The 72,089-nt window shown below is 36.0% G+C and overlaps 3 protein-coding genes across 3 annotated transcripts; all 3 read right to left on the bottom strand.

Moving 5' to 3' along the window:
* Positions 1–28,632: 28,632 nt before the first annotated feature.
* LOC127080209 (uncharacterized mitochondrial protein AtMg00810-like) lies at positions 28,633–29,265 on the bottom strand. The gene has a single exon (XM_051020537.1). It carries the CDS (start codon positions 29,263–29,265, stop codon positions 28,633–28,635), a length of 633 nt encoding a protein of 210 aa, XP_050876494.1.
* Positions 29,266–36,456: 7,191 nt separating this feature from the next.
* On the bottom strand, positions 36,457–39,597 carry LOC127083898 (protein NRT1/ PTR FAMILY 5.6). The gene is made up of 4 exons (XM_051024261.1): positions 39,330–39,597; positions 39,035–39,252; positions 37,518–38,062; positions 36,457–37,395 (listed from the first exon to the last, which is right to left on the bottom strand). Exons 1-4 carry the CDS (start codon positions 39,478–39,480, stop codon positions 36,543–36,545), a joined length of 1,767 nt encoding a protein of 588 aa, XP_050880218.1. The 5' UTR covers positions 39,481–39,597; the 3' UTR covers positions 36,457–36,542.
* Positions 39,598–47,589: 7,992 nt separating this feature from the next.
* LOC127080208 (uncharacterized) lies at positions 47,590–48,165 on the bottom strand. The gene has a single exon (XM_051020536.1). The coding sequence runs from the start codon at positions 48,163–48,165 to the stop codon at positions 47,590–47,592; it is 576 nt and encodes a 191-aa protein (XP_050876493.1).
* Positions 48,166–72,089: the final 23,924 nt, after the last annotated feature.

Genomic DNA, 72,089 nt, shown 5'->3' with positions numbered 1-72,089 from the left:
AATGATTGGATTAATTACCAACTGTACATCTTTGAAGAACATAATTTTAAATAATTGGTGTAAATAGATTAATCGCACAAACGAAATATAAATAAATCCTATGCGCGAACCACCACTAGGATAATAATTAAAATAAATGAAAAGGGTTAATTATACAAACAATAAAATAGATTTTGGTTATTTGATCAAACATTAATTAATTATATATCCTAAAATGCCTATTTAATTTGAATAAAAAAAGTCATATATGTAGAAAAACAACAGTCTTGAAAAGAAGATGGGCCTTCCTTAGGCCCAATCAAAATATACAACAAATAATAATAAAATAATAAAAAAATAAAATGAAAAGGGGTCACCCATGCGAAAATGGGGTGCTAAAATAAACAAAAGACCAATTGGGCCTGGACTAGAAGCCCACCGCTGGAAAACAGGTTTCTCCCAATGAGGGAGGTTGACCTAAAGCTCTTTTGCCTAAAACCATGGGAAAAGCGCTTAAGCGCTTCATTTGTTAAAAATAATTCTCTCTCTTCAAGAATAACCAGGTTTGCTTTGCAACTCCTTTCATCTTCTCCGTTCCCAACCTACCGGAGAAGGGGTTGGTCGCCGGCCAACGGCGGCGGCGCCACCTTCTTCTCCGGCGAATCACTTCCCCAAAAACCAAAACCTAAACACTAACCTTCCTATTTCAACCTGGCGGTTACGGATCCGGCCATATTTTTCCCAAGAAAAACCTTAAACCAACAGATCCAAACTCACCCACACCAAACAAACAAAAGTTAGGCAGAACAAACAAAGCTTTTAGGCTAACGAAATGAGATCAAGATGGATAAATAGGAAGCTTGAGAAAGGAACCAACCAATCGTACTCGAAGCTTCGACGAGGGTCCTTCAGCGTGGTTTGTGTTGATCTTGTTCGGAAGCACGCCGTCGATGATGCCTTCTCCCTCCCGTCTCCAGATAAGCTTTCTCCTTCTGTTTTCGTTCTTAGGGTTTTTGAAAAATGTTATGGCTGTTGTGTTCTGGGTTTGCAAAAAATCGCTCCGTTGTTCTTTCTATATTAACTTTTTTTTAAAGAATTTTTTGAAAGTATTTTGCTGTGTGTTTGGGTTCTAAGAAAAACGAACTGTTCTGGATGTTTTTTTGTTGTTGGTTCTTTAAGGTTCTCTTTGAAATATTGTTGTGCGTTCTTGTTTCGGGTTTTAGAAAAAATTCGTGTTGTGTATCTTGTTGTGTGGTTCTTGTTTTTTTTGGATCCTGAGAAAAATATCTTACTGTCTCTATTTGCTCACCTCCTTTTGGATCCGTTTATGAAGGATTTGTTAAGTCTAAAAAAACTCCTCTTTCCATTTGTCCCATCCCAGATTATGTGGGATTTAATTTCTATTGATTTGTTCTGTTTTAAGCTAATGTCAAAAGTGATTTTTTGAGTATTCATGTTAACCTGCTGGATAAAGCCTCAAACTGAATGATTCATTTAGTTGTTTTTCAGCTCTCTAAGTGCTTTCGAAAAGTGCTTTTAAAATAAGCTATTTTTGTTCTCTGCAGATTACAACTCTAAGATGACCTGCTGGAATGGAAGGTGGTTGCTCCAAGCTTCAAGACAACCTGTTTTCGTGACTAAGTCCAAAGAGATTTCATCCTAATTGCTTGGTTTTGGTCATTAGGAACCTATTTTCATTTGTAGCAATTTTTTTTACTGTAATTACTTAGTTTAGTTTTTTTTAGACAAAATGTGTGTTTGGATTATTTGGGACTTATTGAATAAAATTTTAATTATGTAATTACCTTTTAATCTTTCAAAATTTAACTCAATATTTATTTATGTTAATCATTCAACTTTTAAAAACAATACACTTCTAACTTAAGCATAATGACTTAATCTAAAGAACAACATAATTCTAATCTTAAACACAAAAACTAAGTATAGTAATTTAATTTTAAAAAAAACACAATTCTAATTTAAACACAAAAATCTAAATGTGAGACTTTTAATTTAAAAAAAAAAACAACCCAAATCTATTTTAAATACAAAAATCTAAATATGGAACTTTTTAATTTAAAAACAACACAATTCTATTTTAAATACAAAAATCTAAACATGGGACTTTTAATTAAAAAAAACACAATTCTATTTTAAATACAAAAATCTAAACATGGGACTTTTAATTTAAAAAAAACACACAATTCTTTTTTAAATACAAAAATCTAAACATGGGACTTTTAATATTTAAAAAAAACATAATTCTATTTTAAATACAAAAATCTAAATATGGGACTTTTAATTTAAAAAAAACACATACATGTTTCTAAAAAATGCAAATTTAATTTGGGAACCCATGAAGAACTTAGAACTTGGTATAAATATTTGGGACGTGTAAATGGACTAGTAAATAGTGATCATAGAAATAATAACATGGCTCTTAATACTTACTAATAAAAAAATAAGTTTTGGATTAGTAATGTAAAAAGATTCAAACCATTTTTTAGATTATGGATACACTTATGCAAATAGGCCTTTGAAACAAAGAGATCTCATGGGTAAACCACAAATGGCCGGACAAAATTGGGGTATGACAGATGCCCCAATTTAATTACCTCAAACCGGTAAGTGATAATGACAGTAGTTTTTACGCATTCACGGTGGGAGATAATTAAATACAAGAAGACCCAAATTTTGTCCTAGGCAATGAAAGGAAGAAAATACAGGAAGAAAATACGGTGAGAAATGGCAAAAAGACATCATCCCACAGTAAAATGTAACAGTCAAGACTTTCTAGGAGTCGTCAGAACAGTATCTTGGACGTCACAGTCGAGATATGTTAGCAATGGAATGACATCCCTAGCTAAAACTCAAGATTTTTCAAGATGCTAGAGCAGTATAAAGAAAATCTGGCATGAGACTCCTCATATCGATGAAGCAGCATCTCAACAGTAAAAGGTGAGATTCTCTGTATCGAGTCGAAACATCATCTTATATGATAGAATTAAGGTGTTCCAGTAAGGGAATGATACCTTAATTGAATCTAAGACTCTTAGAGGATACTTAGAGTAGTATCTCTAAAAAATCTGAAATGAGACTCTTCATATTGATGAAGCAGTATCTCAAACAGTAAAAATGAGATTCTCTGTATCGAGTCCAAACAGCATCTTATATGATAGAATTAAAATATTCCAGCAAGGGAAAGATACCTTAATTAAATCTAAGACTCTTCGAGGATACTTAGAGCAGTATCTCTAAAGAAAACCTGAAATGAGACTCTTCATATTGATGAAGCAGTATCTCAAACAGTAAAAATAAGATTCTCTCTATCGAGTCGAAGCAGCATCTTACATGATAGAATTAAGATATTCCAACAAGGGAAAGATACCTTAATTGAATCTAAGACTCTCCGAGGATATTAGAGCAGTATCTCTAAAAAAATATCTGAAATGAGACTCTTCATATTGATGAAGCAGTATCTCAAACAGTAAAAATGATATTCTCTGTATCGAGTCGAAACAACATCTTATATGATAGAATTAAAATATTCTAGCAAGGGAAAAATACCTTAATTGAATCTAAGACTTTCCGAGGATATTAGAGCAGTATCCCTAAAACAATCTGAAATGAGACTCTTCATATTGATGAAGCAGCATCTGAAACAGTAAAAGTGAGATTCTTCGGATAAATGAAGCAGTATCTCGAACAGACGAATGAGATTCTTCAGATAAATGAAGTAGTATCTCAAATATTCGTCTGTTGGGGAAAATTTTGAAAAGACTCCTTTTGAGGGAGATTTACTAGAAATGCTCTGCAGGGGAAAAAGCTCATCAAAGACTTTTTAGGATAACCTCTGCTTGGGGAGCAATGACTGTTAAAAAAAAGCTGGGAATATCATTATTAAAAAGTTGAAACGATTTTGTGAGATATAATCCCACGAGCATATGCAGGGTAATAACTTCAATTTGGAATGAGGAATGTCCGAGACATATACGAATGACCTTGGATCCTGTTATTTTATATTTGATTTTGTATAATGTTCCACTTTAGGTGGGAAATCCAGGCATGGGATGTATGCAAGTATGCAATTTCGCTGGGGATATTTGGTTGTGCATGTAGGAATGCGAATGATTTTTATTTTGTTGAAATTCCCATTTTGTGGGAGTGTTATGCATGAGTATGTTGATGATTGATATGACTGTGTTTTTTCTTAATTTTCTTGTTTGGCAGGAAATAATGCATGAAATGATGCCTGTGATGCATGTTGGAATGCAACTGGGTAATTGGATATGCCCCGGTTAAGACATTTCGCTTTGAGGTATGATGCCAACAATATGGATTTTTTTATCATTGGGGCGATCAATGGAGATCAAATTTTAATGCCCCCTGCTAAGTGGTTTTGGGAATATATTTGGGTTGTTCCGAGTCATTGAAAGGTTCAGACTTTTCAACACGCGATACTCCGTCCATGACTTATCAATGTTTCTATTGGAAATGTGATGGAGCCTTGCCCCGGTCTGGCTATACCATAAGTACATTTATGAGAGGTATGAATCAGTAGTTGAAAGGAACAAAACCTTCTGCAATCAGTCCTGCACCTTTATGAAAGACAAGAGTGAATCTTGGGGACTAAAGGATTCGTCCGCTTACTGTTTCAAAAGGAATTTTACCACTTTATTAAAACATGTGTTTTATTTTCTCCAATAGTTTTTAAAAATTGATGTTTATCAAAAACAAAAGGTTCTTTGCAAACAAACAGATAAAATAAAAAAATGATTTGGGCACACTTTGTTGAGAAAAATTCTCTTATATTGATTTGACCCTTAAATGGGTGGTTGTACATAAAGACGCAATTCCTTAATGAGGTAATTGCTGTGCATAGAAACGAAATGGAAATGAGAATTGAGTTCTTATTGAGTTTCCACACTGCTATGATCCTTATGTCTTTGATAGCCCGAGCACTTTGCTTTTGAAAAGTGAGGCAAATCGATTCTTTTTCTTCGAGGGTGCGTCAGATGTCCGTAAGTACAACTTTTTGCCTTGGAATTAATCCCTAACTTTTGCCTGGATTGCCCTTTCGGGTTTTCGATCCACCGGGATACCCATTCTTGCCTGAGTCGCCCTTTCGGGTTTTCAACTCAGCGGGTCAAATTCTTTTATTTTTATCCCTAATTTTTGCCTGGATCGCCCTTTCGGGTTTTCGATCCACCGGGATAGCCATTTTTTTGCCTAAATCGCCCTTTCAAGTTTTCGATTTAGCGGCTTTTATTATTCCACTTTTTTAGGCGAAGTACTTTTTAACAGCATCAACGTTGGTGGGAAGCGGCAACTCATCACCATCCATAGTTGCTAGAATTAAAGCGCCTCCAGAGAAGGCTCTAACCACCACAAATGGGCCTTCATAATTTGGTGTCCATTTCCCTCTAGAGTCTTTATCAATGGGCAAGATTTTCTTCAGTACTAAATCTCCCTCTTGAAATACCCTAGGATGAACTTTCTTGTCGAGTGCCTTTTTAAGACGCCTCTGATAGAGTTGACCGTGACCTAACGCTTTCAAGCGTTTCTCCTCGATAAGGTTGAGCTCGTCATACCTTGATTGAACCCATTCCGCCTCATCTAGCTTAGCCTCCATCAGGACTCTCATCGAGGGGATCTCTACTTCTATAAGGAGAACTGCTTCCATACCGTATACCAAGGAATAAGGAGTTACCCCTGTTGAAGTTCGTATCGACGTGCGATAGCCATGTAACGCAAAAGGTAACATCTCGTGCCACTCCTTGTACGTAACAACCATCTTTTGGATGATCTTCTTGATATTTTTATTTGCAGCTTCAACAACCCCATTCATCTTAGGTCGATAGGGTGATGAGTTGTGGTGCTCGATCTTGAATATTGCGCATAACTCATACATGGTCTTGTTGTTGAGATTAGACCCATTATCAGTGATAATTTTGTTGGGAATACCATATCGACATATGATGTTATTTTTCAAGAAACGGGCGACTACATGCTTTGTGACGTTCACATAAGACGCGACTTCCACCCATTTGGTAAAATAATCTATGGCCACCAAGATAAATCTATGTCCATTTGACGCTTTGGGTTCTATCATTCCAATCATGTCGATGCCCCACATAGAGAAAGGCCAAGGTGATGCTATGACATTCAGCGGGTTAGGCGGTACATGTACTTTGTCAGCATAGATTTGGCACTTGTGGCATGTTCTGGTGTAATGATAACAGTCGGTTTCCATTGTCAACTAGTAGTAACCTGCCCTTAGAATTTTCTTGGCCATGGCATGCCCATTGGCGTGCGTACCGAAAGAACCTTCGTGTATGTCCCTCATAAGCTGATCTGCTTCATGTTTGTCCACACACCTTAACAAAACCATGTTGTAGTTTTGTTTGTACAATACCTCCCCATTCAAGAGGAATTTTGATGCCAATCTCCGGAGGGTCCTTTTGTCAAGGCTGGAAGCCCCTGCCGGATACTCCCTCTTCTCCAGATATTGTTTGATATCAAAGAACCAGGGTTTACCATCTGGATCTTCTGCTGTCGTCAGGCAATGAGCAGGTTCGTCAAAACGCCTAATCTCAATATGAGGCTGATGGTTGGGCCATATTAATTTGTACATGGAAGCCAAAGTTGCTAAGGCATCTGCCATCTGATTCTCTTCTCGAGGAATATGAGAGAAAGTGATTTTGTCGAACTTTGGGAGTATCTTCAGCACATAATCCCGGTATGGAATTAGGTTAGCATGTCTTGTTTCCCAATCGCCTCTGATCTTATGTATGACTAAAGCGGAGTCCCCAAATACTTCTAATATCTTGATCTTCAACTCAATGGGTTCTTCCAACTCTAGTATGCAAGCTTCATACTCGGCCATGTTATTTGTGCAGGTAAAACAGAGTTTCGTGGTGAATGGTAGATGGATATTCTTGGGAGACATCAGCACTGCCCCAATTCCATGGCCTATTGCATTTGAGGCACCATCAAACATGAGTGTCCAACCTGCTCTTGGCTCGAGGCTTTCCTCTAGTTCGGAGTCTTTAACATCCTTAACAGCCATGATGTCCTCATCTGGAAAGTCAAATTTCAAAGATTGGTAATCTTCCAGTGGTTGGTGAGCAAGATGGTCTGCTAGTATGCTTCCCTTGATCGCTTTTTGTGTAACATATTGGATATCATATTCTGACAACAACATCTGCCATCGAGCAATTCTACCAGTGAGAGCTAGTTTCTCGAATATGTACTTGATGGGATCCATTTTAGACACCAGCCAAGTTGTGTGAGTTAGTATGTACTGCCTGAGACGCTTGGCAGCCCATGTGAGTGCACAACAAGTCTTCTCGAGTAACGAATATCTGGTCTCACAATCATTAAATTTCTTGCTCAGATAATATATGGCATGCTCTTTTCTACCAGTCTCATCTTGTTGTCCTAATACACAACCCATGGATTCGTCGAGCACGGTTAGATACATGATGAGAGGTCTCCCTTCGGTAGGGGGCATTAGAATCGGTGGCTCTTGCAAGTATTCCTTGATTTTATCAAAGGCTATCTGACAGTCCTCATTCCACTCCACGCCTTGATTCTTCCTCAGAAGCTTGAATATTGGTTTGCATGTTGCAGTGAGGTGAGAAATAAACCTGGCGATGTAATTTAGTCTCCCGAAGAAACCACGAACCTCTTTCTCAGCCTTTGGTGCGGGCATGTTCTGAATGGCTCGAACCTTGTCAGGATCTACTTCAATTCCTTTTTGGCTTACAATAAAGCCTAAAAGTTTCCCAGATCGAACCTCAAATGTGCATTTATTAGGATTAAGTCTCAACCTAAACTTCCTCAAACGAGTGAATAGTTTCTCCAGGTTGGTGATGTGCTCTTCTTCTGTTTGGGATTTGGCAATCATGTCATCGACATACACCTCAATCTCTTCATGAATCATGTCGTGAAAGAGAGTCACCATGGCACGTTGATATGTTGCCCTAGCGTTTTTTAAACCAAATGGCATTACTTTGTAACAGAAGGTGCCCCAAGGAGTAATGAACGTGGTCTTCTCCATGTCTTCGGGATCCATTTTAATTTGGTTGTACCCTAAGAAACCATCCATGAAGGAAAACACGGAGAACTGAGCTGTGTTATCCACCAGTACATCAATGTGAGGTAACGGGAAATTGTCTTTGGGACTAGCTCTGTTTAAGTCTCGGTAGTCTATGCACATGCAGACTTTTCCATCTTTCTTCGGCACCGGTACAATGTTGGCAACCTATTGTGGGTATTTAGCGACTTCCAGGAAACTAACGTCAAACTGCTTCTCATATCTTCTCTGATCTTGAGAGCCATATCTGGTCGAGTTCTTCTTAGCTTTTGTTTGACAGTAGGGCATTCTTCTTTAAGGGGAAGCTTGTGGGTCACGATGTCAGTGTCTAATTCGGGCATGTCTTGATATGACCAAGCAAACACGTCGTCATATTCGTGGAGGAACTCTATCAGTCTTGTCTTCGCTGTATCTTGAAGTGTTACGCCTACCCTTACTTCTCTCTTATCTTCTTTTGTTCCCAGATTGATAACTTCAACATCTTTCTGGTGTGGTTGAATAACCTTTTCTTCTTGTCTGAGTAATTTGGCCAACTCTTCAGGGAGTTCGCAATCTTCCCCCACTTCGTCTTCAGCTTGGTAGATTGGACAATCAAAGTCATATTGGACCATAGCAGTGTCGTTATCAATGGTCTCGATGGTGTTTTTGCATGTTATGATTTATGCAGTTTATTTAGAAAGTGCGTGCATAAAAATTGATTGCCATTTTTGTAAATAGATCAAAATGAAAGAAAAGGAACAAAAATTTGAATGCAAAACATCATTTCATTAATGATAAAAACTCTTGAAAAAGATAAAGGGGGCCCTACAACATGCCACTGTGCCTTGGGCAGAGCACAGGGTTTTGTCTAAAAATGATAAAATTACTTTTGAAATATTCTGGGAACTTCCACAACCTTCCAGTTTGTTAGTTCTTCATTAGGTGCGGCTTGACGCATCCAGCTGGGCATCCCCTCCTTGCGGTCTTCTTCACTGATCATTGCCACCTGCTTGCCAAAGATGTGGCCAGCGCTGGTGAATGTTTTCTCCACAGAAGGGATCTTCTCTTTGTCAGATTGGTTACCAACTTTGTGTGATGATGGGTCATACCCCAAGCCAAACTTGTCTCGTTTCTCTTTCAATTCCACCACTTTGCCCCAGTCTTGTGCGTCTTCACTTTCCATAACAGCTTTAGCTCCTTGCCACGAGGCTATGGATGGTCCGGATTTTGGGACCTCCAAGGTCTGTTGGATGGCCATCATGTTTACCACTTCCAGGGATTGGAATGGTGTCTCGGTGATTTCACCATCCACCTCGATATATCGAAAAGATGTTAAGTGACTAACCAAGATATCTTCTTCTCCTCCAACCACAATCATCTTGTCATTTGTGATGAATTTTAGTTTTTGATGCAGAGTGGAAGTGACAGCACCTGCGGAGTGAATCCAGGGTCTCCCAAGTAGGCAACTGTAACCAGGATGTATATCCATGACCTGGAACGTGATATCGAAAATAGTTGGACCTATCTTGGTTGGTAAGTCAACCTCTCCTATCACTGCTCACCTTGAACCATCAAATGCTTTTACGATTAGGGTGCTGGGCTTCATACTTATCCCTTCCACTGGAAGCTTTATCAAAGTCGTCTTTGGCATGACGTTCAATGAGGAACCTGTGTCTACTAACACCCTTGATAGTATAGTATCCATGCATTTCAAAGAGATGTGGAGAGCCTTATTATGGTTCTTTCCTTCAATCGGTAGTTCGTCATCATTAAAACCTAAGAAATTTCCAGTAGTCACACAAGCTATTACGTCATCAAACTGTTCTATTGTGATGTCCTTGGTGATATGAGCGGCGCTCAATACCTTCAATAGCGAATTCCTGTGTGCTTCGAAGTTAAGTAGGAGAGATAACATGGAAATTTTGGAAGGTGTTTGGTTTAGCTGGTCCACCACCTTGTAATCGCTTTTCTTGATTATTCTGAAAAACTCCTCAGCCTCCTCACGAGTAACACCAGCTTTAGGAGATAGGTGCATGTCTTGCATCCCCTGATTAGGAATGGGGATCTGGACAGCAGCCTCCTTCCCTTTAGCTCTCTCAGAAGTATCAGCAGTTCTTGGTGCGAATACACGACCACTACGCGTCATTCCTACTGGCCCCACAATTGAAGTGACATTTGGTTCGTTAATCATTAAAGGTTTATCTTCCTGCCCCTGCTTAAAAGCTCTGGGCTGATATATCCATGGGACTGCCTTCTCATCTTTATATTTGAATGGTGCTGGGAACTCTATCACCAACGGGCTTATAGGTATTTCTACTTTGACCTCATCATAGGGGATATCTACCACGGCTATCTCTTCCTGACGCTTGCTCTTGACACGGTAAGTTATCTGTAACTCGCCTCGATCCAGCATTTGTTGTATAAAACTCCTCAACCCTTCATTATTCTCTTCCTCAACCAGCTCTTTCAGGATTAGACCACTCTTCAGCAATTGTGCTCCTATCATGGTGATAGGGGTTTGAATCTCTTCAACCTTACGGATCAATCTTCCTTCATCACTCTCCTCAATGGCACTGACGGAAGCATCCTTATGCGTCGACATAGGGTTGGTATTCACGTTCGGGCGTCTTGGAGTGAAAGAAACGGCCTTGGCTTCGATCAAGTCTTGTACTTGATTCTGAAATGCGAAGCAGTTTTCCAAAGTATGACCAGGTGCTCCCATGTGAAATTCACAATGGGCATTAGCGTTGTATCCAGGTGGATACGGAAAAACAGATGGTTTTAACTCCCTCAATGTTAGAAGGCCCTCCTTCTGCAGATATGGGAATATCTGACTATAAGGTACTGGTAGAGGATCGAGTTGTCTTCTTGGAGGTCTTGGCTTGAACTGTCTTAGTGGTGCGGTATTTTGTTGATGATGATGTTGTTGATGTTGTGGTTGATACATTTGTTGTTGCTGCATCGGCTGTTGATAAGTTATAGGTACCACGGCGGCAACTTGACCATATGAAGCTTGTTGCTTCCCTTTATAGTTTCTGGATATGGCGTTTATTTCACCTTCTCTTTTCTTTGGGAAACCTCTAGAATATTTCTTTGGTGCGCTAGATGCTGTCACTACTCCAGGAATCTTTCCATCCCTCAACCCTTTCTCTATGCGGTCTCCAATTGTGACGAGATGTGCGAAGTCAGATGCTGCACTACTTACCAATCTATCAAAGAATGGGTCCTTCAAGGTGTCCACAAATATTCCTGAGTACATCACCAGGTGACTTCTTGGACAAGTCTGTCCTTTGTATTTCTCGAAATCAGGGGTTTTAAATTTAGCCGGGATGACTAAATTCGATACCAAACGCATGTTCATGGCAGAAGCACCGAAGACGTTGTTTCCTTCTATGGCTTTGATTTTCTTTTCCAGGGCACGGAGCCTATCTGCAGCAGGATCTGAAAGTATCTTAGGCTTTGTTTGATCAGGCATATAGAATGCATCATACTGGTCATCTCCAATTTCGGATCCATGATGAGTAGACGTATCAGAAGGTTCTGCACGGTCTCTATCTCCTTTGCCTCCTACTGGTATCTGAACCAATCTCTTCTTGGTGGGGACGTAACTTTCGTCTTGGGGATTCGGACCTGGTGCGCCATCATTCCTTCTTGCCCTAGCTTCTTCCTCCTCGCTCCTCTCTCTCTGAGCGATTGCAAGCATTGTCTCCAACAGCTGATCCATCTTCTCCTGGATCGTATTGATGTCTGTCCTTATGGTAACCTGGTTGGCCTCCACTCGTTCTAATGTCATCTTGTATTTGCTTCGTGTCTCGTACCGGTGTTAATTAGTCAGTGTGGCTGGATAAAGGGTAAAAAGGTTGGGTAAGTTTTTTCGATTTTCATGAAGTGTGATGCATAATGAAGATGCGAATGTTATGCATATTTTATTTCCAGGGAGTCATTCGAGTTTCATTAGTTGTTAGTAATTCGAAGAAACAACAAAAAAACTTAGAATAGCGATAATGGACTAATTTTTAAACGTCATTCATTCCAATACATAACATAAAGGTCCAAAAAAGGGTCATAGTTCAAAAGTACATTTGTTAAAGAAACAAAATACAAGACATAAGCAAATTAAACAGCTGGCTTTCTGGCCTGAAGCTCTTCTAGTTCCTCATTAAATCTCTTCAACAACCCTTTGCAGAGCAGAACGAAATTGATTATGGCTGGAGGAGTGCTATCTTCTTTCAACTCTTCGACTGCGTCTCTCAACCTCCATGGCATTTCTTTAGCTGCCCAATTACAGAATCCTACTAGCCCATCGAGTTTTGCAAGAAACTTATCCCTGTCCCCTTGTAAGAAGTCTATGGTCTTCTTAAAGGATTCATAATCTTCAATCACATAGTCTCGCTCCTTCAACCATATGGAGTTGTCCTGGCGTAATGACTCTAGCTGGTTCTTCCAATAGCTTACAGACTCCCTGGCATCTCTTACTTCTCGGCACTTCTCTTCCCATATCATGGGTGACACCCTAGAAGCTTCAGTGGTTATCTTCTTGAGTCGGCGCTCCTGATCTACTTCATCTTTTGCATGACGAATAGAATTGGTGAGTTCTTTTATCTGAGCCCCAAGTGTATCCCTTATTGTCTTGTTCTCCTTTGTGGCTAGATGCCACCAACGTTCATTGTCTTGACATTCTTTCTGAGCTTGTCGTAGTTGACCCTTAAGAGTATCCAAACAATGATCAGCCTGTTCTAATCCCACTTTGATCTTTTTTCTCTTATGTTCCTCCTTGTTGAACTTTTCCACGTGAGCTTGAAGTTGTGCCTCTTTTCTCTCAAGCTCCCACTTCATATTATTTTTCTCATTGATGGTTTGTTGGAGTTTTGTCTGCAGCTCTTCATTCTCTTTTTCTAGCTTTGCCATGGTGGTCTTGAGTTCCTCCATTTCTTCAATAGGGACATGGGTGAGCTTAGGTTCAGGAAGAGGTATAGGTGTCCGAATGACGAATGGCATTTTAATTATCTGCACCCTTTCCTTTACCCACTGAAAATATGGTTCTTTTGTAATCCCATTTGCTCTCCCTAACTCATCTTTTCCTTTTCGATTGATATTTTTCCAAGCTTCTTTGATTCGCTGGAATAAGCTAGGATTCTCAGCCCCAAAGTCAAGTAACAAGAAAGCTTCCAAAGAATTTGCCTCTGGAGGGCCTTCCATTGGGTAACCAAGTTGTCTGAGTGATAGAACTGGATTAACATTCACACATCCTTGAGTTCCAATGAGCGGTAGATTTGGGAAATCTCCACAACTGAATATGATGTCTGCGTTGATATATTCTTTGGAGTACCAAGAGAGATCTTCAGATCGGAGTGATCCCAATCTCTTAGGCCAACTAATATATGTCTGTTCAACCCAAGCACCCGTCTTCAGAAGATGTTCTAGAAACCACTGATACAATAAAGGAGCACAACAAGCAATCAATCCCTTCTTCTTAGTATACCTATGACTTATGTAATAATAGACATCGGCTAACAAAGTGGGTACTGGGTTTCCAGTAAGGAAAACACAAATGGCAATCATGTCTACGAAACCATCCATATTCGGGAACAGGACGACGCCATAGATGGCCAATGCAATAGCAGAGTAACAAGCATCCCAACTTTCTGCCTTCAACAGGGTATGATCTCTTTCCAAAAGAAAACTTAGTGAAAACCCTTTGGTATTTCCTTTGGTCTCTAAATCATCTCTTGCTTCCTTTTCATCCATGTGAAGTGCACTAGCAATGACCTCAAGGGGCAAAGATTCATCTGTCCCTTCAAATAGTGACTTGTCCTTCATAGGAACCCTAACAAGACGCTCAAATTCTTCCAACGTTGGTGCTAGCTGGAAGTCTTAGAATGTGAAGCATCTTAAAGGTAAGTCATAAAATTGGGCTAAACTGATCAAGGCTGTATGGTCCACTTGTTGATTGAGGATGCTGAGCAAATTGCCATAATTCTTTCCAAAGTTGATTCTGTATACAGGGTGCATCTGAGAGACCAAGTTACATAAATTCTTCAGATCGGGATCCTTGAACTTGAAGGAGTAAATGTTTCTTTTGCTTGATTCCATGTTTCTTGAATTCCTGCAACTCATGATACTCAGATTCCTTGGAAATAAAATAGTATGAATGTTATGCTATGAATGATATTATGCGTGCCACATGTAGGTTAATATACAGGTCGTGCGAGTGGGTATTCTTGGTTACTAAGCAAAACCCTTTTGGTAGAATGTTAAAGGTAAGAAGTTCCCAAAGTCATCAATCAATATCTAGGAAAGTTATTGTCATGATGAAAACTCATCTGCAAATAACATCCCTAAACAAAGTTTCATCTGGGTGAGGCCTTCGTATGGTCCCAAAGAGGAAAAATCCTAGTGGGCCCATACTACAAACCTCTCGCGTCCAAGGTTCTAATAAGGTTCTCAGAGTCATAGATCGAGGTTGGGAATACCACTGTAAGGTAGTAATACGCCCAAGGGATCTCATCTGATTAGGGCTTTCGTATTAACCTAATAAGTCTGAGACTTTTCAGATAAATACTACATAACCACTGGATATAATGGGTTAAAAGGTCCCTAGAGTCATTGATCCAACTTGAGAATACTATCATCGTGACGAAAACTCGTCGGGCAATAATATTTCAAGAGAATCTCCTCTAAGCGGGGTCTTCGTTTCTTTCCAACAAGGAAGACTCCTCGTGGGCGCCCACTACGCAACCACCAACTTAAATCTTATGGTTTTCCTCAGACTCGGGTGAAGAGCCTATCTCACAAAGTATCACCAACCAGAGGGCCCCAAATAAGACATAGTCAATAAATCACAATATAATAATTATGACAGAATAATAATAGCAGAATAGAAAAATAACAGACAAACAATCAAGATTAACACACAATACAGAAACTGAACTAAATTAGGCTTCACTCTCTTTTGCTTGGAGCTATTCCCCAGCAGAGTTGCCATCTGTCGCATCTCGAAAAATAAGATTCCTCGTGATGGTCGTGGAAAAAATTAGTGTTCGAACAGAGTCGCCACCAAACTTTATTTATCCCAATGAAGGGATAGGAAAATATCGAGAAAACCTTTAGGAAATGAAATAATGGTCGTCGCAACCATATTCGGGTTTGGGAGTGGATTACGTAAGGGGAAGGTATTAGCACCCCTTACGTCCGTTGTACTCAACGGGAACCTTTTAGTTCTAATTTGCATTTCGGGGGTTAATTTATGTTTGTTTGTTATCTTTAAGTTATAAAATTATTAAAATAGAAATGGATGAGAACCTCAGAAAGGAGAAAGGGGAGGTTTTTTATTAGTGTGCTCGCGAAGATACAACAATCTCCTGCCTACGCATCCTTATGGTGCAATAAGGAAGTTAGAGCATTCGTAGTTCGAGGAACTACGGTTGGTTGGTGTCTTTTAATGAACAACTGTTTAGATCGCATCTTAAAGGCTAAACGTTGACTTGTCTACTCTCGGCGGAGGCTTAAGCACTAGTTTATTATGCGCATTAGAAAGGATTAACAGTTTCCTTTCTGAAAAGAGTTTAGGTCACATGGAGGTGCCAAATTGGATTAATATGTTGGATGTTTTGATTTTGATGTTTTTGGTTGGATGACGATTACTCAGATATTCGAGTGAGACAACTCGTATCCTAACAGTCGGGAAAGGGAGTAGAAGACTCTAGACCACTTTATTTTTCATCCTTAATTATGGAAAGGATTTGAATGATGGTTAAGGTATTTTATGAAGGAGAATTGCCATCCAAGGCGCAGTGGAATTTAAAATTTTTTCCATTTAGTGATCCTTACGAATGGGCATGATCAGTGATAGAATCGTTATCTCTTGTGGCGATCACGAACGTTGAACGATGACAACGTCTCTACTCAGTCCACACGAACGAATTCCTTCAATCTCAGTGCTAGCTGCTATGAATGAAGGCTTTGAGTGAGAGAGAGAGAGGGAAACGAAATTCCAATTAGAGTTCCAATGCTTTTACCCAAGGGTTCTATTTATAGAACCACTTGTGTGGGCTTCAAGCTAAAAATCCCACTTAAGTGTATTTTGGCCCATATCTCATAATATGCCAAAATCACTTAAGTATTTGGTACCTTACCATATTTCGTATTCTACTTAAGTACACCGTACCTTACGATGTTCCTTAGTTACTCTATCTCTCATCAATCTGTCATTTGTGTGTGACCTTATAGGTTTTCGCGGCGTTGGCAATTATATTAATTCACGTATTTAACATAATAAACAGTGAGCGGTATTTAGCAACACATCATTGCTACGCAAGACACGAAAATGTCATGTGATCTGACAAGTCCTTCTGTGATAATAATTATGTGTATAATTACCCCTTTGCCCTTATGTCTATATTGAACACAAGGCATAAACCGTGTCATCCTTGTCCAGTTCAATATTGGGCCCATAGACATTTATCCTGTTACCCAGGATGGGCAAATTCCATCTAGGACACTCATGTCCCTCAGCATGCTTTGTGGAGTACCCATCAACTGTCTTTATGGTTATCCAGTTACGGACAACGTTGGATCAGCAATAAAGCACTCGACTCTACATCTAGGATCCATAGTGGTTTCAGGTCGAAGAGTGGTATACACCATTATCACCATGAGAATAACTTATGACACTTTGCATAACATTCTATATAGTATTCTCATAGCGGGTCAATCCGGTATAAATATTACTCTTAATATTCATACCTATGTTTAAGACTTGATAACTCTTTATCCATGATCCATGAGATGTGATCATCAGTCTACAAACATAATAGTCTTCATGCTTTAATGTTATCCCATTTCACAATAAAGCTTGACTATGGATACTTTAAGAATAATGTCCTTATGTTTAATGTGATCTCATGATTAAGTCATACTTGATACATTAAATGGACTATCTATTCCAGGGACTTTATTAAACAAACATAATAAAGAAAAAGCCTTTTATTATTAATAAATAATTCGATACAAGTACCAAAAGTATTGGCCTCTAGAGCTTACACCAACAATCTCCCACTAGCACTAGAGCCAATCAGGCATACCCATAATGCCCATTGATCTAGTATGGCCATCATGCTTCTGCTGCGCAAGAGGCTTTGTCAGTGGGTCAGCAATATTGTCAAGTGAAGGTACTCTACATATTTTCGAATCTCCTCTATCTATTATCTCTCGAATAAGATGATAACGCCTAAGTATGTGTTTGGATCGTTGGTGAGATCTAGGCTCCTTAGCTTGTGCGATAGCACCATTGTTATCACAATAGAGACCAATGGGATCCACAATGCTAGGGACTATGCCAAGTTCACTAATGAACTTTTTGATCCAAACAACTTCCTTTGCTGCACTTGAGGAAGCAATATACTCGGCCTCGGTTGTAGAATCAACAACTGTATCTTGCTTTGAACTTTTCCAGCTCACAGCGCCACCGTTTAAGCAAAACACATAACCATTGGAACCATTCATATTAAAGCGTCTCAGCACTTTGTCTATGTACTCTGACTTAGGCCAAGCATTTTGTGATCTATCTCTATAGATTCTGATTCCTAATTTATAGGCTGCTTCACCTAGGTCCTTCATAGAAAAGCATTTCCCCAACCAAGACTTTACTTGTTGCAGGGTAGGGATATCGTTTACAATGAGTAATATGTCATCTACATATAATACCAGGAACACGATCATGCTCCCACTAACCTTCTCGTAGACACAAGGCTCATCTTCGTTCTTGATGAAACCATATTGTTTTACTGTTTCATCAAAACGAAGATTCCATGAGTAGGTCACAGGCTCATCTTGATCCATGAGTAATGCATCACCTTGATCTGTTATGAGATATCCATATCTCTCAGGTACGTGACGTATCCTGCTTGACCTATGTTGGTCTTGTTCTACTTGAGCAGGCTGCTCTTTACACAACTATTTGTGTTTCCTGCTCTAATTCCTCCATAGGTGTATCAATGCCTTGTGATTCTTGAATTTCTTCAAGATCTACTTTCCTCCCACTGATTCCTTTGGAAATAAAATCCTTTTCTAGGAAAACTCCAGTTCGAGCGACAAACACTTTGCCCTCAGAAGGATTGTAGAAGTAATACCCTCTTGTTTCTTTAGGATACCCCACAAATAAGCATTTGTCAGATTTGGGCTCAAGCTTAGTTGAAATTTGTCGTTTCACATAAACTTCGCAACCCTAAATCTTCATGTAAGACATATGTGGTTTCTTACCACTCCATATCTCATATGGTGTCTTCTCAACCTTTTTGGATGGAACACGGTTAAGTGTGTAAGCTGCTGTCAATAGTGCATGTCCCCAAAAGGAGTTTGGAAGATCAGCGTGACTCATCATGGATCGGACCATGTCTAACAGGGTTCGATTTCTTCTCTCAGATACACCATTCCATTGGGGTGTTCCAGGATGAGTGAGTTGGGATAGGATCCCACACTCTTTCAGATGGTCATCAAACTCTAGGCTTAAATACTCACCACCTCGATCTGATCGAAGAGTTTTAATATTCTTACCTAGTTGGTTTTGTACTTCATTCTTGAATTCCTTGAACTTTTCAAAGGACTCTGATTTGTGTTTCATTAAATACACATAACCATATCTACTGAAATCATCAGAAAATGTGGTGAAGTACTGAAAACCTCCTTTGGCTGGCATGTTCAGTGGTCCACATACATCAGTATGTATGAGGGCTAAAAGATCATTATCTCTTTCACCTTTTCCTGTGAATGGAGACTTTGTCATCTTTCCAATTAAACAAGATCTTCATGTCTCATATGATTCATAATCAAAAGAGTCCAAGAGTCCATCTTTATGGAGTTTGGAATTGTGTTTCTCATTTATGTGGTCTAATCGACAGTGCCAAAGGTAAGTTGGATTTAACTCATAAGGTTTCATCCTTTTAGTATTAATGTTATAAATAGGCATTTTAAGATCAAGGACATATAGTCCATTGTTCATTTCTACAACAACGTAGAATATATCATTCAAATAAATTGAGCAACAATTGTTCTTTATAAATGAAAAACCAAACTTGTCCAAACAAGAAATGGAATTAATATTCCTGCTAATTATAGGTACATAATAACAGTTCTCTAACTGAATTATTAAACAACTAGGTAAAGTCAATACATAAGTTCCTATGGCTAAAGCAGCAACCTTTGCTCCATAGCCAACTCGTAGGTCGACTTCACCTTTTGCCAAATCTTTACTCCTTTTTAGTCCCTGCACATTTGTACAAATGTGAGAACCGCATCCAGTATCTAATACCCATGATGCAGAAGTAGATAAATTAATTTCAATAACAAAAATACCTGAAGTTGAAGTCTCTACTCCATTCTTCTTATCTTCCAGGTACTTTGGGCAGTTTCTCTTCCAGTGTCCGGTCTTACCGCAATGGAAGCAAGTGCCTTCTTTTGCTATGTCTCCACTAGGCTTTAAAGCAGCAACGGTGGGTTTGGGTTTGGCAACTTCCTTGCCTTTCCCTTTATCACCCTGCTTGGTGGGCCTTTTGTTCTGTCTCTTTCCATTTCCGATCATCAGAATGGACTTCCCTTTTGACTTCAGGTTCTGCTCAACAGTTCTTAACATGGCGAGCAATTCAGGAAGCGATTTGTCCATATCATTCATATTGAAATTTAGGACAAATTGACTGAACCCATATGGCAACGATTGCAAGATCAAATCAGTCGCAAGTTCCTTTCCGAGGGGAAAACCCAATCTCTCAAGGTTTTCCACATACCCAATCATCTTGAGTACATGGGGACCTACAGGGGCTCCCTCAGCTAACTTGCCTTGAAAAAGGGCTTTTGAAACTTCAAACCTCTCATGCCTTGCTTGCTCTTGATAGAGCATTTTCAGGTGTTCGATCATATCGAACGCTGCCATGTTCTCATGTTGCTTTTGCAATTCTGAGTTCATGGTAGCTAGCATGAGACAAGCAGTTTCATTGGCATCATCGACATGCTTCTTATAAGCATCTCTTTCTGCCTTAGGTGCAGAACTAGAAGGTTCCTCTTCAGGAACAGGTTTCTCCAAGACATACAGCTTTTTATCATGTTTGAGGACAATCCTCAAGTTTCGGTGCCAATCTAGAAAATTTGTCCCAGACAATTTTTCTTTGTCAAGGATTGATCGCAAGATGTTGTTAGAGGTATTTGCTGTCATGATAATCTACATAAGGATTAATGAAAATATAAGTATCATTGACATATTTAATTAGGCCTTTAATTAAATATGCTCCCACTATTTTACTCAAAACAAATGACCCTCATCATTTGATTCGGAAAATCCCGTTGGAAGATTTTCTAGTGGGTCGAGATCCATATTTCACTTCGTTCTAAGTCCGTGTAGGCGGATTACACAAAACTAGGTTATTTAGGTAGGAACTCCTTCCAATTGTATCTCATACAACTCTCGAAAATTTCAGTTGGGTGAATAACTCCTTATTCCAATCCATCACATGGATCATTCCCAACTCTTGATTTTAAACATATATAATATTATTATAATTAAGTTTGACCCATCGTTTTAGCAGTTGGATATTACAATTATCCCATCGCACCTTACCAATATAGAAAATGCACCTCGCGTAGGCGAAACCTACATTGTCCGATACTAGTCTTGATGAGTGCTAAAACTTGGAAAGCAAACATATATAATATTATTATAATTTGTTTAGTTAAGTTTGACCCATTGTTTTAAAAGTTGGATATTACAATTATCCCATCGCACCTTACTAATATAGAACATGCACCTCGCGTAGACGAAACCTACATTATCCGATACTAGTCTTGATGAGTGTTAAAACTTGGAAAGTATAAACTTAATATTTAATTTGAGGGGATTTGCAATTATTCTGATCTCACCGGCTTATTTATCATATAAATCGTCTCTCACATGCATCAACATACATTCACATGCATCAACATACATACATACATAATGAAACAGTTATGGCCCCTAGCGCAGTTGTTCTCCCAAGCCAATGAGAGAACCTAAGCTAACCTAATAACGATCTAAGCTTCCCCAAGCAAGATCTTCAAGGTTGTCCTCCTTTGGCATTGACTTCTTTGCTTTCTTCATGTCATTACATTACATAAAAGAAACTCGTTTTACATACGAGGGAGTGAGATGAGAAAAGAAGTTACATTGAGAAATTAAAAGAGAGGCACGACACGCAGGTCGTATTTTAAAACCCAAAACAAAATGAAGGAAAACTAAGGCCATAACCGATCACCACAAGACAATAATAAACACATTATTATTATCAATTTTAATTCTTTTAATCAATTAAAACTAAATTAAATCTCGACGAACGATCACATTACGCAAAGTTAGCCGAACGGGTGAGTTTTGCCTTGCGTTAACCGGTTAACCAAATGCGTTAACTGGTTAACACTGTTGAAAATCTGTTCAAAAAATGTTTTCTGCCTTGCGTTAACCGGTTAACCAAATGCGTTAACTGGTTAACACTGTTTGAAAATCTCTTGGAAAACTGTATTCTGTCTTGCGTTAACCGGTTAACCAAATGCGTTAACCGGTTAACACTGTTTGAAAAACTTAAAAAAAAATTATTTCGTATTCCGTTAACCGGTTAACCATATGCGTTAACCGGTTAACACTGTTCCAAAAAGTGTTTAGAAAACACAACTCTTGTGCAGTCATAACCCCAAACGCATAACTCTCTGACAACACAACCCTTGTGCCGTCACTAACCCTGATGCACCAATTTCAGACCGTCAAACACATCTCGATTGTTGATTCAGTATGATTGATCAACACGTCATTGCTTCACCATACTAATGTCGGATCAAGAAGCAAACGACCATTGATCGCTCAAAGGAAAACAACCATTGAGTGTTTGAATGAACGAAACAAGAACACTATATCATATATAATGTATTTTGCATCAGGATTACATATATCATATATATAACTTGATCGATCTTAATTTAATCTTTGATTCATTCTGTTTTAATCGTATTAATACAGAAAATAAACATTTATCAGATTCATGGTTTCGTAAGTGGCTCTGATACCACTGAAGGAGAATTGCCATCCAAGGCGCAGCGGAATTTAAAAATTTCTCCATTTAGTGATCCTTACGAATGGGCATGATCAGTGATAGAATCGTTACCTCTTGTGGCGATCACGAACATTGAACGATGACAACGTCTCTACTCAGTCCACACGAACAGATTCCTTCAATCTCAGTGCTAGCTGCTATGAATGAAGGCTTTGAGTGAGAGAGAGAGAGAGAGAGAAACGAAATTCCAATTAGAGTTCCAAGGCTTCTACCCAAGGGTTCTATTTATAGAACCACTTGTGTGGGATTCAAGCTAAAAAGCCCACTTAAGTGTATTTTGGCCCATATCTCATAATATGCCAAAATCACTTAAGTATTTGGTACCTTACCATATTTCGTATTCTACTTAAGTACACCGTACCTTACGATGATCCTTAGTTACTCTATCTCTCATCAATTCGTCCTTTGTGTGTGACCCTATAGGTTTTCGCGGCGTTGGAAATTATATTAAATCACGTATTTAACATAATAAACATTGAGCGGTATCTAGCAACACATCACTGCTACCCAAGACACGAAAATGTCATGTGATCTGACAAGTCCTTTTGTGATAATAATTATGTGTATAATTACCCATTTGCCCTTATGTCTATATTGAACACAAGGCATAGACCGTGTCATCCTTGTCCAGTTCAATATTGGGCCCATAGACATTTATCCTGTTACGCGGGATGGGCAAATTCCATCTAGGACACTCATGTTCCTCAGCATGCTTTGTGGAGTACCCATCAACTGTCTTTATGGTTATCCAGTTACGGACAACGTTGGATCAACAATAAAGCACTCGACTCTACATCTAGGGTCCATAGTGGTTTCAGGTCGAAGAGTGGTATACACCATTATCACCATGAGAATAACTTATGACACTTTGCATAACATTCTATATAGGATTCTCATAGCGGGTCAATCCGGTATAAATATTACTCTTAATATCCATACCTCTGTTTAAGACTTGATAACTCTTTATCCATGATCCATGAGATGTGATCATCAGTCTACAAACATAATAGTCTTCATGCTTTAATGTTATCCCACTTCACAATAAAGCTCGACTACGGATACTTTAAGAATAGTGTCCTTATGTTTAATGTGATCTCATGATTAAGTCATACTTGATACATTAAACGGACTATCTATTCCAGGGACTTTATTAAACAAACATAATAAAGAAAAAGCCTTTTATTATTAATAAATAATTCGATACAAGTACCAAAAGTATTGGCCTCTAGGGATTACACCAACATTTTAAACGGGTGACGAAAACTCGGATGGTCGAGTAAGACAACTCGTATTGTAATAATCGGGAAAGGGAATAGAAGACTCTAGACTGCTTTCTTTTTCATCTGAGTGATCACGAAAATAAGTTTGCGTATGGTTGATGTATTTTAGCATGAATGACAAATACTTGAATGACTGAGTAAGACAACTCATATCCAAGCATTTGAGAAGAGGAATTGAAGACTCAAAACCATCTCCCTTTTCGTATAGTTCGTTATGAAAATGATTTGATTAAGTATGAGTTGGTAAAAAATGACAATTGTTCGACTGACCGAGTAAGAGAACTCGTGTTCAAACAACTGAGGAGTGAAATTGAAAACTCAAAGTCAACTCCATTTTCATTTAGCTCATTGTGAAAATATTTCGATTTAATCGGGAAGTTTGTAGAGGAACGACACTTATTTGACCGGCTAAGTAAGAGAACTTGTATTCAAATAATCGAGGAGAAAAATTGAAGACTCAAAGTCATCTCCCTTTTTGTTTTGTTATTATAAAAGGATTTGATTTGTTTGTACTTAAATGAATTAGAAATGACGATCATTTGACTAACCGAGTAAGAAAACTCGTATTCAAATGATCGAGGAGAAAAACTGAAGACTCAAAGTCATCTCCCTTTTCGTTTTGTTATTATAAAAGGATTTGATTTGTTTGTACTTAAATTAATTAGAAATGACGACCATTTGACTAACCGAGTAAGAAAACTCGTATTCAAATAATCGAGGAGAGGAGTTGAAAACTCAAAACCATCCCCCTTTTTATTTCTAAGTGAAATGTTGTTTAGATGTGATTAAGTATTTTAATTTAACTTTCGATGTCGGATCGAGGTTTTAAAATTTGCATTCTTGTGAATGAATTGAATTTATTTGGTGAATAATCCATTTAATCGATTAATTAAAAACGAATAGGTCTCATTGTAAGAAAGCCCAAGAGTAGCCATGTGAGGTTGATGGCGATGCTTTTTCAAGCGATCGACTTACAAAGGCATTTAAAATGGGCTCGACTTTGAATCGAGAAGTTCTATTTGTTAAAAAAATTGGTTTGAATTGATGGCATGAGAATTATAATTTTTTTGTATCTTTTAAGTCTTTATCATTTTTAGGTTCATTTTAAGATGAGATGATGAATGTACAATGATATAGCATAAAGCAAAGTAAAGTAAATATAAAAATAAATAAATGTTAGAAGCGGATTTTAAAAGAGTTAGATGTTAATTGCGGAAATTAAAAATTAGAGTTAATTGTTAAATGTTAGGTGTTAATTGAAATCAACATGAAATAACAAGAGAATTGCAATAAAATATTAAATCTGAAACAAATAACTAAAGTTTAAACAATTAACAAAAGTATCATTAAATTAAAACTCAAAACAATATTAAACAATCGAAAATCTCAATTCTAAACTATTATCCAAAATATTAATTTTAAAATATTAATAAAGATTAAATTCTTAAATCATTCTAAATTACATTAAAAATCTAAAACAATTCTAAATCACCTTATAATTCTAATTAATCTACAATTATTTCTAAAAAAAAGAAATCTAATTAAATTCTAAAATATTTTCAAAGATTAAATTCTAAAATCATTCTAAATTAAATTAAAATTCTAAAATAATTCTAAATCACCTTATAATTCTAATTAATCTAGAATTATTTCTAAAAAAAGAGATCTAATTAAATTCTAAAATATTTTCAAAGATTAAATTCTAAAATCATTCTAAATTAAATTAAAAATTCTAAAATAATTCTAAATCACCTTATAATTCTAATTAATCTACAATTATTTCTAAAAAAAGAAATCTAATTAAATTCTAAAATATTTTCAAAGATTAAATTCTAAAATCATTCTAAATTAAATTATAAATTCTAAAATAATTCTAAATCACCTTATAATTCTAATTAATCTACAATTATTTCTAAAAAAGGAAACCTAATTAAATTCTAAAATATTTTCAAAGATTAAATTCTAAAATTATTCTAAATTAAATTAAAAATTCTAAAATAATTCTAAATCACCTTATAATTCTAATTAATCTACAATTATTTCTAAAAAAGAAATCTAATTAAATTCTAAAATATTTTCAAAGATTAAATTCTAAAATCATTCTAAATTAAATTAAAAATTCTAAAATAATTCTAAATCACCTTATAATTCTAATTAATCTACAATTATTTCTAAAAAAAAAGAAATCTAATTAAATTCTAAAATATTTTCTAATTAACATTCTAAAACAATCAGTATGGGCCTAAAAAGGACAACCCAATCGTATGGGGGTATGGATAGTGAAGATAAAAACACAACAAACAAATGAGGAAAATGGGCTCGAGTCTTGTATCGAGAAATATGTGGTTTAGTGCGATTATAATGCTTGGATTAATTACCAACTGTACATCTTTGAAGAACATAATTTTAAATAATTGGTGTAAATAGATTAATCGCACAAACGAAATATAAATAAATCCTATGCGCGAACCACCACTAGGATAATAATTAAAAGAAATGAAAAGGGTTAATTATACAAACAATAAAATAGATTTTGGTTATTTGATCAAAGATTAATTAATTATATATCCTAAAATGTCTATTTAATTTGAATAAAAAAAAGTCATATATGTAGAAAAACAATAGTCTTGAAAAGAAGATGGGCCTTCCTTAGGCCCAATCAAAATATACAACAAATAATGATAAAAAAATAAAAAAATAAAATGAAAAGGGGTAACCCATCCGAAAATGGGGTGCTAAAATAAACAAAAGACCAATTGGGCCTGGACTGGAAGCCCACCGCTGGAAAACAGGTTTCTCCCAATGAGGGAGGCTGACCTAAAGCTCTTTTGCCTAAAACCAGCAGAAAAGCGCTTAAGCGCTTCATTTGTTAAAAATAATTCTCTCTCTTCAAGAATAACCAGAGTTGCTCTGCAACTCCTTTCATCTTCTCCGTTCCCAACCTACCGGAGAAGGCGGTGGTCGCTGGCCAACGGCGGCGGCGCCACCTTCTTCTCCGGCGAATCACTTCCCCAAAAACCAAAACCTAAACACTAATCTTCCTATTTCAACCTCGCGGTTACGGATCCGACCATATTTTGCCCCAAAAAAACCTTAAACCAACATATCTAAACTCACCCACACCAAACAAACAAAAGTTAGGCAGAACAAGCAAAGCTTTTAGGCTAACGAAATGAGATCAAGATGGATAAATAGGAAGCTTGAGAAAGGAACCAACCAATCGTACTCGAAGCTTCGACGAGGGTCCTTCAGCGTGGTTTGTGTTGATCTTGTTCGGAAGCACGCCGCCGATGATGCCTTCTCCCTCCCGTCTCCAGATAAGCTTTCTCCTTCTGTTTTCGTTCTTAGGGTTTTCGAGAAATGTTATGGCTGTTGTGTTCTGGGTTTGCAAAAAATCGCTCTGTTGTTCTTGCTGTATTAATTTTTTTTTAAGGATTTTTTGAAAGTATCTTGCTGTGTGTTTGGGTTCGAAGAAAAACGAATTGTTCTGGATGTTTTTTTGCTGTTGGTTCTTTAAGGTTCTCTTTGAAATATTGTTGTGCGTTCTTGTTTCGGGTTTTAGAAAAAATTCGTGTTGTGTATCTTGTTGTGTGGTTCTTGTTTTTTTTGGATCATGAGAAAAATATCTTACTATCTCTATTTGTTCACCTCCTTTTGAATCCGTTTATGAAGGATTTCTTAAGTCTAAAAAAAACTCCTCTTTCCATTTGTCCCATCCCAGATTATGTGGGATTTAACTTCTATTGATTTGTTCTGTTTTAAGCTAATGTCAAAAGTGCTTTTTTGAGTATTCATGTTAACCTGCTGGATAAAGCTTCAAACTGAATGATTCATTTAGTTGTTTTTCAGCTCTCTAAGTGCTTTTGAAAAGTGCTTTTAAAATAAGCTATTTTTGTTCTCTGCAGATTACAACTCTGAGATGACCTGCTGGAATGGAAGGTGGCTGCTCCAAGCTTCAAGACAACCTATTTTCGTGACTAAGTCCAAAGTGATTTCATCCTAATTGCTTGGTTTTGGTCATTAGGAATCTATTTCCATATGTAGCAATTTTTTTTACTGTAATTACTTAGTTTAGTTTTTTTTTAGACAAAATGTGTGTTTGGATTATTTGGGACTTATTGAATTAAATTTTAATTATGTAATTACCTTTTAATCTTTTAAAATTTAACTCAATATTTATTTATGTTAATCATTCAACTTTTAAAAACAATACACTTCTAACTTAAGCATAATGACTTAATCTAAAGAACAACATAATTCTAATCTTAAACACAAAAACTAAGTATAGTAATTTAATTTTAAAAAAAAACACAATTCTAATTTAAACACAAAAATCTAAATGTACGACTTTTAATTTAAAAAAAAACACAATTCTATTTTAAATACAAAAATCTAAATATGGTACTTTTTAATTTAAAAACAACACAATTCTATTTTAAATACAAAAATCTAAACATGAGACTTTTAATTAAAAAAAACACAATTCTATTTTAAATACAAAAATCTAAACATGGGACTTTTAATTAAAAAAAAAACACAATTCTATTTTAAATACAAAAATCTAAACATGAGACTTTTAATTTAAAAAAAAAAACATAATTCTATTTTAAATACAAAAATCTAAATATGGGACTTTTAGTTTAAAAAAAACACATACATGTTTCTAAAAAATGAAAATTTAATTTGGGAACCCATGAAGAACTTAGAACTTGGTATAAATATTTGGGACGTGTAAATGGACTAGTAAATAGTGATCATAGAAATAATAACATGGCTCTTAATACTTACTAATAAAAAAATAAGTTTTGGATTAGTAATGTAAAAAGATTCAAACCATTTTTTAGATTATAGATACACTTATGCAAATAGGCCTTTGAAACAAAGAGATCTCATGGGTAAACCACAAATGGCCGAACAAAATTGGGGTATGACACATGTCTTCAATAAGATCTCTGATAAAATGATGACGAATGTTAATGAGATTTATCCTGCTGTGTTGAATAGGATTTTTGGATATATTGATAGCACTAATGTTGTCACAATATAATTTCATGACATCTTATTTAAAATTATATTCTTTTAACATCTGCTTCATCCAAATCAACTGAGAAAAGTTGCTTCCTGCTGCAATATACTCAGCCTTAGTAGTGGATAGGGACACAAAATTTTTCTACTTGCTGAACCAAGATATAAGATTGTTTCCTAAGAAGAAGCAACCTCCTAAAGTGTTTTTCCTATCATCAGCATTACCTGCCCAATCTGCATCACAATACCCTACAAGTATGGAATTAGATCCATGAGAGTATAACATGCCATAGTCACTTGTACCATTGATGTACTTCAGAATCCTCTTCACTTGATTGATGTGACTCATTTTGGGCTCAACTTGATATCTTGCACAAACACCTACAACAAATGTGATGTCAAGTTTGCTAGTTGTAAGGCATAACAGGCTACCAATCATGCTCCTGTATAAACTTTGATCCACATTAATACCTTTTTCATCTTTAGATAACTTCAAATGAGTAGGTGAAGGTGTCATCTTGTGACTATCATTCTCCATAACAAACTTCTTCATTATGTTCTTGGCATACTTACTTTGAGAGATGAAGATAGAATCATCCATATGCTTCACTTGAAGACCAAGAAAATAAGTTAATTCACCAACAAGACTCACCTCAAATTCAGATTGCATCTGCTTTACAAAATGTTGAACCTTCTCAATTGACATCCCACCAAACACAATGTCATCCACATATATCTGAGCAATCATGAGTTTGCCATCCTTCTCCTTAACAAACATGGTCTTGTTTATTCATGATTTCCTGTAGCCATTATTGACAAGAAACTATGTCAGTCTTTCATACCAACCCCTAGGAGCTTGCTTTAGCCCATAAAGAGCTTTCTTCAGTTTTAACACATGATCTGGAAAAGTAGGATCTATTAACCCCTTGGGATGTTCAACATACACCTCTTCATTTAAGTGCCATTCAAAAAGGCACTTTTCACATCCATCTGAAATAGTTTGAACTTCAGTATACATGCCATTCCTGAAAACAATCTTATGGATTCAAGACGAGCAACTAGAGCAAAGGTCTCATCAAAATCTACTTCTTCAATTTGAGTGTATCCTTGAGTCACAAGGCTGGCCTTATTTATGGTGAAACTCCCTTTTCATCAGATTTATTCTTATACACCCATTTTGTGCCAATAACAATTGTTCCTTCAGGCCTAGGAACGAAATCCCATACTTCATTCCTCTTGAATTGACCTAGCTCTTCTTGCATATCATTGATCCATAATTCATCAATTAAAGCCTCTTTCACATTCTTGGGTTCAAACTTAGATACAAAGCAAGAATTGGATACAACCTCTCTTGATCTAGTGGTTATTCATTCATTAATATTCCCTATCATGAGCTCCTTAGGGTGATATTTTTGGATTCTGATAGAAGGACCTTTGTTGGCTTGATTGACCTCTGATTAAGTACCTGCATACTTAGTGTTGGACTCAATGTCTGTTACATCTTTTGGGGCATCATTCATCTGAGATTATGTTCCAACATCTTCTTCGACATCAGTTTCCTTCTATATGATTTAATCATCAACCACAATATTAATAGATTCCATCATGAATTTGGTTCTGGAATTAAATACTCTATAGGCTCTGCTGTTTATAGAGTATCCCAAAAATATTCCATCATCACTCTTGGGATCCATCTTTCTTCTTTGTTCATGATCAACCAAAATGTAACATTTACTTCCAAATACATGAAAGTATTTGAGAGTAGGCTTCCCCCCTTTCCACAATTCATAGAGAGTAGCTGAAGTACCAGTTCTCAGAGTGACCCTATTATGAATATAACAAGCAATATTCATTGCTTCAGCCCAAAAATGGTAGGGTAGATGCTTAGAATGAAGCATGACTCTAGCTGATTCTTGTAGAGTCTTATTCTTGCGCTCAACAACTCCATTTTGCAGAGGGGTGATGGGAGAATAAAACTCATAGCCAATACCTTCAGAGGAGAAAAATTCAACAAATTTTCTATTTTTAAATTTCTTGCCATAGTCACTTCTAATCCTGACAATTCCATTTTCCTTCTTTCTTTGAAGCCTTTGACATAAATCCTTGAAAACCTCAAAGACATCTGATTTTTTCTTGATGAAGTTCACCCAAGTGAATCTTGAAAACTCATCAACAATAACATAAGCATACATTTTCCCACCAAGGTTCTCAACCTACATGGGTCGCATTAAATCCATATGAAAAAGTTCCAGAACCTTTGAAGTAGTCAGATATTAGATCTTCCGGTGTGACATCTTGGTCTACTTTCCAATTTGACACGCACCACGGGTTTTTCCTTCCTTAATCTTGAGCTTATGAATACCTCTGATAGCGTTTTTAGACATAATCTTCTTCATGCTTTTCAGATGCAAATGTCCAAGTTTTTGGTGCCACGGTTTGACTTCATCTTCCTTGCAACAAGCATGTGGAAGAAAAATTAATTTCTTGAGGTGTCCATGAGTAACAATTGTCCTTAGACCTGACCCCCCTCATCGGTACTTCATTCTTCTCATCAGTGACCAAACATTTAGACTTAGTGAAATTAAATTTAAGACCCTGGTCACATAACTGACTGATACTAATCAAATTAGAAGTCAGGGATTTTACAAGAAGAACATTATCAAGACTAGGGAGTCCTGTACAAGCTAGTCTTCCAACTCCTTTAATTTCACCTTTAGCCCCATCACCAAAAGTGATATAATTGGTGGAGTAAGACTTGATGTCCACCAAGAACTTATTGACCCCTGTCATATGTCTAGAACATCCACTATTAAAGTACCAGTCTTCTATAGCTGAAGCTCTAAGAGAGGTGTGAGCTATAAGACTAGTGGTGACAGGCTTAGGTATCCACTCCTTTCTAGTTTTAATCACTACTTGATTAACCCTAGGCTGTGTTGGACGCCTTGGATAACCATACAGTTTGAAACATAAGGGTTTTATATGACCAAATTTTCCACAGTAATGACGTGTCCATTGCAATAGCTTGCCTCCAGTTTGAGTATTCTGATGTCTGGCACGATGTTGAGACATATGATTAGACATCATAGGCTCAATCTTCCTTTTTGGAGGAACAAAGCTTGTCACATGGGTTTCTCCTTGTTTGTTTAAAGATTGATAATTAAATCTTATCCCTTTCAAGTCTCCAACCACTTTCCCAACTTGAAGAACTTCATCTAACATATCAGAGCCATTGTTCAACATTCTTACATACTTTGTCATGTTCTAAAATTTAGAAGTCAATAGAGTCACCTCATTTTGAAGACCAGAGATAGTAGACAAATCTTTTTCTTTTTCAGCCTGCAGTTGAGATATAATTTTCTTCTATTTTTCGCCCAGTTGACAAACTTCTTCACTTCTGATGCACAGTTCTTTGTAAGAGGCAATCAGTTCATCATAAGAGACTTCTTCATCACAAGAATCTTCATCAGAATCAAATCTTCCAATTAAAGCAGTTACATGTTTAGTATATTCATCCTCGGGTTCACTTTTAGAGTTATCAAACCCCTTTCTTTTGTTTCTTGAGATATGTAGGGTATTTTGCTCTAATGTGTCTAAATCCTTCACACCTATGACATTGAATGCCTTTACCTTGATTGGATTTCTCTTCTGTTCTTGTTCTTCTATGAAAGTTATTGTTCTTGCTGATGTCAGATGAATTGTTCTTGACATTTGGTTTTGACTTCCTGTTCATTCTCTTCAGTACCTTGTTGAATTGTCTCCCAAGCAGTACAATAGCATTAGACATTCCTTCATCAGTATCCGAGTCACATTGGTCCTCTTCAACTTCAGTGTTGGATACAAAAGTCATGCACTTGTTCTTCTTTTCAGATCTGTCACTAATACCCAATTCAAAAGTTTTGGGTGACCCAACAAGTTCATCTACTCTCATGTTGCTGATGTCTTGGGCTACTTCAATGACTGTGACCTTCATGTCAAATTTCTTAGGTAAGGACCTGAGAATTTTTCTAACCATCTTTTCTTCTAACATCTTCTCTCCCAAGACACTAGATGAATTTTCTATTTCAAGAACGTTCATGTGAAAATCATGAATACTCTCATCATCTTTCATATTTAGATTCTCAAATCTGGTAGTGAGAAGATGAAGTCTAGACATCTTCACATTAGATGTGCCTTCATGAGTTGTTATGAGAATTTCCCATGCATCTTTGGCCATAGTATAGGTGTTTATTAACCTGAATATCTTTTTGTCAACTCCATTGAATAGAGAATTCAAAGCTTTGGAGTTTTCAAGAGCTAGTTCATCCTCTTCCTTAGACCAGTCCTCTTCAAGCTTCAAGTCAGTAGTAGCCTTCCCATCTTTGTCCTTCACAACAGGATGTTCCCAACCCTTGATGATAGCTTTCTAAGTCTTGCTATCCATATATTTTTGGAATGCCACCATACGTGTCTTCCAATAGTCATACTTGGTGCATATAAGATGGATGGTCTGTTAACAAATCCTTCTTCCATGTCCATGGTACCAGAAAGTATCTTCCCCGGATCTCACCTAGAAACAGAGAAGGATGCCTGCTCTAATATCAATTGAAATTCTGGTATTCAGATATCAGATGTCATATGCAATCTCATAACACTAATATAAGGACTTCACACAACAATAGTAATAAGGATGTTAAAACGCACTCTTGAAAGTAAATAACACAGATGATTGTTAATCCATTTCGGTGCAACTTCACCTACATCTACGGGCATCCAAACCAGGAAGGAAATCCACTATAATATTATTAGTTGGAAGACCTCAATAAACAACCTCCTGTTTACAATCTTCTCACCTAATCACTACCCGTGATATTTCTATCTATGACTCTCCTAGATATGAGACCCCTCTCACTTCCCTTCAATCACACGCATTGATAATGACTTTAATCAAAGAATAGATGACACTCTTCCAAAACATATCATCCACTCTTGCTTAAAAGCTTATGAGTGATTAGGAATTACAACTCAAAGACAAAGTCCAACTCTAATATCTACAAGATATAAAAGTGGATCACAAATAACAAAGAACACTAAAACCCTAATTTCACAATACTCAAGCGTAGCTCTCACTTCTTTAAATTAGGTTAGCAACATTCTCTTTGAATAACCTTTGATAAGAGTGGGCTTAGGCTTAAAACCGCACCAGATCCAATCAGAACTGTTGCACAAAGTCTGCAGAATCTTTTCCATAAAATCAGGAACAAGATCACTTGTTTCCTAAAATGTCTCAACATCCTTTTTTATGAAACAAGTGCACTGCTGGAAATGAAACAAGAGTTCCTAAAATAAACCTTCTTGGCTAGTCATATATGATAGCTGGATATTCAGAGATCTCATAATAAAATAAGTCTTCCAAGAAGTAAAACAAAACCTGCAAAAATGTCTAATCAACATGTCAAGACATCTTGCTCAACATCTTGTTGTGATACATGTTTTAACAAAATTGTTGTCAATCATAAAAACAGAGACCTTAGAATCTCCCCATGTGATTTTTTTGACTAAAACAACCTTTGCATCATATAGCTGGAGAAAAGATAAAACAACAACAATAATCACAAGCACAAAAACCAAACAACCAAACTCTTGGTATAACACCAAGACATATCAGAGGCACACGTAGCAGAAGTAAGTAGAAACCCAACCTCTTAGAAAACACATAGAGAGAAATAAACTCTCACACTCCAAGCCTCCTTCAAAGAAGAAATTCTCTGAAATAAAATGTCAAGACATTTTGTCTAACATCACAACAAGCACACAACAGCCTAAGCACAAACAAATCATACTCCCCCTGAATGTCATGATCAACAACACAAAAACTACTCCCCCTGTCACATAAGAAACATACTCCCCCTCAAAGAAACAACCTTCACACATAACACACATGGCATCAAAAAAAGCATTCAAGAGCACAACTTTACACTATTTACTCCCTCTTTTTAGCCAGAGTATGAAAAACCAAGCATACATTCTTCAATGGAAACAAAACAATAGAGCAAAATAGTAGAAAAACATGTGAGTTAGAGGTACATACCATTGCACACAAAGGTGCAATATTCAGGGCAATGGCCCACTAAACGAAACATACATAGTCAAATAGACGCCACAAATGTCAGCAAAAGCATCTGATTCATCTACAGAAGTAGCACCAACAACAACATCCTCTTCTTCCTTATCTCCTTCTTCAGCATTACCAGACACATTCTCATAAGGACTCTCTTCAGCCAAAAATTTTATCAGTCTTTCAAGTCTGATCTTCCTTTTAGTGCAGGTCTTGATAGTATCGTCCAAAGTTTTACATGTGTCCTTTAATGTAGCAATCAGACCAACCTTGGAGGTTGAACTGATAAACTCTTTTCAGATGTCAAGAAAATATCCGTGACATGTGTCCCTGCAAACAACGTGTAGTGAAGAGAAAACGGGGATTCCCTCTTGCTAGCAGCATTAGCATTATTCAGGATACTTGAGTGTTGACTGAGAATAATTCCACATATAAGTGAAGGAAATGCAATGGGCATCTTCACTGCACAAGTACCGGCATGCTTCAATGTTTGTCCAAAAACATAATCTCCAAAATCAAAGTTGGTCTTGGTACCAACTGCATAAATGAATTTCTCAAATCTAGTGGCAATGGTTGATGTATGGTTTGTGGGAACCCGGTTAGCAGCACCAATCATGTGAAGGATTGCATACTTTACACTTAATTTTCTAGCTGACAACTTTCCTTTTCTAGGCCATTGTACAACCTGTTTTGCAGTAATTTCTTTGCAAACTTGGTTGTGAATCACCTCTATCTCAGGCTGAGCCGACCTTGAGCAAGGGCAAGACGATCCTTAGTCCAGGGCCTCCAAATTATGGGGCCCAATTTTGTTTTTAAAAAAACAAAATATATATTTAATAATCTATTAAATAAATTATAAAATGAAAAATAAACATGAGTTTGTCATTGGTCAAATGGTAGGAGATTGATTTTTAAATGCGGTGGTAAATTTTGTGGGTTCAATCCTCTTTGTTATACCTTTTTTAGGTGTGATCATTGTTAGACTCTTGCTTATGTAATGATATTCTCTTGTTTAAAACTTCTGCCATAACTAACTTATAATCTTAATTATGTAAGGATATTCTCTTGTTTAAAATTTCTACCATAGCTAGTTTATAATCTTAATTTGGTAATTTTCTCTTATAAAAAAATTTATATCAAATTGATCATAAATACAAGAATTTGAAAGTGAATGCAGTAAAATATTTTTATTTGACGAATACAAAATCATTCTTTTTTTTAAAGTATATTTTTGATTAAGGGTCCATTTATATTATTTGCATCAGACCTCTAAAAAATTACGACCGATCTTGAGACTTTCTAAAATAAATCAGGTTCTAAATCTAAACTATTTAACTACCATTTATCAACTTCATTCATTATTATTCTTGTTCTAATTAGGATCCAAATTTTGTGTTTGATGACCTTATCAAGTCAACCTTTGGATGTTGTGCTGGTGGAATGTATTATATTACCTTTAAACAGTTCTGCTACAATTTTCCAGGCCAAAGTCTGGGAAAGGTTGTGTGGGCTGCCGCCTGAGGTCATTTCCTGTGCCATTAAAACGTAATAATGTTGAAGATTTTACTTCAAGTCATTTGTTCTTGAATGTTTGCTATGAAGATTTTACTTTAAGTCACTTTTTCTTCGATGTTTGCTATGAAGATTTTACTTTGAGTTATTTGTTCTGGGATGTTTGCTATGAAGATTTTTCTGAGTCATTCGTTCTTGGATGTCAGCATTGAAATCCAGCCACTATGTAAGTATTGAAAAGTATGAGCTTTACATATGGAACAAAATGAAAGTCCTATTATTTACAAAATGGCACCTTTTAAAAAGGCGAATTTGTTTCATTGATCTATACAAAAGTGACATAAAAAAAAGCCAAAAAAATGATGAGACAGAAAACAATATGTAAAACATTTAATTCATCACAAGAATATTAATGTGAGATACATACAATACAGCTAAAGTAGTTCTCATCATGTGATCATCTCTACCCCATCACTCTCACAACCATTAATTTCATTACCTCTCCTCTCTACACTCTTATAAGTATACCTCTTTGCTATAAAAATATAGGCACACAAATTCAAAGCATTAATAATTGCCAACATCCAATAATACTTATCCAAACGACTTGAATTTATATCCTTCCCAAACCAACTTTTTCCATTCTTTTCTGTCACATAATCCACAATAATGATTAAGAAACTGCTTAAGAAACTTCCAACTCCAATCACACTAAGATATAAAGCCATTCCTAAGCTTCTCATTGAATCAGGAACTTGGTCATAGAAATACTCTTGTAAACCAACAAGAGAAAATGCATCACCAAAGCCAAGAATAAAACATTGAGGTACTAACCAAAATACACTCAGTCTCATAGTCTTTTCTTGTTCATGCATTCTAAGTCTCTTAGCTTCTACTAAAGCTGCAACAATCATAACTATAACTGAAAATGTTAAGCCAATGGAAATTCTTTTAAGTATGCTGATTCCTCTTTCATTACCAGTGATTTTTCTCATACTCGGAACAATAATCCTATCATAAATAGGAACAAATATAATGGTTCCAATAGCTGCCGCAGCGGAAACAGAAGCCGGTGGGATTGTGAAACTGTCACTAAGCTTTAAGTTCATAGAAGCTGCTTGTTTTACAAAGAGTGTTGAACCTTGTGCTAAACATATTCCTGTTGTTAATGATGTTAACCATATGGGAATTAGGTTCAGAATAAGCTTTGTTTCTTCCACTCTTGTCACTGTTGTTAATCTCCATGGATTCCTTTTTTTATCAATTTGTGTATCTTCTATTATTGCAGCCTTGTCAAGAAACCTATTCATTCATTTCAAATTATATTAGACTATTATTAGACACTGACACGTAACACTGACATGTGTCAGACACCAGAGACACGCCGATTACAAATGCTTATGATAATTTCAAATAAGTCATACCTTAGGTTGTTAGTATTTGAAAGAAGCCTCCCTTGGGAGTTATCCGACTTTGGAACTTCATACAACAAATCAGGATTTGAAGGACAAGATAATTTCCTTTTCCTTATAGCTGCAACTAGGACCTGTAAAATTGGTTTTAGAGTGTTTCCTTGTGGCCTTCTATACCTATAAAATGGCTTCCCAACATAGAAAGCTATGATACATAAAGCCATAAGTATTGTTAAAATAAGACAAGCAGCTCCCCAGCTAACAAAATCTTGAACATAAACAATCACAGTTGCACCAAGCAGCAATGCAAAACACAGTGCGAAGTTCCACCAATTGAAGAAAGACATCTTCTTCTTCCTTTCTTCGACGTGATCTTCGTCGAATTGATCGGCTCCGAAGCTTTCTAAGCATGGTTTGTGTCCTCCAGTACCCAAGGAGATGCAGTAAAGGGAAAGGAAGAAAACTACTTCATGAAGCTTTCGTGGCTGAAGACATGTCTTTGTGTTGCATGGCTTTAAACTTGGAATGTATTGAGACATTGTCAATAGACTTAATCCCTGGTTTGAGTTTCACAATTAGAAAATTAAATTTGATTTTCATGGAAAATTAATATTTCTTTTAAAACAATGTTAATTAAAATACACTTCATTTTCATATACTTGTTCGTTGTTAGTTAATAATATAATCATACAAAAGCTATAGTTTATTTGTTATTTTATATAATTTATTTTATCAATAAATTTAAAAGTTTGGTGGTCATGATTCTTAAAAGTATAGATTAAATATTATTAAAAAATATATTTATATTAGAGAATTAATTTTTTAATTTTTCGTGATTAATATTTGAATTTTTTATTAATTAAAAATAAGAAGTAAAAAATTTATGTTTATAGATCTCCATAAAAATTTTAGAGATTCGTAGGGATCTGTGGAGACGGAGATGAAGGACAAAGTTCTCTCATAGAAGAGATTCGATACGGATATGAGAAATAATAGATATGAAAATGGAGATTAAGATGATAGTAGAGATCTGTGAAAACGGAGATGAAGGACAAGGTTCTCTCATAGAAGAGATTCGATACGAATATGAGAAATAATAGATACGAAAAGGGAGATTAAGATGATAATATATTTCTGGCTCTTCTCCATTCACATCCCTATTATGAGATAAGATATATAGTGCTTAAAGATACGATTATAAAAGATGTGAAGGACATGTTATATAATAAAAAGTTAATTAAAATGTGCATTCCATGCAAAAATATAATTTATCATTTTATTTTGTTTTAATATAAAAATCTTGCTGTTTCTTTTTGTAAATTCTTGTATTACTTTGTTGCTTATGATAACGATATCTAACCAATTGATGTGAAATTTGTTATATTTAATTATTATAATTAATTTTTGTCTTTATTTTTAACAAAATTAAAAAAAAAGTTGAAAAATAGATATGTGGATTCACCTGTAAAAGTCTGTTAAAAATATAACAAGAAAACATGTTTAGAAAAAATAAAAAATAAAAGATTTACCATGAGGTAAACAAGGGAAGAAAACAAGACCATAGGAAATCGACCAGTGTAAGCATCGGCAAGAAATCCACCAATCAGAGGCATTAAGGTTGTTGTTCCTGTCCAGTAGTTTACATTCTTCGCTGCTGTTTTCAGATCTTCATGCATCACCTTAGTAAGATAGGATATCAGATTTGATGCTATTCCAAAAAAGCTCACTCTTTCACTAAATTCAATTGCTGCAACACATCATGCAAAATTAACATAATTACAAACTTGTAAAAAAAAATTATGAATACAAGTAGACATATCTTACTTAGGACAAAGAGAGAAGCTATCCAAACACCAGTTGAAGCACGACGAGGAACTTGGCCTTTATAATCCACAGAACCATCATAAACAAATTTCTCCTGTTCACTTTTTTCTTCTCTTGAACTTTGCTTTCTCTTCTCTTTCTCTTGATCCATATTTACAAATGGAAAGTGAAACAAGCTTCAGAGGTTCTTAATTGGAATGTTATGTTAAATATGTATACTAGCTATGTTGGTTGGTAGTCTCATTATTGACATCTTTTCAAGTGCATTTAATAAACGGTTTTTGTGGTTGTTTTCTAAATATTTACTTCAAAATAAAATTATATATTTATTTTTGTAAAATATTTTAATATCAACCATAAAATGGATTGAAAAGGCGTTGTAGGAAGAGGGTCATGATACAGAGTTCCACTAAAAAAAGTACTTAAAACTTTAGCCATAGAATTTTTTTTGAGGGAGTAGTTGTCGGTTGAAAAACTTGAAGGAGTAGTGGAGATAATGGGAATTTCACGCAGCAATAATATCTATCGGGATTATTGAGTTTGTAATCACTAATAATCATATGTACACCAGTTTGTTAAAATAATTGATATGTACGTTTGTGTTGTGTCTGTGATAGTAAATGAAAGTCATTCTTGTTCCACCAAATTGAATCAAATTATTTTAAATGCCTGATGAGCTCTAATCAAAATCACTCAACTACATACAGAAATACTTTAATTATTTTTTTTTTAAATTATTATTGATGTCGTAATGTTAGTGTTGGTGTCATGCTCTGACTGTCTGTGTGCTTCATGCTTCATAGATGGTGGATCATAACCAGTGTAAAATTAGAAAACTCTTATTTTAAACTGTTTGAATCAAAGAACCATAATATTTCTTGAAATTGTTTAGGTTAAAGAAATTAGAGCAATCTCTCTCTCTCTTTATATATATATATATATATATATATATATATATATATATATATATATATATATATATATATATATATATATATATATATATATATATATAACATCAAAATTTGAAACATTTCTCATTCAAATAAAATAATAAGTCGTTTTGTAAATTCTCGCACAAATTTCTAAATTTTATTGATAGAATTATATCTTTGAACTCCATTTACTTTGCACTAATGAGTTGATTGTTACGTAAGCAATGCCCTAGTATTTATAGAACCTTATACATCCTAAGCTTATGTTATCATGTCATATCATGCATCACATTTATGGTTCTCATGCATTGCTAACTAGTTGTTCCAATCATCTTCATACATCATATATTGTGTAATACTAGGTGTCTTAGTGTACAAGCTACTACTTCTTATAATACTACTCCACAAGTTTAAGGAGGAACAAAAGTTAAGACTTTGAGCTTGGTCCTAAGATCCTAAAACTCCCTCGTGCCAATGGGCTTTGTGAGGGCGTCTGCAAGTTGCAAGGAGCATGATACATGTTGAATCTGCAATTTCTTAGAGATAACACACCCACAAACGAAATGAATATCAAACTCAATATATTGTGTTCGAGCATGAAGGATTGGATTGTGAGACAATAAGATTGCACTAAAATTATCACACAAAAGAGTAGGAGATAAGAATGCGACTGTAAGTTCTTGAAGAAGTGATTCGAACCATATTAATTCATAGGAAATATGAGCAAGCGCACGATATTTGGCTTTAGTGCTTGATCTAACCACAAGACGTTGTTCCTTAGAGCTCCAAGACATAAGATTCATACTAAAGAAAATGCAAAATTCAGAGGTAGAGCGGCGATCATCGAGATCACTGACCCATCCGGAATCCCTATATGCACGTACGAAGAACTTCTATGACAATGGAGCTGGAGAAAGAAAGAGACCATGTGTGATTATGCCACTAAGATAGCGTAAGATCCTCTTAATTGCTGCCCAGTGAGACTCTAATAGAGATTTCATGGGTTGACATGATTCGTTTACATTGAAGGCAATATCTGGTCGCATGAGAGACACGTATTGAAGAGCTTCGTCAATGGAGAAATATAGATGAGGATCTGAGGGAGAAAAGGTGTTAGGTTTGTTGTGACGACAGGTATTGAGCATATGAGTGGCGTCACAATTCACATTGCATATTTTGGCATGAGAGAGGAGATCATGAATATACTTTGTTTGAATGAGAAGAAGACCACTTGTGGAGAGTCGTTTGATCTCTATACCAAGAAAGTATTTTGGAGCCCCTAGTTTGTTGAGGGAAAATGTTGCATGAAGAGAATCAATTATCTTATGAACCAAAGTGTAGATGATGATCATGTAATGAGAATATCATAAACATACACCAATACATAGAGTGTGATTCCTTAGTTAGAGTATGTGAAGATAGAATGATCACATTTATTATGAATGAAACCAAAATGAACAAGGGCCTGAGTTAGCTTCCCATACCATGCCTTAGGGGCCAGCTTATGGCCATATAGAGCTTTGTTTAACTTGCATACAAGTGTAGAATCTTGTTGTTCAAAACCAAGGGGTTGAGTCATTTATACTTCCTATTGAAGTTAGCTATTAAGAAACACATTATTTATATCAATTTGTTGAAGCTCCCAATTATGAGTCAGGACAAAAGTAAGAACGACTCTAATGGTGGTTGGCTTCATAATAGGTTAGAAAGTTCCATTAAAATTGAATCCAAATTATCGATGATATCCATTAGCATCAAGTCGGGATTCATATTAATTTATAATACCTTCAGAATTCTCTTTCACTTTGAAGACCCACCTACATCCAGCAGGCTTTCTATGAGTAGGAAGAGTTGTTAATTTCAATGTTTGATTGGCCAGGAGTACATCATACTCTAGTTACATAGCTTTATGCTAGTTTGGTTAAGCAAGAGCTTGATTGATAGAAGTGGGTTTCACATGTGTGAGAACAGCTTCAGGCTTTGAATGACCTGATTTAGCTCTTGTAAACATAGGATGATCATTGAGATGAAGAACTGGAGGAATGGTATTACGATGTATTGAAGGTGTCACAATTACTCAGTAGATTGGACATGTGAGCTAGTTTCATTAGCAAGAGTCATGTTTGGACTCGGATGCATTAAAGAGTTTAAGCTATTAGGCGGAGGTATGATACCAAGATTGCTAAAAGAAGTTTGAGGTAGGGTAGACTCAGTTATAGGACCATGTCTAGGATTTTATTGAGCAAGAGGTGTAGTAGTTGATGATAGGTTATTTGAGACAAATGAATAGGGGGATATTATTGATTGGATTAATGGAAGTGGCATTAGGCATTTAAAGAAGAAGTATTTGAGGAAAAGTAAGAGACTCGGTAGGACCAGGTGAAGGACACAAGGTGATTGAACTAGCTGGAAACATAGTTGAAAATAAAACGGAATTCTAAAGAAATTTAACATCTTCAGAGATGAAAATCTTTCCACACCTGTTAAGGCACTTGTAACCTCTATGTTGAGATAACACACCTAGGTAAATAGCCTATTGGCTTCTAAAATATTGTTTGAGCTTATTATAGGGATTAGTGAAAGGAAAACAAGCTCCACCAAAAAATCTTAAGAGACTCATAGATAGGTAACTTTTTGTACAAGGCATGATATGGAGAATGGAATTTAGGTAATATTGCAGAAGGAATCATGTTTATAACATGCACTGTTGTAGAAAAGTTGTGATCCCAAAATTGTAATGGAAAGGATGAGTGAGATAACAAAGTCAGTCACATTTCCACTAGATGGTTATGTTTTCTTTCCATAGTTCCATTTTGGTGAGATGTGTGTAGACAAGCGAATCTATGTGATATTGTCATACCCCAAAATTTGCTCTATTATTTTCAATTTTTATCTGACTTTTTCATCTGCATCCTCCTAGGTATTTAGGTTATTTCTCTCATTTCAATTTTTAAAAAATATCATTGATTCAAAAGTTTTGTGCTTAGATTCTTATTGATTGGTCTAGCAAGTATCATGGGCTAGGATCTTCTTCAATTGGATCAAACCTGTTGAGACTGTTTTACATTGGCATGCGTGCTTATCTCTTGAAACCCTAATTTTTGGTTCTTGGCACTTATGGATCATAGGGTTTGCATCTTGGCATTGCATTTGATTTAGGATTGATGGCTTACTTGGTCAACCATGGAATATGGTATTTGACTGATTAATCTTTTTATGGGCCTTTTTCAATACACTTAGTCCTCTAATTGGTTTTTTTAGATCATGATACGAAACTTCATTTAGGTGATCAATACATTCAAATCCAAGATTCAGTTTCAGTCAAGATTCATTCAAATTATGAAGCGAAAAAGCATACAAAAACATAAATTACACAATTCATACAAAAGGAAGCTACTTTCATTGCAAATCGTCTGTGCATTACATTACAAAAAGAATTCAAATCCAATTCCACATAAAAATATACATATTTACCTAAATTTGACCTTGGTTAACTGTTGACTTTTTGGTCAACATTTGACCAAAGTCAACTGACCTAACCTATACCTAATCAAACTTTCTTCATAAGATATTCCTCCAAAAGCCTTCAAATGTCCTAATGAGTCTTATTGGTGCGCCAAGTTTCTTCATGATCAATCCTTGCCATGCATTGTGCCAAGCCTAGTTCCTTCCACTATATGCATATATGCCTTGCCAAATATTCATGCCTTGTCAAAATATTGTGTCATATCAAGTCTTGCAATAATGAAACAAATACACACAATCAGATCTCGTAACCAATCATCATTCGATATTCGCATTTCACTTAACTTATTAACATGACAATTATAATACTAAACAAAGCATCATTAGCAAACCAATCCATTTCATTTTAGAATTCAAACCATGTCTAATAGGTCTCAAAATTCAGTTAGCTTGAATTCCAATCCAATCTAGTTCAGGCCTGTCTAACTTGGTTCACAAATGGCAACTTCTCTTTTTACCTTCAAGAGTTACAGACTCTGGCAACACCCTTCCTTCTCTTTCTTCCCTATAGAGTTACAGACTCTGGCATTCTGCCTTGTAGAGCTAGAAACTCTGGAAATCTCTTTATATCCTGTGGAGCCTCATGCTCTAGTAACTCTCACTCTGCCCTATAGAGTTACAGACTCTAGCAACCTTGCTTTTTTCCGTGTAGAGTTACAGACTTTGGAAACATTCATTTCTGCCTTGTAGAGTTACAGAGTCTGGAAATCATCCATTCTTGCCTCATAGAGTTATAGAATATGATAACCTTTCATATTTCCTGTTATGTTAGCAAATTTTCATACAACGCCCTGTTGAGTTACAGACTATGGCAAACTCTCTTCTTTCATATAAAGCCTTATAGAGTTACAAACTCTGGATAAATCCTACAATCCTTGTATTGGCCATACCATATATTGGTTAACACCATATTCTCTGATTGAAATACCATTTTCTCTTTCTCTTTTAGGATAATCACCATCTATTGGTTAATGCCATATTCTTTTACTATTTTTTGCTAATTACCATATATTGGTTAGTGCCACACTCATTCTATTCAAGCAATTTTTTTCTCCTTTTGGCAACCTAATCAACTCTTTCTTTTCATTGTTTATATCCTTATTTCCATAAACTACAAAGCTCTTATTTCTTTATTGCACTATGAGGATAGGTAGGCACTAGGGACTAATCCTTGGCGAGCACACTAATTATTATAATTGTTTCCCTTTTTCAAGTAACCTTTAGATGATAACACACATTTGAGCAAAGAACAATCGAAATGGTTTATATTCGCACGACATGTAATAATTTTATCGCTTTATTTTTATTGCTTTGTTTAGGTATTTTTTAACACAAGAATAAAATCAATCATTTTCTGAAAAGAACAAAAATAAAAACTCGATCCAACATCGAGTAATTTTCCAATCCATTTCTACCATTCCCATGTTCTCAAACATTTCATCTTCAACCATTTTCAAACTCTCCAACCTTTTTTCTCAACTCTTTTTGCGATCATTAATCAAATGCTTGATCCAACATCAAGCCATTTTCCCAATCAAAAATAAAAAATAATTAACCAATATTTAACACTTTTTCAATAAAATGGATGAAAGGAACAAGGTGTATTCCAAGAGCTCCTAAGAGTTAAGATCCAAGATGTAGTTCTCTTTAATCTAAACACTCATCATCCTTAAATCAATTCCACAACGCTTAATAAACCTTGACTAGCATCAAGTGCGCTTTCTCAAACCAAACTTCAAAAACATATAAAATTATCAAAACCCTTTTGCAAATAAGATGAAAAAGGAGCGGGGTGTAGTCCATAAATTCCCGAGATTTGGGAATCGAGATGTAGTTCTCACCCTTCCAAACTCTCTCATCAGACAAAATACATTCAAAACAATCAAACTCTTTTTTCGTCGTGCGATTGATCCTCAAACCCTTTTTTCAAACAAAAGGTACTTTATCTTGAGACAACACAAAAGCAATGTTTCGTCCACTTGAATGTGTGAGTAAGCTTGTGACGTTGCCCATAAATGTTGATTTGAAAATCCATCCGGCTGTTATGTGAATGTTCCCTTCTCCACTTGTTTTGGGTAGCCAATAATGTTTTTTTTATTGAGACAAAGTAGCTTTCTCTAAAATCGACCAACAAACAAACATTTTCTACCCAGAACTATGTAAGCCTTGAGTTCTCCATCGCACCCGGAGATATGCAGGAGCAGGATTTGTAAATTTTGTCAGGCACATTAATAAAAAACCCAAAAACATTTTCTCTTTTCTTTTGTTTCTATTCTTCTCTCCCTCTTAATAAATTGATAAGCGTAACATTTCTAAACTAACATTAACGTGCACAACTAACATAACAGTTCCCATTGAGTACAACGGACGTGAGGGGTGCTAATAATCTCTCCTTGCATAATTGACTCCCAAACCCTGATTTGGTTGCAACGACTAATATCATTATCGTTCTTTCTTTGGTTTTATCGATATTTCCCCTTTTTCTTTTTAGGAATAAATAAATTTTGGTGGCAACTTTGTTCAGTCCATCTCGCGAGTGTTCAATTGCGTTTTACAAAGTCGTGTTCTCATTTTTCGAGGTGTGACACACGCCACTTAATCCCATCTTTGACGCATCACAATTAATTCACTCGCACTCGGCAAAATCAAAATTGGCACTAACGTCAACTTCCTCTCGGGTTCTTGAAAACTCTTCTCACATTGAACATCCCACAAATACACTTGCCCTTTTCTAGTCAACTAAGTCAAAGGAAAAGCTAAATTCAAAAATCCTTGAATAAACCTTTTGTAGTAACTAGCCCAACCCAAACAAAGTTTGATCTCTGTAACAGATTTCAGAATCTCCCACTACAAAACAACATCAACCTTCGACGGATCAACTGATATACCACCACTCGAAATCATATGACCAAGAAAACTTACTTCTTTCAACCAGAACTCACACTTAGATAGCTTGGCATACAACTTCTTTTCTTACAAAGTCTGCAACAAAACTCCCAGATGCCCCACATGCTCTTCATTTGACTTGGAATAAACCACAATATCATCTATGAACATAACCACAAACTGATCCAAGTCAGGATGGAAGATCTTATTTATAAACTCCATGAACACACCTGGAACATTAGACATACTAAACAACATCATTGAGTACTCATAGTGACCATATTGAATTCTAAATGCAATCTTCAGAATATCTTATGACTTTACTTGAATTTGATGATAACCTGATCACAAATCAATCTTACTGAACACACAAGCACCAACTAACTGATCCATAAGTTCATTGATACTGGAAAGAGGGTACTTATTCTTGATACTAACCTTATTCAGTTGTCGATAATCAACACACAACCTCATGATACCATCTTTATTCTTAACCAATAACACGATGCTCCCTACTATGATACACTAGGCTAAGAAACTTCTTCTCTAACACATATGCTAATTGTTTCTTCAACTCACTTAACTCTGATGCATGCATTTGATATGGTGCCATCGAACATGACTAGCACCAGATACTAAATCTATTTAGAACTCAACTTCTCGCTCCAGTGGAAATCGCTAATATCCTTAGGGAAATAATTAGGGAACTCATACATAATAAGCAACTCAACACTCGCATCCTCTCTCTCTCTCTCCACTCTCAAGGAAGCAAACATCATGAGCATTTGATTGTATCCTCTCAATGACACCTCTATCTTACGCAGACACACAAATCTCAAATTCTTACTCTCTTCGAGTTCAGGAAACATCATAGTCTTATCAAAGCAATTGATATTGACACGGTTGAACTCCAACTAGATCATCTCCAAAATAACATTGAGTCGACTCAAAGGCAAGCAGATCAAGTCAACTCTAAACTTTCTACCATAAATAGTTAGAGGGAAGTTCAAACAAACTGATGAATTAGTCACCAAACCATAGGTTAGGGTATCAATGACCATGCTATCACTCATAGAAGACACAACCAAACTCAACTTAGTTGCACAATTAAGAGATATAAATGAATGTTTCACACTTGCGTCAATAATAGTAATCAAAGACGCGTTATTAATGAAATGTGTGCCTTGAATCAAGTTATCAGATCTCGAGACCTCAACCCCACTTAGAGAAAACACCTTGCTACTACCTTGTGCGATATCTAGAGAATTTTTTGGCTTTGAACACTTATAACTGATATGACCAGGTTCTCCATTATTGAAACAAGTCATGACATTTCTGCTACACTCAGCAATATCATGCCTTGGCTCCCTACACTTGAGATAAGTCACAAGTGTGCTCATGCACTCAACAATATGATGACCAACTTCTCCACACTTGAAGCACCTAAGAGAAGCAAACGCCCCTCCTTCACTTGGCTCTTTTCCACCCATGGATCTCTGCTAATTTGTATGATTATTCTTAGCAAATGGATTCCCATACGACTTCTCTTGATTATGATCCTTACCTTTCTTCTCACTAATTGTCTTGTAATGAGTAGATCTAGCTATGTTATCTTCATCATAGATTCTACACTTATTAACCAGCACAAAGAACTGACAAATCCCCTAGTACCTGATGAATTGCCTGATCTCTGGGCTCAATCCACTATCAAACTTGATACACTTAGATCCCTCATCTCCTACCCTATTGTAATCAACAACAATCATGTTTCCTTGCTTCAGCTCAAGGAACTCGATCTCCTTTCTTCTACGGACATTTGTTGGAAACTACTTCTCAAGGAACTGAGTCTTCATATTCTCCCAGGTGATCCCAATACTTGCAGCTTCAAGCCTTTGACGAGCATTATCCCACTAATAATATACTTCCTCGGCCAGCATATGATTACTAAACAAAACGTTCTGCCCATTTGAAAAAGTCATTACTCAGAAGATCTTCTCAATCTTTTGCATCCAAGCTTGAGCACCTTCAGTGTCTTACCTTCCCTTAAATGTTGGTCGATTATTTCTCTGAAACTTACTCAGCATACATAATTCATCAACCTCTCCCTATTGATTCTATTGAGCTTGTAGAGCCTCCTGCATTTGCACCATCACATTAGCCAATGCTCCAAGGGCGTCTGCAAGTTCTTATTCGACTCTACCTCCAACTATTTCTCAACACACCAGTAAATATCCATTACAAGAAACATTGCATCGATAATGTTCATACCCTTGTCGCATACTTGGGAACAAATAACATCATAAAACCTGGCCGGATGGGCCGACTTGCTTTGATATCAACTATATAACACCCTAAAACCCTGACTCTAAACTTAAAAGAGAACAATGAATAAACTTAAAATAAAATATCATCTTTAAGGTGTAACACATACTTCTCAGTCAAACAATCATTTCAACTTATAAAATGTCGCGACGGAATTAAAACATTTAACCAATTAACACATCTCATAGTTTCAAAAGGAGTTGAACTTTAATATAACTGAAAGGTATAATTAAAACACCTTGCAAAGATAGACATATCAAATCTCGTCCCAATGTTACACTATCAGAGTATTATTCGAATAATCTAGACAAACAAATAATTAAACGAGAATGAAGACATCCATCTCAAGCCATCCTCCAACACACATGATATTAAGGTCCCTCTACTTAAGTATCTGCAATCAATTGCAAAAATAAACATACAGCAACGAACAGGGGTGAGAATGTATTCAACATATGTTATCGGTGTATAACACAATAAAGATAGATACACAAAATAATTGAATCAACATCAATCATTCACAATGCAATATTATGTATGCAATGGACACCTAGACTCTACTCTCATGCATGTTTCACCTAGGTTTGGAAGTTCAGAGGTATGTTACTGAATACATTCATGGGTTACACCACTAAACCCCAAGCTTATAAATGGTTATAACACTAAACTTGAGCTCCATACCAATCATAACACTAGACTAGGACTCGTCGCTGATCATAACACTAGATCAGGACTCGTCAACAAACCAAAGTCCCACCTAACTTTGAAATACATGAATTCATGAAAATTATACATAAAAAATTACATGAAGGCATCACCACAACCTTCAACTCCGACATCAACACAATGATTCTACCACTAAACCGAACTCAAAATTAACCAATGTAAGGTCACAGTAAACAATTCCACCATCAAACCGAATATTTCAAACAAAATCAATTATGAAATTCATCATAATAATCAATTATTAAAATTTAACATAATAGTCAAAGTTATATAACTTAGCATCAATAATTATCTTAACATCAACATCCCTTCTAATAGGGTAATAATTGATTCATTGAATCACAACTATAAAAAATGATTTCATTGTTGCTAACCATCAAATAACGTTACACAACAAGTAACACAACATAATCATTTTCTCAAGTATACATTCAACTTATAGGCACATTCCCATAGTGTAGTTCTCAGCGTTAGCTTTTCAACACTTTGAACCGCGCCTCAAACGGAGTCACAAAACTCAAGTTATGCATGAAACAAAATTCGACGACACGCTTGATACTTAATCCAGGGGCCTGATACGGCCACCCGTAGCAACTTCCAGGCCAAACTTTCACACAAATACGATTTTCCCCATTGGAGCACTTCTGGAGCTCCGATTTCGATTTCTTTAAAAACCTAACACTTAGAATTTGCCACACAATAATAATACAATAATTAAAATAACACATCACACACATCACCGATCCATACACTAATTAAGAACCAATTCATGAACACATTCATCCCTTTTAATAAAATTAACAAGAAATCACAACTCAAAATTTAATCCCAATTGGCATTCTAAATTCTACACATAACCGAGCATACATTAATAATCAAATTGCAGTAAATATCATATATCGATTTAGAGAGGTTTGCACAACCATCTCTAAATTCATAAACTCAAAAACCCCATCAATGGAGTAAGGAAAAAGGAATAAGAAGAAGGTTAGGGGTTTTATATATCCTATATGACATTAAACACCCATATTTGAACCAAATCCACATACCTCTGATTTTCAGCAGCAATTCCAAGCTTTGTTAATCGTGTTTCTTCCTCTCTTAAGCTTGCATATTTTTCCAACTCTTGTCTCTCTCACATTCTGACTTTTTCCAAGTTTCTCTAACCCCCAATTAACCTAATTTCCCTTTATATAATATTCAAGTCTCCTTACACCTCGTTTTTACTCACCACACCTTATTTTCTCCTTTATTCTCTATTTTCTAATTTCTAATTATTTGTAATAAATAAATACTACTATAATATTTCTATTATTTTATTTAAATCTCATTTTAATTCCAAAACTTTTCAACTTCTAATATTGTGTTAATATTCTAATATTCTAATTAAATTAACAATTCTAATTCAATTAAATTCCACCACTCTCACTAATCAATTAAATTCAATTAATTAAAAAACACTCACTGTTCCCGATTAATTATTCCATCATCCAAAATAAAAAAATAAAAAAAATAAACATATAATCATATAAACACATTGAAAGTTATAAATAATTATTTAAAAATAATAGTAAAATACGTTAATACTATTAAAATAAATTTGGAGTGTTACACAGGTCTCCAAAGGTCTTTGTACACAACATCAAATGGAGCATCATATACATTTGAAGAAATTGAAGCATCCAACCTACGAGACTTGCCCAAACAACATGACTTACACAACATAGTAGATTTTTTATTGGAAATAAGAATATTACAATGTCTGAGATCAAGTTTAATAGCAGTGGAATGTGCATGCCCTAATCTATAATGCCATAAGAAACTAGTACTAAGCTTATGTACATCATAAACAACATATATAATTGACATTTATAAATGAAGATACTGAATTGGCATATTGATGAGAAGAGATGCTTGAAGGCTTCAATAGTAGTTGTGGAAAGCAACACAGTCCACTTGAGTCAAGAAAGCCTTCAAGTAAAGTGACTCTACAAACCTTAGATTTGATGTAGCATTTGTCATCCATAAACTCAAACCCAACATTATTATCTCTATAAAATTTAGAGACTAATAGTAAGTTTCTTGTCATGCAAAGTACAAATAAAATATCATTAAGCTTAAGTTAATTAACAGGATAAGAGTTTGAAAACACAAAAGAGGAACCTACACCGTGAATTTTTTAGGATTCACCTTTAGCAACAAAGACTCGACTGGGTCCAACATATGATTTCTTGGATTACAAGAAAGATGAATTAGAAGTAAGGTGATGGGAAGCACCTGAATCTATGAACCAAACTTGGTTTTCATTCTCCTTATGAAGATAATATGTGTGAGTAGAAGCCATCATTTCTAGTTCCTGGGAATTAGATGTGGAAGTTTCAGGTTTGTTAGTTGAGGCACCAGGAAATTATGCTAACTTCGACTGAGTCTGAGTAGGTATGAATGCATCATCCAAATTTTACCAACAATGCACTACAACGTGACCATATTTACCACGTAATTTGCATGTAGGTATCATACCAAGTGTGAATTGACCAATACCATGACCTTTACCCATAATCATGTGACCTCTACTTCGATTATGTGAACCACTTTCATACACACCACCTGTTTGATTATTCACATGTGCTACATTTGCAGTTATAGTTGACACAATGAGCTCATTCCTAAACTTGTTAATTTAAGCCTCCTACCCCATAGAGGATAGCTTCCATATCCTACAAAGTTTGAGGTTTAGAGGTACCATACATTTGCATAACAAAGGTATTATACTCTTCTAGTAATCCATAAAGAATTGGGTCAACTTGATCTTGCTCCAAAACAACATCTCCAACAATTAATAACGAGTTTGGGAATGCCTTAACAAGAAGAACATACTCTGTAATGGATTTATTACCTTTCTTGATGGATTTCAATTCAACTTTAAGTTATTGAACTCTAGCTTTCCAGTGAGCATTGAAATACTCGTCAATCCTGCTCCACACTTCAAAAGCATGCTTGCTAGACAGCACACTAGGTAATAAAGATTCAAAAATAGTGGAAAGAGGCCATATGAAGATTGTTTGGTCATGAACTATCCATGCCTCATAGTCATCTAAAAATTTGCCTTCAACATGATCTTGTTCCATCTTGAATTTCTCCGAAATTTGAGGGTTCACCACTATCTTGTGCACTCTTTATACAAGGATCACACCTTCAACATGTTGATTCCAGAGAAGGTAGTTATTATCCTGTAATTTTATGGAAAGCTTCAGTCAAAAGTGATATGAGGAAGACGAAGAATGTGCTGAAGTAACTGGGAAAATCTGCAATAATGTGTTAAGTTTCGGCCATGGTGAAACAAAGAAGAAGACATAGTTCCAGTTCTTGAAAGCGATGATAATGTAACTTAAATTTGGTTAGTGTAGTTAGAGAGCATAAAGGATTGTACAAGGTGAATGATACCATGATATAATAACATCTTTGAACTCCATTATACTTTGCACTAATGAGTTGATTAATACATAAGCAATGCCCTAGTATTTATAGAACCTTATCCATGCTAAGCTTATGTTATCATGTCATACTATGCATGTAATTTACGGTTCTCTTGTATTACTAACCAGATGTTTCCATAATCTTCATATATCATATATTGTGTAATACTAGGTGCTTTAGTGTACAAGCTAGTACTTCTTCTAATATCTATCACTTCGCAATTGTTTCTTTTCTTTCAACCACACTACATTATCATCACATTATCTCTTTCAAATATATTCACACTGACGTTCACCTTCACATTAATCGTAAATTTTGAATCGTTACTCTTTTGTTACCATTTAACTTAATATTGATTATCGTTGTTTAATTGTGAATTACCTTAAATGCTAATGTTATTGGATGACTAAATTTGATGATCTTTTTCTCTTAGTTGAGATGGTTAAATTTAAAAAATTGCAAATGGTATTAAATTAATTTTAATTAAATAGTTGAATTAATTTGTTTGAATTCAATATTTTTATTCTTTAAATGTATTTTTCTTTTTGTTTGTTATTTTCATTTGAACATCATGTAAATATTTTATAATAATTATTTTTTTTTATAAATAATTTGAGAAACCAAACTGTGAAGAAATAAAATATGTTAAACTAACTATTTTTTATAAATAAAAATAAATAGTATATTTTTTTAACAAAAAACAATTATTCTACTCTTTTTGCATGACTTTTTTAGATAAACTTAAAAATATACTATACTTTTCTAATTTATCTTTTTAAATGTTATTAACTTTGCATTTAAAGTTATTGAGATTATCAAAAGAATAAAGATTTGACTCATATGTGGAGATTAGTATCCATAGGGTTTGATGTAAGAAGAAATGTTAGCCCCATTCATCTTCCTCCTTGTTATGGAACGACTCAAAGGCCTTTTTAGACGGGATGTGGGTTAGGGTATTCGTTTTCCTGGTTTTAGGATAAGTTCTTGGATTTAGTCATCTCTTATCATTAGTTTGCTAATGATACTCTAATAATTGTTGAGGCGAATATTGAGAATCTATGGGTTATTAATGCTATTCTTAGGGATTTCGAGCTTGCTTATGGTCTTCATGTTAATTTTGCTAAAATCAGGCTCATTGGTGTTAAGTTGAATCCTACATGTAATACCCCGTATTTCCTTAAATACTCAAATTCCTATTAAATGAGATCAATTGAATTCCTAAGTGCACTGAAAGTTATCAATTGGGATAAATAGAGTAGATAGTGAATTCAGATTGACTTAATTAATATCAATTGGGACATTTTGGTAACAATAATAATGGGTCAATTGCTCTGGTAGAACAGTTATCTAAGTGTAGTATCACTCAAGATATTTGTTCCTACCACTCCTACCCACTTTCTAACCATACAATACTTCATGCCTTATGGTCCACATGTTCTCGCAAGTGGTCTCTTACCAACTACCCATATACCACTTCATTTTCCCTATGTATCAGACAAGTTAGTGGAAGGAAGAAGAAGCTTAAAGAAGAAAAGGAAACAAGCTAGTGGAGAGAAGAAAAAGGAAGAAAATCTTGGAATCCATCATCATCACTTCATCACCATCTCATCTCATCATCTTCTTCAACCTCCACTTCCATTCTTAAGGTGGGTTCTAGATAGAACTTTAGATTTAGAAATTACGGTTGGTAAAACCATGGAATTGATAGTAAGATAGTTGATAGTATGATGAGTTTTCCTATGAATCTTCATTTAGGTTATTTCTATGTGTGTTCTTGCATATGTTGGATTCTTGTGATATAATGATGTGGTTGTTGTTTGGAAGTTTGTTGATGTGTTTTATGTCCATGCCAAAAGATTGGTTGTGAGAAATGAAACAAAGTTATGCAAGTTGAAAGCTAAGTTATTATGCAGTAGAAAAACATGTTTTGCGCAAGAACCAATCGATTGGTCCCTAGCTCCAATCGATTACATAAAATTTTTGTTTTGCAGAAAAGGAAATTTTAATATGACCAATCGATTGACATGGGACTCCAATCGATTGCACAAATTTTCTGTTTTGGAAAACTCAAAATTTTTCAGGTGCCAATCGATTGATATTGAGGATCAATCGATTGAGCCTCTGTATTCTTTGAAAAACAGAAATGTGAGATGAACCAGTCGATTGGGCTTCCCCAACCAATCAATTGGCTTATACCAAAAACTTCAAAATTCATTTCTTAAATGTTTCTAAGTGCATTTTATCAACCATTAATCATTTGTGATGCTATACTTGAATTGAATCAATGTTAAATAAGAGAATTACATATTGAATCTATTGATTTAACCTAGTAATCATTTTAGGAAAAAGGTTAGACTTATAACTTAGATAACATTAGAAGGCGTCGTTCATTATTTCATGCTTATGTGGAGGTCGTAAATGAATGGTTGCCATAATTGAGAGTGAAACACTTTGTATAGAACATGCAATGTTATTGTTTGTATATTGGTGAATGAAGTCACCAATGATTGATAAATCTTGTTATGTTTTATGGAACCGATCACGTATTCAGAATATTTTGCCCTTGGTGGAGCACATCTCTATTTGATATGCTTAGATGAGTAAGCAATAGGATGTGATACCGATGATTCATGCCTCAATTAGGTTTGAGCCCTAACCATGGAGGACATGGGGGAAAGGTGGACACCTAAGTGGGTTAGAGTCCCATACGGTGAAAGATACCCTAAGTGGGTTAGAGTCCCTTACAGGTGACGGTCGCTTGAAATGAGTTTGGAACTCATAGAGGACCTGATATCCACAGTGAAAGTCGAATCATATGAGCATGTATGAACTGGGCTTGAATAGTGATCTTATTTTGAGTTGCAAGAACTCAGGAGCATGTTGCCATAAATTACGACTTAGTTCACCATCACTTAAGTCTTCTTTCACTTGTTGACTTAAGTTGGATATTGATTAGAAAACCCTGTAGAGCTGAGTGGAACCATAAGATATGGAACCCACTGGGATTATTATCTCACCCCATGTTGTTGATTATTTTTCAGGTAGTTCTGAGCAGGCGAAGGGTAAGGACAAGATATGGTGATGTCTTGCTTACCTGATGTTTTGGACGACGTCTCCACTGTGTAGATATTTTTTGAGATCATTCTACAATGATCTAGCTCTTAGTTTTATTTTGGGAACTTTTATGTATATTTTCTGCCATGTAGTTTACTTTTGGGCATGTAAATATGTACAATGTTGCCGCTAGTGTCGCATCTTGAAAAATACGATTCCTCGCGATGGTTGCGAAAAAAATTAGTTCGAACAGAGTAGCCACCGAACTTTATTTATCCCAATGACTGAATAGGAAAATATCGATAAAACCTTTGAAAATAGAAAAATGGTCGTCACAACCATATTCGGGTTCGGGAGTCGATTACGTAAGGGAAAGGGATTAGCACCCCTCACGTCCGTTGTACTCAACGGGAACCTTTTAGTTTAATTTGCAATTTGAATGTTAGTTAATGTTATTTGTTTTCTTCGAGAGATAAAATATTGAAAATAGAGATGGGTGGAAACCTCGGAAGGGGGGAGGGGGGGGGGTTATTAGTGTGCTCGCGAAGATCTAGCAATCTCCTGCCTACGTATCCTTATGGTGCAATATGGAAATCAGATCATTTGTAGTTCGGGGAACTACGGTTGGTTTGTGTCTTTTAATGAACAACTGTTTAGATCACGTTCTAAAGGCTAAACATTGGCTTGTCTACTCTCGGCGGAGGCTTAAGCACTAGTTTTGTTATGTGTGTTAGAAAGGATTAAATAGTATTCTTTTTTAAAAGAGTTTAGATCGCACGGAGGCGATAAAAGAGGTTTGATAAGTTGGATGTGTTTTAATGAACAAGTTCTTAGATCGTATCCTAGAGGTTAAACGTTAGCTTGCATGCTCGCGGTGGAGACTTAAGCGCTAGTTTATGTACGCACTAGAAAGGATTAAGCAATGTTCTTTCTGAAAAGATTTAAGTTGTTGGTTGCATGAGGGCGAGGAATTAAGTTTAATATGTTAAGTATTCTGAAGAAGAATGGCAAAATATTGAGAAATATGGTGCACACCAATCGTTCAATCTTTTGAGAAATAATAAGGTGAACGCCTTCTACTCCCTTTTCATTCAAATTAATATTGAAAATTGTTTGCGGAAATTGAATATGCGCGGTAGAGAGGCGAGCACCTCCCACTTTCTTATTCAAGGAATAATGAGGAGAGTGCCACCCATTCCTTTATCCAAGTTCATTTAGTGTGCTTTAATCGGAAGTCGATAATTTGAGCAATATGGCGAGCGCCAATCATTCAATTATTCGAGAGATGGTGAGGCGAATGCCTCCCATTTTTTTTCATCCAAAGTTTATAAACCAAAATGTTTTAGAAGTTATGTTAATTTAAAGAAATGATTTGAACCTGTACGATTAAGGATTTAATTAGACGACGATAATTTGAGCAATGTACCGAGCGCCAACCATTCAATTATTCAAGAGATGGTGAGGCGAGCGCCTCCCATCCTTTTTTACCCGAAGTTTGAGTTGTAAAAATATTTACATTGGTTTGAAAAATAATTTAAACTTATGTGACTATAGTTTTAATCGGGTGACAAGAATTCAAGGAATATGGCACACACCAATCATTCGGGCACTTGAGAAATAACGAAGCAAACACTTCTTATACCCCTTTTTCGTTCAAAGTTTAAATTATAAAAGAATATTCTTTAGAAGTTATATTTGATTTGGAAAATGAATGGAATTTGAATTAAGTAAGATTTTATTTATGAATAAGATTGGAATGGGTTTGAAGAATATTTTAAATTTAATATTGAAATCATGGTGAAATGCTAATGAAATTCAATTTGATTATTTTCATGTATGAAATGAATATAGATAGATGTTAATCAACTAAATACATTGAAATCGACTAAACAAATGCTCTAAAATAAAATCACTTATTAACTTAAAATACAATTAATTAATTTAAATCTAATCATCTAAATAATTAAACAAAGTAAATAATTAATTAATTACAAAACAAAAAGGGATGTAGGAGTAAATGGATGATGGCTTAGTAAGTGGTAAAATTTGAAGCCCAAGACCCAAACCAAACCTAAAGTAAATAATAAATAGAAAAAATTAATACTATTAAATTAAAGAAAAGAAGAAAAACAGTATGCAACACAAGGAGAGTGAGGCGCCTCTCATTCTCCAAAATTTACCCCTTTGTTTAAATTTCAACAACACCCTATCGTATTTTGACACATGACATCAACTTTAATTAAGAAGAAAAAAAACCAAATGTTTAGAATAAAAAGAAATCATCTTCCCTGCTATCCTTGCGCCTCTGTTTAGAAATATAAAAAGGCAAGTTCCTCTCTCTCTCTCTCTCTCTCTCTCTCTCTCTCTCTCTCTCTCTCTCTCTCTCTTGCTTATGAAAAGAAATGCAACACACACAAAATTTCCTCTCACTTTACAATACTCTCTTCTTCTCAGTTTAATTAACATAAGACTAAACAAACATAGTTATTTCAGCTACCGATTTCCTACGCATAATAGTTCAGAATTGCAAAACTAATATGACATAAACATAATCAAAACACGAAGTTAAAATACACACGTCGCGGAATAGAAGTTTCAAATCAAATTGTTACCAAAATGAAATGTCTACACCAAATCCAAACACCAAATCACAACATTGTCCGTTTGTAAAAATAAGTCATAGGTATACTTTAACGATGTCCAAACATGGAAAAAAAACTATCATAGAACGATTATCATAAATGCTTCAATAAAAATCTTCCAACAATACAAATTAAACAATTCGCAAATGAACCCAACAACTTATACAATCGAGTTAATCTCATTATCATAAAACAAGATACGCGGCGAGACACCCAACACAGAAAATCGAATTTGAAATTTACCGTATGTTGTGTTTCTTTCACTTTGTAGTCTAACTTGATATGTTGAGCCGACATCGACAAACGACCGAAACGCAATCGCCGTGTGGTGACTCATCGATGAGCTGAGAGTTGTCGTGCCTGTTGGGCTCGTGGCGAGTTTGAAGATTGTTGTTTGAACTTGGATTTTGAGACGGAGATGAGCGAATTCATTGGTGGCGGATATCGACGCGGATGGTGTTTCGGAGGATGTGAGGCTGTTCCGGCGACGGTGATTCACGGCAGAAATGGGTGAGTTAGAGTGGGTTTAGGATGGCCATTTTTTGGAGTTATGATGGAGGAATCGTGAAGAAGAAGATGAGGGTGCGGTGGTAGTGGAAGGAAGGTGAATGAATGGAGGCGTGGCGGATGAGTTTGGAAGAAGAAGAAGTCGGTGGTTGTGTTCTATGTTGGCGGAGGGGAGGAAGAAAAGGGTGTTGAGAATGACGGCGGTGTGAAGAGGTTTTCCAAGAAGTAGCTTGAGCGGAGGAAGGAGTGATGAAGGTGGCGATGAAAGTTTGGTTGGGTTGTGGAAGGTGGAGAAAGGAACAGCGGCGGAGGTAGTTGGTGCGGTGTAGAATGGAGAAGAAAAGGTTTAGAGACCTTTCGTTCTCCCCTCTTTTCTTATTTTTTTCGTTTTCTTTATCTTATTTTTCTTTTATTTTACAGAGAGAGAGAGAGAGAGAGAGAGAGAGAGAGAGAGAGAGAGAGAGAGAGAGAGATTCCGAAGAGAGGTCATGTCGTCCTCTCCTTTTTTATTTTCTTTTTCTTTTGTTTTTAGTGAGCAGAGAGAGAGTGAGTGGAGTGCTAGCTGTCACCAGGAAAGAAGAAAAGATGCCTCCTTTTTTCAATTTTCTTTATTACCGTTGGAGACTGTCATCCATTGATTTGAGAATGAAATTGGATATTTGGTGGGGACGTGTCAGTCACTAATTGGAGGGGAATGAGATATTTATTCTTCAGATTCTAATTAGTTAATATTTATTTAAACCTTACTTTTGATTGATCAATAAAAAGAAATGAGAATAATGAGTGTGAGCTCTTGATTAAATTCGAATCAATAACTCAAATCAAATTTAGAGAAACACACTTAATTTTTAAAATGTCAAAGTTGTCTTTTCTAAATGATTTAATCGATTTAAAAGGAATTAAATCAATCAAATTAAATAAAATTCACAACTTTCTAAATACACATGATAAATATAAAATGAGGACATAGAAAATTCTATTTATTTCTTTTGAACATTTTGGCGAAAGAATAAAAATAAAATGGCAAAAAATGAATAAATGTCGGGCGGAAATTTGCTCGAAAAATTAAATCGAATGCATGAAAATGATCAGTGTGAAATATACTTATTGACAAAACACGTTTCTTTTAATTTTGAAATAAATTTTCACCGGTTAAAAGGCTCAGACGGATTAAAACGTAACTGAAAAAGTCGTCAGAAAATACAACGAGCACACCATGTTAAATTATGTAAACCGTAGGTTAATAATACTGGCGTCTGCAAGTTTAATTTCGAAACTTTTTACCCGCTGATTTTGCTCGCATTTGAGAAATGATTCAATCAATTTGTCTGTATATTCAAGAATTTATTCTGACTGGTATTTTAGGTGTTATTCATGATGAAATGCGTATTATGTTGTACATATGATGCAAACCGAAATTAAAATCGAATTTATGAAAATTTAAAATGCTCGGACAAAATTCGGGTATGACAGCTGCCCCTATTTAATTATCTTAAACTAGAAGGTATGAATGACAATAGTCTTCGTACATTCGTGGTGGAAGATAATTAAATACGAAAAGACCTGAATTTTGTCCTTTAAAATGAAAAAAAGAAATGCAGAAAGAAGATGTAGTGGGGAATATAGTAAGAAAAGTTATTAGAAGGTAAAATAAAACAATCAAGACTCTCTGGGAATTATCAGAACAATATCTTGGATTTCATGATCGAGATATTCCAACAATGGAATGATACCTCAACTGTATCTAAGACTTTCTAAAAATTAGCAGATGAGTGTCTTGAACTGGACACACGAGATTCTCTGAGGATCAACGAAGCAGTATCTTACATGATATAATAGAGATATTCCCACAAGGGAATGATACCTCTATCATATCTAAGATTCTCCGAGGATACTTAGAGCAGTATATCTAAAACAAATGAGACTCTTCAAATTAATGAAGAAGTATCTCAAACAGATAAACGAGATTCTTCAGATAAATGAAGCAGTATCTCAAATAGATAAATGAGATTCTTCAGATAAATCAAGCAGTATCTCAAACAGATAAATGAGATTCTTCAGATAAATGAAGCAGTATCTCAAACATATAAATGAGATTCTTCAGATAAATGAAGCATGTCTCAAACAGATAAATGAGATTCTTCAGATAAATGAAGCAGCATCTCAAACGGATAAATGAGATTCTCTAAATCAACGAAGCAACATCTTATGTCATATAATCGAGATATTCCTAACAAGGGAATGATTCCTCAACTGTATCTAAGACTCTTCGAGGATACTAGAGCAGTATCTCTAAAAACAAATGAGATTCTTCATATTAATGAAGCAGTATCTCAAACAGATAAATGAGATTCTCTGAATCAACTAAGTAGCATCTTATATGATCTAATCAAGCTATTCCAACAAATGAACGATAGCTTAATTGAATCTAAGAATCTTCGAGGATACTAGAGCAGTATCTCTAAATCCAATAAGACTCTTCAAATCAATGAAGTAGCATCTTATATGTACATCTGTTGGGGAAATGATTCAGAAAAGACTCCCTTTTGAGGAAATTTGCTGGAAAAGCTCTACAGGGGAAAGCTCATAAGAGACTTTTTAGGGTAACCTCTGCTTGGGGAGAAATAATAGCAAAGATATTGGGGAATATCGTTATCGACCATAAAGTTTAATGAATGACTGGCTGAGAAATAATTCCACGAGCACATGCAAGGTAATAGCTTTATTTAGAAATAATGAAAGTCCAAGATATACATGAATGGCCCTGGATCCTAATATTTTTGTGTGATTTTTGTATGATGTTCCACTTTGGGTGGAAATACCATGCATGGGATGATACATGAGATACATGCAGGGATGCAATTGGTGGGGATATTTAGGACGTGCATGGGAGTGCAACTGATTTTCAATTTTGTAGAAGGTTATGCATAAGTATGATGATGATTGATATGATTGTGTTTGATGAAATTCCTGTTTGGCAGGAGAATTATGCATGAACTGATGTATGTGATGTATATGGAAATGCAAATAGGTACTTGGATTTTTTGTATGGTTTTATTTTTCAATGAGATTATTGGGGAATATCATCATCAAAGGATTGATGGAAGAGATTGTCATCATCAGAGGGCTGATGGAAAAGAAATTGCCATCGTCAAAGGGTTGACAGAAAGAAACTTCACTATGGAGTGGCATCATCAAAGGATTGATGGGAAAAATTTATCATCGTCAAAGGGTTGACGGAAAGAAACTTCACTATGGAGTGGCATCATCAAAAGGGTTTATGGAAAAGACGGTCGTCATCAGAGGGCTGATGGAAAGGTAATTGTCATCGTCAAAGGGTTTACGGAAAGGTAACTATCATCATCAAAGGGCTGACGGAAGGTAGAAGTCGTCATCAGAGGGCTGATGGAAAATAATCTGTCATCGTCAAAGGGTTGACGGAAAGAAACTTCACTAGGGAGTGGCATCATCAAAGGGTTGATGGAAAAGGACGATCATCATCAGAGGGCTGATGGAAAAGAGACCTCACTATGGAGTGGCATCACAAAAGGGTTGATTGAAAGGATGATCATCATCAGAGGGCTGATGGAAAAGAGACTTCACTATGGAGTGGCATCACCAAAGGGTTGGTCAAAAAGGAATTTTGTAAAATATCGTCATCAGAGGGCTAACCGAAGAGAGTTTGTCATCGTCAAAGGGTTGACGGAAAAGAAAAAGTCAGGTTATGTCCCCATCAAAGGGTTGATGGGAAGGATTTATTATGTTATGCATGCATATGGTGCATGTTAATGAAAATTTCTTGTTTTTGTGAGATAGCTTTTTGGTATGCAACTTCCTGATTTAGCAGGAAAGTTATGCGTGTTTATTGTATGCAGTGCATGTGGTAATGCAAGAGGATTATTGGTTGTTTTTGGATTGACCTCCCTCTTTTGAATGTGAGACTTTATGGGTACCAATGTTGATTGGATTTGAGTTTATGAAGAAGCCAGCAAAGTAGACTTTTTATTTTTTGTAGTTGCCAATATGGACTGGACTTTGGTTTTTTGGTAATTCCCAATATGGATTGGACCTTTGGTTGGTGAAAGGTTTCGACTTCCCGACACTCTGTATTTGATGATGTGATGATTGAAGGATAAATATGGATGCTCTCGGTGCCCCAAGTTTGATCATTTGTTGATAGGCTGCATGTTTGTTCTTTAGAGAATCTTCAACTTCTTTGCCTGATATGCCTTGATGGCTTGTAAATAATTTTGTAAGCGTAGTGACGTAATCAATGCATGATGATTATGCTCTTGCTCTGCCCCAACGCTCTTTGCAACTTGTTTTCCCTAGCCTGTAGAGTCTTTGAAGGAATTCTCCTTTGAAAGGAAACCCTGTGAACGATTGTACCATGGCCTGGACCAAATTTTCCCTAGTGTATGAGTCTTTCAGCAGTTTGCCCTTAATGAGCTATTGAAAGGCGTGCCCCAGGTTGACTGAGTATGTTGTAATAATTTGCCTCCTCGATCAACTGATGCTTGGATATTTCTCTTTTGAATGACCAATTCATAGTCATTGGATACCATGCCCCTAATCCATAGGGTTAGGAAGTAGCCTTGATTTGGGTCAACATTGACGAATGATCAAGTTCCTCTATGATTTCTTCTTGTTTGAATTTTCTTGATGTTAAGCACTGACTTGCAGTTAAAATTGTCTATTTAATCAATGGTAATTTTAACGTGACATTTATGCAAGTTTTGAAAAAATCATTTATTGGAATGATGTGGTAGTGCGTGACGAGTGGACCATGAGTCCAAATGCGGTTCTGGTTAAGCTATTGTGGAAGATACATCAAGAATATGATGCCAATACAGGTAATTAGCAAATATCTAGGATCCAGTTTATGCAACCTTGTTGTAGTATGCTTCAGAATAAACCATGCTTCAATTAGGTCTTTTAAGGGTTGTAATGTGGTCTGCTTCACAGTTTATTTGAAACAAAGGATATAAGACTCAAATTTTGTTTTAACCCATCCCTTCTTCATGATGATCTCTAGTCCTAAGCTCAGCTAATTCAACATACACATTCGTCTTTTAAGATATTAGACAGTGTAAGAGTAAAGATAATGATCCAAGATTCGCTTGAAATGGCAATCACCTTATTTTGCTTTTCGGATGTCGGTGACCTTTTGATTTTGGTATGGTGGTCACTTAATCTTGATTTTTTTGTTGAGGGTTTTCGTGACCTCTTTTGATTTTTTCTTGATCCCTAACTTTTGCCTGAACCATTTTTTGAAGCTTTAGTCCATCGGGATTGCCCTAATTTTTGCCTAAGTCGCCACTATTGGGTGTTTGACTTAGCGGGCTCTTTTTTGAATTTTTTTCTTTTGGAAAATTGTGACTGCCAAGTCATTGGTCATTGAAGAACAAACGACATAACTTTTGGATTTTGCATGGTTCCTTCTACACTTCAGGATGTGTGCGAAGAATATCATGTGGTTGATCCTCAGACGGGATGTTTCATCTTGTAATTTGAATGCATAGTCAGATTGACTGAACACTACCCTGCCCTGGGTTAAACATAAGGGTTTGTAGATTCGAAAGAAACTCCTACTTATAGGCTCGAAGTGGTTAACTAGGGATCAACTCCTTATCTCTCCAGTGTTTGGGGATTTGAAACAATGCATGTACATCATCAGCAGGATTTTATCCAAAAGCATACTATTAGCAATTATGGGTATTTCATTTTTGTCATCATCCCTCCAATCTTTGCTAAAACAACAATTTGATAAGTGAATGGGAGAAATACTTTTTTATATAAAGGGAAAAGATGAGTGAATACGAAAGGATTCGTTCAAAACATGCATAATTATTTCATTAATATTACCATTAAAGAAAATCAACAATACTTGAAAGAAGATAAGTATTTTAACATGCAAAGAAAAATACACATGAAATGCCAGAAATATCCAAATGGTTGCGAGTGTAGAGGAATCTCTCTCGTGCCTAGTTCACTGCTGGGCTAACCTTCTTCAGAGTAGTGGTAGCTATACTCATCGAGGCTAGTATGATAATCATCTTCAGACCTATTCTCGGAAATTTCTTCCATAACATGGACTGATGGACCCTCATAGCTAGGTGAAGAAGTTTTGTTAATGTGAAGGCCTTGAGGCGCAAATGAGAATAACTTGGAGTCAAGCAGAGTTTGTACCTTGCTCTTGAGCATCTTACAATCTTAAATTGAATGCCCATGTGCCCCAGCATGGAAGTCACATTGGGCATTAGCGTCAAAGCCTGGTGGATACGGAGGAATGACTGAATTTAGCTCCTTTGGCACTATCAGTCCTATTTTGATCAAATATGGCAGTACTTGACTATATGGCATTGGAAGTGGATCGATGTGTCTCTCTGGATTTCTTGGTCTTTGTTGGGCATGTTGACAGTGTCGATATGGAACATCCTACCATTTGTATGGATGCTGAGATGGAATTTGTCGTTGATACTGAGGAGATCCTCTATTTGTAGGATACTGACCATAAGGAGAGGATGGTCTCTGATATGGAGCTTGTGGGATTTCCCAGACTTCATTAACTTCAGCCTCTTCTTCCTTTTGGGAACTGATAATGGATTTACTCTCGATGCTCTGGTTATTTGAGGCGTATTGTATCTTTCCACTTTTAAGGCAATGCTCGATGCGTTCTCCAATTGACACCAAGTGAGCGAAGTCTGATGCTGTACTATTAATCATCCTTTCAAAGTAAGGACTTTGCAAGGTATCTCTGAATGAGTCTATTAATTCTTTGTCTAAGAGTGGGGGCTCAACGCAAGCCACTAACTCTCTCCATCTTTGGGCATACCCTCTGAAGGATTCGTTGCTTTCCTTAGATAAGGATCTCAACTGCATACGATCGGGAGCCATGTCCAAATTATATTTGTACTGCTTCAAAAATGCGTTAGCTAGGTCCAACCATGACTGAATATGATTCCTTTCTAACTTCATGTACCAGCTCAATAATGCCTCAGTCAAACTGTCATGAGAACAATGAATCATTAGCTTATCATTGTGGGCATAAGAAGTCATTTTTTGGCAAAACATCACCAAATGGTGTTTTGGACAGCTATCCCATTTGTACTTCTCAAATTCTGGTACTTTGAATTTTGCGGGTATAACCAGGCCAGGTACCAAACACATGTACAAGGCATTCAGTTCAACAGTATATTGTCCTTCTATGGTCTTGAGTATTTTCTCTAGCACGCAACATATTTTAGCAATCTCATCATCTTGTGATCCTTCAGTATTAACCACTCGGCTTGTCCCATGGGAAACTGGCACGAAGAATGCAAAGCTGTGATACTCAACAACATTCTGATATGAGGAACCCCCATCTCGGACGATATGGGGCTCTTGTATAACAGAATTATCCACTAGGGTTCGCACAAGCTGAGGCTGGGTAAGATCATTTACTGGAGGTGGAATGACATTCTCCATAGCTGCAGTCCACTGAATATTGTCATCTCTCTTTAATAAACCTATCATAGCATCCACAAGTTGGTCTATCTGGTTTTTCATCGAGTCAACATCTTCTCTAATGCAATATGGCTTTGCTCCAATGGGTCCATGGTCTTTCAAGAGCTACTTCAAGTCCGATACGAGTGTCGGGAATTCAACTGCGAGTTATGGACAAAGGATGGAATGAGTTTTTTTGTTTATGAAAATGACATGCAATTCATGCTGATGAAATGCGAATGCATGAAAATTTGTATTTAGGTACGCAAAGGAAATGTAATTCAGGTATAGTTAAGATCCAGGATATCATGAGTATCATATGGTACACCCTATACGAGGTTCTATGTTCTCTACCCCACACATAAAGGATGGCTTCTAAGGTTGTTCCTTTCCAAGACAGAACTTAGAGTCATGTATTGCGTTCAGCATCCCATCACAATATTGGGCTAGCCACATCGCGATGAAAGTTCTGAATCAATCTACTCTAAGTGGGATCTTCATATTATTTAAACAGGGTGTAAACCCCTCGGTTCAATACTACACAATCGCCAATCATGAAGACGGACTTCGGGTTAAGGCGAGGTCCATAGAGTCACGGACTATGTTCAAAGTTTCCTCGCAATAATGGGATAGCTATATTGTGATGGAAATTCCGAACATATCTACTCTAGGTGGAGTCTTCGTATTGTCTCAATGAGGTGTATACCCCTCGGTTCAATACTACACAACTCCAAGTTCTAAGTTCTTCTCAAAGCTCTGGTACGAAGCTTATCTCACAACATGTATCCAAAACCATAGGCCATCCATCATAGCATCAGAGAAGCAAATCACAGGTAGCACAAATAATACAATAAGATAAAGAGAAACAACATGGAAGAAAGAAACAACAATTTAACATTCATAGTAATTTAAACTAAATTAGGCTTGACTCTCTCTAGCTTGGAGCATACTCCCTAGTAGACTCTCCATCTGTCGCATCTCGAAAAATACGATTCCTCGCGATGGTCGCAGAAAAAATTAGTTCGAACTGAGTCGCCACCGAACTTTATTTATCCCAATGAAGGAATAGGAAAAGATACATAAAACCTTTGAAAATAGAATAATGGTCGTCGCAACCATATCCGAGTTCGGGAGTCGATTACGTAAGGGAAAGGTATTAGCACCCCTCACGTCCGTTGTACTCAACGGGAACCTTTTAGTTTAATTTGCGATTTGAATGTTAGTTAATGTTATTTGTTTTCTTCGAGTGATAAAATATTGAAAATAGAGATGGATGGAAACCTTGGAAGGGGGAAAATAGGTTTTTTATTACTGTGCTCGCGAAGATCTAGCAATCTCTTGCCTACATATCCTTATGGTGCAATAAGGAACTCAGAGTATTCGTAGTTCGGGGAACTACGTTTATTTTATGTCTTTTAATGAACAGTTGTTTAGATCGCGTTCTAAAGGCTAAACGATGGCTTGTCTACTCTCGGAGGAGGCTTAAGCACTAGTTTTGTTGTGCGCATTAGAAAGGATTAAACAGTATTCTTTTTTAAAAGAGTTTCGATCGCACGGAGGCGATGAAAGAGGTTCGATAAGTTGGATGTGTTTTAATGAACAAGTGCTTAGATCGCATCCTAGCGGTTAAACGTTAGCTTGCATGCTCGCGGTGGAGACTTAAGCGCTAGTTTGTGTACGCACTAAAAAGGATTAAGCAATGTACTTTCTGAAAAGATTTAAGTTGTTGGTTGCACGAGGGTGAGGAATTAAGTTTAATATGTTTATTATTATGAAGAAGAACGGCAAAATATTGAGCAATATGGTGCACACCAATTGTTAAATCTTTTGAGAAATAATAAGGCGAACGCCTTCTACTCCCTTTTCAGTCAAATTATTATTGAAAATTGTTTGCGGAAATTGAATATGGCGGTAGTGAGGCGACCGCCTCCCACTTGCTTATTCAAGGAATAATGAGGCGAGCGCCATCCATTCCTTTATCCAATTTAATTTAGCGTGCTTTAATCGGAAGTCGAGAATTTGAGCAATATGGCAAGCGCCAATCATTCAATTATTCGAGAGATGGTAAGGCGAACGCCTCCCATTATTTTTCATCCAAAGTTTATAAATCAAAATGTTTTAGAAGTTATGTTAATTTAAAGAAATGATTTGAATCTGTACGATTAAGGATTTAATTAGACGACGACAATTTGAGCAATATGGTGAGCGCCAATCCTTCAATTATTCAAGAGATGGTGAGGCGAGCGCCTCCCATCCTTTTCTACCCAAAGTTTGAGTTGTAAAAATATTTACATTGGTTTGAAAAATAATTTGAACTTATGCGATTATAGTTTTAATCGGGTGACAAGATTTCGAGCAATATGGCGTGCGCCAATCGTTCGAGCACTTGAGAAATAACGAAGCGAACACTTCTTATACCCCTTTTTCTTTCAAGGTTTAAATTATAAAAGAATATTATTGAGAAACATAGTAATTTCAGCTATCGATTTCCTACGCATAATAGCTCAGAATTCCAAAACTAATATGACATAAACAAAATCGAAACACGAAGTTAAAAGACACACGTCGCAGAACAGAAATTTCAAATCAAAATCAAATGTCTACACCAAATTACAACATTGACCGTTTGCAAAAATAGGTCATAGGTATACTTTAACGATGTCCAAACATGGCAAAAAAACTATCATAGAACGATTATCATAAATGCTTCAATAAAAATCTTCCAATAATACAAATTAAACAATCCGTAGATGAACCCGACAACTTAACAAAACAAGATACGCGGCAAGACACCCAACACAAAAACTCGAATTTGAAATTGACCGTATGTTGTGTTTCTTTCACTTTGTTGTCTAACTTGATATGTTGAGCCGACATTGACAAACGACCGAAACGCAATCGCCATGTGGTGACTGATCGATGAGCTGAGAGTTGTCGCGCCTGTTGGGCTCGTGGTGAGTTTTAAGATTGTTGTTTGAACTTGGATTTTACGGAGGAGATGAACGAAGTCGTTGGCGGCGGATATCGATGCGGATGGTATTTCGGAGGATGTGAGGCTGTTCCGGCAACAGTGATTCACGGAGGAAATGGGTGAGTTAGAGCGGGTTTGGGATGGAGATTTTTTGGAGTTGTGGTGGAGGGATCGTGAAGAAGACGATGAGGGTGCGGTGGTGGCGGAAGGAAGGTGAATGAATGGAGGCGTGACGAATGTGTTTGGAAGAAGAAGAAGTTGGTGGTTGTGTTCTGCGTTCCCGGAGGAGGCGGAAGAAAAGGGTGTTGAGAATGACGACGGTGTGAAGAGGTTCGCCGAGAAGTAGCTTGAGCGGCGGAGGGAGTGATGAAGGTGGCGATGGAAGTTTGGTTGGGTTGTGGAAGGTAGAGAAAGGAACAACGGCGGAGGTAGTTGGTGCGGTGTAGAATGGAGAAGAAAAGATTCAGAGACCTTTCGTTCTCCCCTTTTTTCTTCTTTTTTGTTTTCTTTTTCTTATTTTTCTTTTATTTTACTAAGAGAGAGAGAGAGAGAGAGAGAGAGAGAGAGAGAGAGAGAGAGAGAGAGAGAGATTCCGGAGAGAGGTCACGTCGTCCTCTCCTTTTTTATTTTCTTTTTCTTTTGTTTTTGCGAGCAGAGAGAGAGTGGAGCGCTAGCTGTCACCAGGAAAGAAGAAAAGATGCCTCCTTTTTCCAATTTTCTTTATTACCGTTGGAGACTGTCATCCATTGGTTTGAGAATGAAATTGGATATTTGGTGGGGACGTGTTGGTTACTAATTGGAGGGGAATGAGATATTTATTCTTCAGATTCTAATTAGTTAATATTTATTTAAACCTTAATTTTGATTGGTCAATATAAAGAAATGAGAATAATGGGTGTGAGCTCTTGATTAAATTCGAATCAATGACTCAAATCAAATTTAGAGAAACACACTTAATTTTTAAAATGTCAAAGTTGTCTCTTCTAAATGATTTAATCGATTTAAATGGAATTAAATCAATCAAATTAAATAAAATTCACAACTTTCTAAATACACATGATAAATATAAAATGAGGACATAGAAAATTCTATTTATTTCTTTTGAACATTTTGGCGAAAGAATAAAAATAAAATGGCAAAAAATGAATAAATGTCGGGCGGAAATTTGCTCGAAAAATTAAATTGAATGCATGAAAATGATCAGTGCGAAATATACTTATTGAAAAAACACAACGTTTCTTTTAATTTTGAAATAAATTTTCACTGGTTAAAAGGCTCAGACGAATTAAAACGTAACTGAAAAAGTCATCGGAAAATACAACGAACACACCAGGTTAAACTACGCGAACTCGTAGGTTAATAATACTGGCGTCTTAAGTTTAATTTCGAGACTTTTTACCCGCTGATTTTGCACGCATTTGAGAAATGATTCAACCAATTTGTCTGTATATTCAAGAATTTATTCTGACTGGTATTTTAGGTGTTATTTATGATGAAATACATATTATGTTGTACATATGATGCAAACTGAAACTAAAATCGAATTTATGAAAATTAAAATGCCCAGACAAAATTGGGGTATGACAGCTAGGCGCTTATGTATTTCAGTACCAGTATTACACTATGTATAATATGTATTCTAGACATATATTATATGTGGGTGTTACAATTGGTATCAGAGCAGGTCGTATCCTCGACCTAGCCATGAGATATTATAAGTATTTCTTTCTGCCTCATATGTGGGTTGTCATCATTGTCCTTGATGTTATACTCATTGTATTGAGCATGATCAACTTAATTCTATTTGTATGACATTCAGGACCATGGCTGACAGACGCAGAGGTCGTGGTAGACCCAGAACTCAGAATTCCGACTCTGAACCGCCAAGTGGTAGTGAAGGTTTTCAATGGCCCCAGTTTGTGCAACAGATGCAGCAGCAATAGAACCAGATGATGCAACCGATGATGCAATAGTGGAATGGTGGCCTTCATCCTCAAGGGGTTCCACAAGAAGCTGCAGGTGGTAGTTTCCGGGATTTCTTTCACATGAATCCTCCCGAGTTCCATGGTGGATTAAATCCTATGAAGGCTCATGAGTGGATAACCAACATGGAAATGATTTTTCAGATAGTGCATTGTAGTGAAGAGAATAAAGTTGTGTTTGCTTCTCACATGATGAAGGGTCCTGCTGTGAGATGGTGGGAAAGTGCTTCGACTCTTATGACCAATCA

This window comes from Lathyrus oleraceus, chromosome 5 (genome assembly GCF_024323335.1).
Source record: "Lathyrus oleraceus cultivar Zhongwan6 chromosome 5, CAAS_Psat_ZW6_1.0, whole genome shotgun sequence".
Lineage (NCBI taxonomy): Eukaryota > Viridiplantae > Streptophyta > Magnoliopsida > Fabales > Fabaceae > Lathyrus > Lathyrus oleraceus.
The sequence above is the reverse complement of the archived record's forward strand: the minus strand, read 5'-3'. Positions and strand labels throughout refer to the sequence as shown.

What these genes read in the sequence shown, in the direction of transcription:
- LOC127080209 (XM_051020537.1), bottom strand. Translation starts at nt 29,265, where the DNA reads ATGTTTGTTAAGGAGAAGGATGGCAAACTCATGATTGCTCAGATATAT.
- LOC127083898 (XM_051024261.1), bottom strand. Translation starts at nt 39,480, where the DNA reads ATGGATCAAGAGAAAGAGAAGAGAAAGCAAAGTTCAAGAGAAGAAAAA. An exon ending in AGCTTCTCTCTTTGTCCTAA is followed by an intron (nt 39,253 to 39,329) that starts GTAAGATATGTC and finishes GATGTGTTGCAG; the next exon opens with CAATTGAATTTAGTGAAAGA. An exon ending in CTTCCCTTGTTTACCTCATG is followed by an intron (nt 38,063 to 39,034) that starts GTAAATCTTTTA and finishes AACTCAAACCAG; the next exon opens with GGATTAAGTCTATTGACAAT.
- LOC127080208 (XM_051020536.1), bottom strand. Translation starts at nt 48,165, where the DNA reads ATGGGTGGAAAAGAGCCAAGTGAAGGAGGGGCGTTTGCTTCTCTTAGG.